At 37.4% G+C, this 53,552-nt stretch overlaps 3 protein-coding genes across 5 annotated transcripts; 2 read left to right on the top strand and 1 right to left on the bottom strand.

The window, feature by feature from the left end:
- Positions 1-3,749: 3,749 nt before the first annotated feature.
- On the bottom strand, positions 3,750-13,404 carry AHSA1 (activator of HSP90 ATPase activity 1). 2 transcript variants are annotated; one of them, XM_070931435.1, is made up of 9 exons: positions 13,187-13,404; positions 9,586-9,776; positions 9,299-9,381; positions 8,453-8,570; positions 7,820-7,908; positions 7,261-7,395; positions 6,790-6,891; positions 4,472-4,523; positions 3,750-4,178 (listed from the first exon to the last, which is right to left on the bottom strand). In XM_070931435.1, the coding sequence occupies exons 1-9, from the start codon at positions 13,264-13,266 to the stop codon at positions 4,006-4,008; spliced, it is 1,023 nt and encodes a 340-aa protein (XP_070787536.1). In that variant the 5' UTR covers positions 13,267-13,404; the 3' UTR covers positions 3,750-4,005. The 2 variants fall into 2 exon arrangements, with proteins under 2 accessions (XP_070787536.1, XP_070787537.1); XM_070931436.1 differs by lacking the exon at positions 13,187-13,404 and adding an exon at positions 11,276-11,352 and having other exon boundaries at positions 3,751-4,178.
- A 1,647-nt stretch (positions 13,405-15,051) lies between these two features.
- On the top strand, positions 15,052-43,343 carry VIPAS39 (VPS33B interacting protein, apical-basolateral polarity regulator, spe-39 homolog). 2 transcript variants are annotated; one of them, XM_070931433.1, is made up of 20 exons: positions 15,052-15,340; positions 16,564-16,656; positions 18,289-18,388; positions 19,554-19,700; positions 20,245-20,283; positions 28,767-28,831; positions 29,702-29,758; positions 31,612-31,704; positions 32,263-32,296; positions 33,443-33,545; positions 33,627-33,654; positions 33,890-33,963; positions 35,310-35,385; positions 36,113-36,247; positions 36,778-36,819; positions 37,753-37,842; positions 38,207-38,293; positions 38,639-38,728; positions 40,014-40,118; positions 42,545-43,343. In XM_070931433.1, the coding sequence occupies exons 1-20, from the start codon at positions 15,269-15,271 to the stop codon at positions 42,563-42,565; spliced, it is 1,551 nt and encodes a 516-aa protein (XP_070787534.1). In that variant the 5' UTR covers positions 15,052-15,268; the 3' UTR covers positions 42,566-43,343. The 2 variants fall into 2 exon arrangements, with proteins under 2 accessions (XP_070787534.1, XP_070787535.1); XM_070931434.1 differs by having other exon boundaries at positions 15,253-15,332.
- A 2,834-nt stretch (positions 43,344-46,177) lies between these two features.
- On the top strand, positions 46,178-53,051 carry NOXRED1 (NADP dependent oxidoreductase domain containing 1). Its single transcript, XM_070931432.1, has 6 exons — positions 46,178-46,332; positions 48,400-48,584; positions 50,563-50,743; positions 51,260-51,414; positions 51,827-52,034; positions 52,772-53,051. The coding sequence occupies exons 1-6, from the start codon at positions 46,178-46,180 to the stop codon at positions 53,049-53,051; spliced, it is 1,164 nt and encodes a 387-aa protein (XP_070787533.1).
- The last annotated feature ends 501 nt before the right edge of the window (positions 53,052-53,552 follow it).

Raw genomic sequence — 53,552 nt, 5'->3', positions numbered from 1 at the left:
CTCTATAAGACTACAAAGCAAGATCCAGCTGCTTAGGAGAGGGTGTGTATTTAAACAAGGTGCTATTGAAAAGTTTGATGACAGACCCAAAAAGAAAGCCAAATCTTGTCTATAAACCAGGCATTTCTCAAGAGAGCATGCACTAATGGCTTTCAGTTGATTTACTGTATATTATGTAGCTGAAAGCCTTTTCAGAAAGGCTGTAACGGGACTTTTTCCAGGCTGTTAAGTTTCTTTCTAGTTGATGGTTAAAAGCTCCAAATCTTATAGCTATCCCTCATCCCATCCTGTTATCGTTCTACAGCAGTCTTGCCCTTGTTGTGTCATTGGTACAAAAAATAAATCCAAAAGAAATGAGTCAGTGGAACACCCAAACCATATTGTGGTATCGATGTAAAGAAATGCAGTATTGCTATCTGTATTTCTACCTTAGGAATTTGATAGAGCTCTACCATGTACACCAGTGAAGTTGGAGATCAGAGAGACACTGAATAAGCAAAGTTAAAAAGACAAATTGATAGCATGAAATTTTAGTCCCTACAGAAAAGGCAATGACAGGATTTACACATTGCATGGGGGGAACAAGTTGTAATTACAGCCTTGCATAAAAACTATAGTTGCTTTGGGGGTGCACATTAGAGCTGCTGTTAACTTCTTTGTGGGTTAAGGAAAACTTGTTGATTTACCTGCTCTGATTTTGCTGGCAAATTGACTCAATGGCAGCTGCCTCCAAACATCTTTGTGGATTGAAGAGACTTGCAGGTTCTGTTTTCTTTCCACCTGCTTATTCATCTTTAGAAAATCAGAATGAAAGACAGCACTGCTGTATTCAGAACAGAATTAATTTCCCAAGTTTGGAATTTGTTTCCTAAGACAGACTTCAGATCACCCCATCCCAACCTGTGCCTTTACCTCAGAAATTTGAGTAAAGGAAACCTAACAGCTTTCTGGCCTTTTCAAGAACCTAATATCGACTGCTATATTCCTTCTGGAAGCTCCAAATTGGCCAAATAACAGGGAGGATTAGTTGAATTGTCAGGGCAATAAATGCTGCCCCACCTTTTTCAGAGGGCGCAAACCACTACCACCCTTCCCCATTTACTGCCTGGAGAGTAGACTTTCTTTGTAGTTTTTGCATTCTGTATCTACAAATACAGCAGACCACAGCATTTGCTTTATGATCCCACAGGGTGCCTCATTGGCTATACAGAAATAAAGTGGCTTAAAATATTCTCAAGTGACATGATGGGTTTCTAGGACACTTTATTTACCAAGTCTTACAGGCTGTTAGCTTTTCTATATTTTTTCAAGATCGACTTTTGTCTCCAAATTCAGCAAAACCTCTGTAAGGACAAATTTAACACAGGCTTCTTAAAACTCTGAGCAGCAACTCCTCCCCAGTGGTTGCAAAACATTTTTAAACCTAATCAAGCAATGCAGGAAGCAAAGCTTGGGAATATTGCCTGCACTCCTACTATGCTTGAGCAAGCACACACCAGTCACAAAGTTAAGGCAAGGAGCTGCCCTAAGGGAGTTTAGAGATGACTAAACCAACCTATCATGTCTTCCCTTCTGTCAAAATAATTCACCAATCCCAGCAACACTGGGGTGGGGCAGATTATAGAAGTATATGGACTAGCAAACATCAACATTGTTTGCCTTATTTTCAATATCTAACAATACAAAATTAAAAAGATTTTGTTGGATGGGAAAAGGAAAACTGATGACTAATTGTACAGTAAAATAGATAAAACCAAAAGTATAATGAAAATGTTGTCTATTATATTTCTTGTCCAAACCTGACTGCAAGTTGTTTGACTGAGGTTTGTACAAATTATTTCATCACTTTAGGAGGTGACAAGGGTGAAATTGATTGGACAACTTCTTGTTATCCTGTCTTAATACTTTAAATGTATGTACATTTATGAACAAGTCTTGCTCATTTTAAGCAAGTATTAGAGATAGCACATTTCTCCTTGGTTTTACATAGCATCCCTCACAAATTATCCCCAACTCCAGATAATTAATTCCTGTTCTGGATGTAAAGTTAAATTCTTTTTTTTCCAACAAAAAAATTCTCAGCAACTACTAACCTTGGAGCATATACATTACTTTGAGGTGTAAAATCCCCCATTTCAGGATGCCTGGAATAATTAGACCAGTATAATATAAAACTTAATACACTCTGGGAAAAAAAAATTCTCTGTTAAACATACTTCAGAGAAGTAGGTTTAGACATTGCAGTCTCAGTAGTAAGACTTTAACTACAAGAGTTTTCATATGAATCCACTGCAGTATTTATGTATATTTCACAAAGCCATCTGTCTTATTATTCATATGCATTGGATTTACAGTATATCTGGGAAACTGGCAGCAGAAGTGCAGATGAGGTGTCTACCTAATGGCTGCAAATTCATTTTCCAGATAGTGATTTTGAACTTCTAAAACCCTGCGCTCTCCTTTTTTAGACCACTGATTTGTTCTTCCAAAATGTAAGAACATAAGCAAAACTAGACCCACCGCAGCTGTTTCAAGAAGCTGACAGTATTAAACACACATTATTATAAACTCAAGCTCTAGTATATTAGGCCTTGCTGCCATCATGTGGTCGTCTGAAAACTTAAAACTGAGGCCAACTGCTGTTTTCTATCAGGACCAACACTTTATAAAAATCAAACAATCATTTTCAAAATCAAAACAGAAAGATTAATAGAGAAATAACGAGGCACTTTGGAGTAACAAGACATGTTGCATGAAAATTCAAAAGCAACAGCTTACTTTTAAATGACGCATACTTTCCTTATCAGTGTTTGGCTATATTAGGTTATAAAAATCATGTGTAAATTTCTTCTTAAATTTAGGATCAAACATGCCTCACAAGTAAACAAATGAGATCAAAAGAAAAGCTAAGTTTGCATTTTCTTGGGATATATCTACCAGAGAGAGTTCAAGAAGAAACCAAATAGCAATATTACTGTTTCCCTTTTTCCTTTCTAATCTCTAATCAACTTTTAAACACAAATTCTATAGGTACAACTACTACTAGCCCCACCTACAAGCAAGAACTCAATTTTCCTGAAAGAACCTCAGGTCTATGGATATAATTAATGTGCTATGATCTGTTTATTTGTCTCTTTGTAATGTTGAAATATATTCTGAAGAAAGAAAATGAAATTTGCTTCTGAAAATCTCTTCTTAGAATAAAATTGTACTCTCAAAGCTAACGATTTAAGGTACCAAACTTTACAATTGAATGCTGGTTTTAGGCAGATGTGCTCTCTCTTCTGATTTATACAGTCTTTGTTCTGGATTCCAGCATACTTGAAATGCTATTATGCACATTGTACACCTTCATTTTACAGTACTGATTTTTGAAAGTGCTACATGGAATTTTTTTAGGGAAGTGCTGTTTTCCATTACAAAGGTCCACTCTCAGAGAATAGGCCGATTGAATGATAACATGGTTATGAGAGCAGATCAACTGCTAGGCATGAAATTTCAGCAACAGAGTTTAGAATACTTTTGCCGTTAACTGATTTGCTAGTAGCAGTGCAGCAATTTTTGAAAAGTAAAAATAAAAAGTTGTCCTTACATAATGATATGTCTTAAAATATAATGCTTATGTTCCCATTAGTTAAATCCTCACATTTGAGGATTGAATTAATTGAATTAAGATCTCTATCCATGAAGAGTCGGAACTCTTCTGCCCTTTGCTTAAAAGCTCTTTTGATTTCTTTACTCAGGTAAGAGAGCTGGTACATCTTCTTTAAGTTATGTTTATTTAGCAATACAAGGTATATATGTACATTTATGAGAATCCACCTTTGAAACCCATGAATTAGGAGACCTGCACAGGCAGGGAAGGGTCGGAACTGGTGCTGCTCAGTGGCCTTTGGGGCCATCCTGCTTGTCACAATAGTGAAACAGAGGATAAGAAAGAACAGACAAGAAGTGAATCAGTTCACATGGCAGAATCTTTGGGCAGAGACTCCGCAGTAGCCAGCATTAAAACAATCGGGCTCCATAGCCGAACGTCTGTTTAATACCCTCAAAATAATAACGTTGCCAGCCCTCTTTTGTTCTCTCTTCTTCACTGGCCGGGATGCCCTTCCCTTCTAGGCAGACTTCCGTTTCATCACCCTTGTCGACGAAGGTCAATATGATAGTTGCAAAGTGTCCTAAGAGAGCCAAATAAATTCCACAATCAGTCATGTAGCATCATCGTGGGAAATACATAAAAACTAACCACACACTGATTTGGTGACACAGTTGTAGAAGTCTACCTCCAGAAAGATTCCTTAAGGAATGGAACAGAGCATTTATCTAAGCCAAGCCCCATGAGGATGGCAGGTTTTTTTTTTTGTTTTTTTTGTTTTTTGTTTTGCTATCTGCATTCAGAATAACTTTATCTGCATCCCACCATCTCCACTTAGACATCTTTTGCTTTGATATTTGCAGCCAAATAACTTACCCTCTGGCCAGGACTTAAATCTCCATTTCATAGCAATCTGCTTTGCAGAAACCTAAAAAAGAAAGAGAATTTATTTACCAAGGAAATATTCATGTGAATATCCCAAAGGGGAAAGACTTCATCGGAAAGCCTGTGTTACCTAAGTAAAAGTCAAATATCTGGTCCTGCTATAAAGTGTCTCTGAAGTGTTGAATTGCTGGGCGCATGCAGTGCTAAAGCAGAGCATTTCCCTTAGAAAAGGAAAAGCATCACTCTCAGTTTGCTCAGCAAAGTAAAGCTGCACCTGAGTTTATTTATTTATTTATTTATTTTTCATATTTGTATACCGCCCTACTCCCGAAGGACTCAGGGCGGTGAACAGCCATAATAAATACAAATACATATAGAAGTTAAAAACTATTAAGAAACAGATTAAGTAATTTAGGCTCAAAGATTAAAAAACATCCAAATTTATCTAAAGAGGTTTAAAACCCAATTTAAAAGACAGTTTAAAAGCCAATTAAAAAGGGAGAGTTAGGCCAGACCAGCTTGTTGGAATAGAAATGTTTTCAGGGCTCGGCGGAATATGCCTAAGTCTTGGATGTTTCGTAACTCTGGGGGAAGCCCGTTCCAGATGGTAGGTGCCCCCACAGAAAAGGCTCTCCCCCTGGGGGCCGTCAGTCGACATTGTTTGGCCGACAGCACCCTGAGGAGTCCCTCTCTATGGGAGCGAACTGGTCGGTGAGAGGCTATTGGTGGCAGGAGGCGGTCTCGTAAGTACCCTGGTCCTGAGCCATGGAGCGCTCTAAAGATAGTAACCAAAACCTTGAAGCGCACCCGGAAGACCACTGGGAGCCAGTGCAGCTCGCGCAGGAGGGGGGTTACATTTACAGTTGAAACCTCTTCCTTTGCACTGCTTAATAAAAGCACATGAGGCTTTGTCTCTACTGAAATCAAGGACATCTAAATCTTGCTGCAACCCACTGAATTTACCTGACAATGACTTTTCTCTTACTCAATCTGGAAAAACAAACACACTTTTCCCATTTTGTTCATGTTCCCAAATGTTCTCAGGATTTTGAAGCCTGAGATAAAACTACCATGGTTTATTTTCCCAAAGGCACAGCCTGGTTCCAATGTAAACATGGTTTATATGATCAAAACAAGCTGCTCCTTAATTGCTATCTTCTTCCATAAACTTCCCTGATTTACCAATGTTTGCAGAGCCTCGCTGCAAGCCAAGCCATGGTTTGCAACAAGCCTTTCGCTTTTATAATAAAGTTCACAGCAGGAGGCAGGTGGGTAGGTTTAGGTGGCCAATAAAGAGCCCCAAGAGTTGGGGTGGCTCCAGAGAATCTTCTCCTCAGCTATAGTAGCATTAGGGAATAAAATTTTAAAGCAAGTGACAGTTACATGGCTCTAAGGGTGGGCAAAGATAGTTGGACCCCTGAAAAGAAAACCCTGAAAAGGCTAAGCAGAAGGACAGCTGCATCAGAATGTCTCTGAGCCATAATTTTTCATTTAATCTTTTCGGAGAAGCCAGAACTGGCAATTAACTTCTTTGCAACTCTTCATTCAAGTCAGAAAGAAAGCCATCTGGCAAAACCTTTTCTCTGTCCCATTAATCTCTTCTCAAAATTACTTGCTTTCCTTATGTTTCTCTGAATTCACCTCTCATTTTCTTAGTAAAGAGTGAATGGAATTCAATTCCCTATCTCTCACAAATATAAATGTATTAAATTTCTCAGAGATTGTAAAATATTGTTGATTCTCCTTCCCACTTTCTCTACCTTGCTTACAGCTTATCTTGCAGTCTTTTTTTAGGCTGTCAAATACAATATTTCAATTATGATATGCTAATTATTTAACAAGGGACACGATGGCTCAGCGATTAAAAGCACTGAGCTTGTCAGCTGGAGAGCTGACAGGCCTGGGTTCAAGATTCAAATTCTGTGCAAGTGTGACCTCCCGTTACTTTGACCAGCTCCTGCCCATCTAGCAGTTCGAAAGTATGCAAATGCAAGTAGATTAATAGGTACCACTTTGGTGAGAGGTTATCAGCATTCCATGCTGGCCACATGAGCACGGAAAATGTCTTTGGTTAAGGCTGGCTCCCTCAGCCAAGAAACAGAGATGAGCACCATGCCCTAGAGTTAGACACAACTGGACAGGGGAATCTTTACCGTTACCTAATTATTTGACATATATGCACTAGCCCTTATTCATACAATTTACACACTTGGTGAGATCATGTGGGCAGGGAAATAATTGTCCAAAGGAAAGGCACTGTCCAACTTCCAAATAACATACAAAGGACTCATTATTATTAGTGAACTTACTAGTTCAATGAACTCGCCAGTCACGCTCCCATTTAACAGTTGGAATTTTCCTCCTTTGTCAGCCTCCACAACAGCAGCTGAGTGGGTAAAAGCTTGCACCATCTACGAAAATAAAATCCAGTCTATTATTAGATTTTTCTAGCTTTCAGGTAAGGACTCATCTACTGTCTCTTTTAAAGATTAGACAAGTTTCATGGATGAAGAAATAGTAGCTCCTCATATTTCTCATGCTATTTTCAAATCAAGGAAAGGATGCTTAAAATCAGGACCTTTCAATTCTGAGACAATATAATGCTGATTCTTTTCCTTGGAATTCTGGAGGCATTTCTGCTATAACAAGTTGGCCACTGCTCTCTGACTGTAACAATAAGTAGGATACCCGAGAAGGGGTATGGCAAACCATACTTAAAAGCCTATATATTGGGCAAGAAATGGCACAAAACATCTGCAGAAAATTCAGTATTAACCTACCTCCTGGGTAATGAATACTCTATAGAGATCCTCCGGGGATGTCAGAAAAATATCCTTCAACTTTATCTTGCAGGTAGGAATCTTAACTCCAACTGATTTAGATGCAGAACTGTTGCCAGCAACTTGTTCATTAATCTAAAACAGTATCACACATCACACAATTAAAATGCCCCTTAGTCGCTTCTGAGCTACAGCCATCCCAAAATTTCTCCAGATAAAAATAATTGCTGCATTACTTGCAACTAATCTTGCTTCTGGCTGGAACCCACCAGTCCCTGATAGCAAGCTATATATGATAGTATACAAAACAGTCAACCTTTTGCATTGGCTACATAATTTGAATAATTCATGTCACAGAATATGCAGAATATATATTCCAGAATGCAATCTATAAAGCTCAGGATAACCTTATACTACACTATTTAATTTGTAATGTAAAGAAATCCTCTGTCTTTTGAGTGCCATTTAAGAAAAGGCACTAAGAAAAGAATCCTTTAAAACAATTTTGCTTAGACTTTCTAAACACCTATGATTTCAAACTGGATACTCTAAAGCTTACCTTGTGTTTATCTGCTTTATGCACAGGATGATTCTGTGACTCTGACTGTTCACCATTTACTGTAGGCAGAATCATGCCTTGGGTAAATTCTGAAAAGTATTAAGAACCGGTGTTCAGAAAACTACTATACAAGAATTTAAAAACAAATACACACAAACCTGATCTCCAGAAAGCCAATTTAGGAATATCTGTAGAGCAGTGGTGGGTTGCCCCCAGTTCGCACCGGTTCTATACTTGGTAGTAAAACCGGCGGGAGGCCCCGCCCACTGACCCCAACGTCATCAAAATGCTTGTGCAGAAGAGTGCACGCGCAAGCGAAGCAAGAGCGTGCACATGGCCCCATTGCAAACCGGTAGTAAAGGAAAGTAGAACCCACCCCTGCTGTAGAGCCATTGGGACTATTACACTGTGTCTCACTGGGATAGGCAACCTTTTGTATCCAGAGATCACAACTTCCAATTATTGACTTTTTCAGTTTCTGAAAGCTATAAGGGATGCTCTATGAACATAACCTCAAATTCTCTTATGATTTAATATAAAGACCACTTTGTTCCTATAGCCATTCTTCTTTTCCTTTTAAAAGCTAACAGTTCAGCATAAAGCCCCTTTTGTCCCTTCTGGGTCCATCTGTACCTGTTTTAAGAGTGCTGATGTAAGTTTCCATAGCGTTGCTGATCTGCTTTGCACCTTCTTGCTTCATCAAGTATAGGAGGTTTGTATCTGGTTCATCTTTTGCAAGACTAACATTGATCTAAGAATAGCAGAAAAAAAGATATATTGTTTCAACAGAACATGTCTGCTTTTACCATATGTATCGTATTATACTGCTTCATAAAATCATTTCTTCAGAAACTATCAAAATAGTTTATGCCTTTGTGTATCAGAAGCAATAAGGGTGTGTAAAATATTCCATAAATGAACCACTCTATGCAAATGATTGTTCCTTTAGGAGGTCTGGGCCCAAACAGAAATTGTGTGTTTTCAAAGTTTTCTTCTGCACGGAGTATGAAATGCTTCTGTTCCAGGTATAGTTCAGATCAATGTGTTTTTAAGAAAGAAGGCATTAAGAACAGAAAAAGCCAAGTATATTGATAGTGGTAGCTGAAGGAAAGAAAGAAAAGCAAAGGAAAGTTTGAGGAGGAGGGATAAACTATTCTGGGAGTTGCTGAGGGGACAAAGAAGGTGATCCATAGCTTTGCTGTGGGATCTGGAATCCCTCCATCCCTCCAGATGTTGTTTTAGCTGAAACCTACAACAAAGCTAAACATTTTAAGTTTTGTTTCTGCAATGGGTTGTTCTGAGTCCAGAACAAAATATATTTCCTTTTTTAAGCATACTTCTTTATGACAGAGAGAGGGAGAGGGAGAGAGAATATATCAAGCAGAGAAATAAAGGGGAACCACAATCCTCCAAAAACAACAGTAATGAGATCTGCAATTCCTTTTCCAATGAAATAGCTCTGAGAACTATCAAGTTTACCTCAATGTCATCCATATCATTTTCATCTGAAAGATTGGGAATCTCCACATGACCTTTATATATTACACCTGTTTTTGAAGTACCTATAAAAGAGAAATATTTTAAATTAAAACCTTGGTTCAATGTCATTTTCCCAACAAATTTTGGCGTTCTAAAAATGGAAATATAAATGCTTCAATCCCATTTGTATTTCTTTGAAAACTCTTCAGAGATTCTGATTTCATGGTATCATTTACTGGTAGTATTCAACATTTGTCTTCTTGTATAAAAATAAAATAGTAACTCACCTTTCCAAGACAATTTAATGTTCCATTCATAGAAGAAAATCAGTTTTCCTTTGCGATTGTTGATCGAGGCTTCCCCATCTAATTTGCTCACTTCTGTCACTTCACAAGTCCCCTCTGCATTCTCTACTCTAACAGTCAGAAAAAGTGTTTTCAACTTCTCTGATGACCAGTTAGATGCATCTCTTTCAGTCCTAAGGGGGAAAAAAATGAAAAAGTGCAATAGCACACACTTTGCATTTATGCTCATATATAATAAAATCCTTCAAGTAGGATTTACTTAAACATGCGGTGTTGAGTATTTTGCACTGAATTGTACCAAGAGTTTGTAATTTGTTCACCTCTGCAAATTTTGCTACTGGTTCACTTGCATTATCTTTCTTCCTCAACTTAATATTGGGGCAGGAAAAAATGGAAAAAACAGCTAACAACCTCAATGGCTCTACACTCATTTTCCTTGGGACTGAACTGGCAATTAGGTTCAAAAGATACAGGACCCCTTACTATTTCCTGTGCTATAACTTTATTTAATATAGTTGTCTCGCTCTTTCCTCTTTTGAGTTATCCCGCAGTCTAATAACTACAATTCCCTCATGATATACTAATAGTGCTCATGTTTTTAGTTATCCAAAGATGGACTATATTCTGCATTTAATGTGCTATCCCAGGGACAAGAAGCAACCAGCATCTATAGCCATGCTTGCATGGAACCGAATTTGTTTTGATAACTATTGCTGTCCCTAAATAGTGTAATATAATAGTTGCTTTATATTACAAAAAGCATTTTTACCCAGTAATCTAATCCATGTCAACCCTTAAAAAATATAGCACATTTTGTTTTTTGCCAATAATCAGACGATTATCTGAATCTGCCAACTTATTCAAAATTCATTTTTCACTACATGTTGGAAGTGCTGCAAGTCACAATAAGGGCTTTCCAAAAATTCTTTCTCATAGTACATTATGCTCAAAGATGTGTCTTTATTCTATTAGTAGGCACATTAAATAAACTGCAGAAACCTCTTCTGAAGTTTGTTTATTACATGTTGTAAACCAGGAAACCAATTCCGTCTTCTTCAAACAAGAAGGAACTGAAAGCCAAGGAATATGACAGATTTTGCCTCTTGCTTGCTAAAATGGGAAAAAGCCAGAACTCTTGGTTCACATATTATTATAGGTAAACTTTTTCATGATTTAGCCTTTCCCATTAGTAAGAATACCTGAATGAGCCAAATTTGCATAGTCATTATTTTGATTACAATGTGAGCAGGTAAGCATAAAGTCTCACTTTAGTTGAGCTTAACTCTTAGTGACTCATGGACACCTGCAATGTTGTTTCCTTGGCAACAATGAGGAATTTGCCAATGACTTTTTCTAGGGCTTAGTCTATGCATATGAGATTTCTTTATGATCTACCTTTCAAGTATAAATATGGCCTAGCTTTTTCCAAGATCAGTCAGGTTTTGCTTGGTGCTTCTACCTCTTGTAAGAAAAGATCAAAATCTGAACTTCTGACATGAAAATCAATGTGCAAGGCCAACTGATAGTGAATAACTATTCTACATCTATAGAATTTTTAAACATTTTTATTTTCGGCAATAAAAGAATATCCTTCCTAAACCAGATCAAAATTAATACAAGATTCATATAATTCAATATTCTGTCTCCAAAAGTGGCTCTTGACAAAACTTACACAGTATGATGATAACAGTTGTTCTCTTTGTTACTGGAACCTGGCACATAGACTATAATTGTACAAAGAGGTTCTGCGTAGTTATGGAGATTGTCCAATCAACAATGGATTAATCTGCAATAAAATTAATTTGATTTGTATAACCCAGCAATTTCTGGTCACAGAATATTGTACTATATGAATATAATCTAGGAAGGAAATTCTTTTCTTACAGAAAAATCCATAAACGTCCTAAGGTAGAAAAATACAAAGCACCTATCCCTTAATGAACTGGTCTTCTGCTTTTGCCATAAACAGAATTCTTCATTTTCTACATTTTGTAATTAATTTTGTATTAATATGTCAAATATGTTTTCCTTGTTCTCAAACTGTTTCTCTAGATAACACAAAACTGATAAAACTATAGAGAGCATAGTTTCTCTCCATCCATTTAATACTATCTTTCTGGCTAGTAAGTGAGCAAAACTGTCAAAATACAGGTTGTCCTTGACTTATGAACTCAATTGAGCCCCAAATTTCTGTTGCTAAGCGAAACGTATGTTAAGTGAGTTTTGCCATTTTACGACCTTTCTTGCCCCACTAATTAAGTAAATCACTGCACTTGTTAAATGAGTAACAAGGTTGTTGAGTGAATCCGGCTTCCCCATTGACTTTACTTTTCAGAACATCATAAAAGTGGATCACATGATCATGGGGATGCTGTAACGGTCATAAGTGTGAAAATTGGTCAAATCACTTTTTTCAGTGCTGTTGTAATTTCGAACAGTCACTCAACAAACGGTTGTAAGTTGAGGACTACCTGTAATAGCCTAAATGATTTTGAAAGGTCAGGGATAACAAAATACCGTATGACATGAAAATAAAACCCAGACAAGGCATGCTGCATACATTTGCAGAACCTAAACTATTAAAATTTCTGCCACAATTTATCTTTGGCACTGCTGATATTTCATGCTGTAGATGAGCCCCGGAGACAGGAAAAATGGACTTAGTGCACACCTGCATCTGTATGCCCAATACAGTAGCCAACACAGACATATACTGTACATGCACACAGCTAGTCCCACTCTCCTTGATTGATATAGCGGCTTGATATATCTGAAAACAGCACTTCTTTCTATGTCAGGAAAAACCTACCGGCTTGAGCAGGTAAAGTGTATTAAAAGAGCTTTCCAGGCTTCTGAGAAACCAGCCTATTTCTGTCTATGGAGATTCTCAGTCATCCAGGTCGTAGTTGTCCCCAAAGACGCTTTTTTTCAGGAGGCCAACTGCACTTTTCTTGTTTTTTTCTTTGAAGACGTTTTGCTTCTCATCCAAGGAGCTTCTTCAGCTTTGACTGGATGGTGGGGAATGGAAGGATTTACTATAGTCCTTGCAGACAGCTGCTCATTTGCATCCTTTTTAGGGAAACTTTGAGGCCACTTAACCCCACCATCCAGAGCTGAAGAAGCTTCTTGGATGAGAAGCGAAACATCTTCAAAGAAAAAAAACAAGAAAAGTCCAGTTGGCCTCCTGAAGAAAAAAAAAAAAAAAGCACCTTTGGGGCTAAGCTTATTTCTGGCTTTGGACTAAGAGAAATTCAGGGCAGCAAAAAAAAGATAGCCCGGCCAGGTGGGTTTTTTTTTTTCCCCCTCCGCCCCGATTTCTCGCTTTTCTGGTTAACTGTCAAAAGCCCATGCAAATCGCGCCCGTCCTTGGGAAGGAGTCCCCGCGGATCCCGGCCAAGGCTCCTGCGGAGAAAAACGCCAGGCGGGGGGGGGAGAGAGAGAGGGAGGGATGCCGAGGGAGCAGAAAGGAACGTGAAGGAGCTCAAGGCGGCGACGGCCGCACCAGCAGCAGCAGCGCCCGAGACTGAAAGCAGCCGCCCCTTTCGGGCTGCCCCGCAGCGTCCTCTCCCCGTCTCTCACCCACCAGTGCCAGTTATTGACGTTGGTTGCATCGGCGCGCTGCTCCACGATCCAGCGCGGGTCCCCTTCTCCCCACTTGGCCATCGGCGCCCCGAAGAAGCAGCTCCCGCCACCGCCGCGTTCGCTCTCGTCCAAGCCGAGCGCCGCCTGCTCCTCGCCTCTCTGGAAGCTACTAGAAGCGCCGGTACCGCGCCGCCTCCCCACTTCCGTCACCGGCCGAGCTTCCTTCCGTCCCCTCCTCCTCTCCTCTCCCCTCCATAGAAGTGCCATAGAAACAGAGGGGGCGTGGGGGAGAGAGCGGCCGCAGTCGTAGAAATGGAGCGAGGCGTTCGAGGGGCGGGGCGAAAGCGGCAGTGGAGGGTGGTGCTTTTTTTTTTTTTTTAATGCGCCGGGGAAATACACGCGCTGCCACACTCGGCATTCTAACTGCCCCCCCCCCCCGCGTGCCGTTTGGTTGGGGCTTCTCCGTGGTGCAAAAACTCCGCTCCATTAAACAGACAGATGGCGCGGGAACCATTTCTCCCAGTCTTTTCGCGCTGCTCAGCTGAGTCGGGTGGCAGCGCCTGATCGACCTGAGCGGATCTCGGGGGGGGGGGGGGAGGGCGGTGTGGGGGGGCGGAGAGAAAAAGACAGCTAAGGTGAAAGTCTGAGGAGTCTCCCCCATAGCAGCGACCAAAAGGAGGGTGCGGGATAGCATAGGAAGCCTCTTGAAAGGCAGCCAGTGCGTGAGATACAGGTAGTCCACAACTTACGACCACAACTGAGTCCAACATTTATGTTGCTAAGTGAGAAATGTGTTAATTTCTCATTTAGCAACATATTCTCAAAAATTTGAGGTTTTTACGGCTTTTCTTCCCACTTTTGTTAAGCGATTCACGGCAGTTTTTAAATTTGTAATATGGCTGTTAAGTGAATCTGGCTTCCCCACTGACTTTGCTCGTCAGAAGATCGCAAAAGGGGATGGCATGACCCCGGGACAGTACAACCGTCATAAGTGTGAGTCACTTGTCAAGCATTTGAACGTAAGTCATGTGACCATGGGGATGCTGCAATGGTCATAAGTGTGAAAAATGGTCATAAGTCACCTTTTCCAGTGCTGTTGTAACTTTGAATGGTCACTAAATGGACTGTTGTAAGTCAAGGACTACCTGTATTAGGAAAAGAAAATGATTTTCTAATACCAGTTCTGTTCCAAGGCTCTCACAGCCCTAAAAGCACGACCATAGACGATTTCACATTAGGCTAACAGAAATTTAAAGGTGACACATATTATAGCAAAGTTGTCCTTTTTAGTATATAAGGCTTTCGATGGGATCATCCTAAAGTACACATTTTTTGAAGTTCTATGTATATTATTTTTGTGGCTATATTTCACGTATGGGTTTTGACTCAAGCAAATTAAAGTAATGCACATTCATTCATTCATTCATAAACCCAAAGTTATTTTTTTTTACTCAAAATCCTGCCCTTTGTGGACATTTGTTCATTATTTTCCATAGGTTTGTCCTTGCTGTAATCGGCTCCAACTCTGGCATTAAAATCTGTGGTTCTTTCTCAGGGGTTTTCTTGATAGTAGCAGCCAGATCGTCGTAGAATTTGTCTTTGGATTCTACTGAAGATGATAATGTCTGTATCTCCACGGTCTCAGCTATGTGGTTCCGCCAATGTTGAGCGGGTCTTGATCGCTTAGGCTTCTTGGCTCTTTAGCTAGTTGACTCCAGCGCCGCGCAGCTGAAGAACATTGACTCCTCTCTGATTCCGTAGTCATGAAGTAAAGCAGGAAGCGGAAAAGGAAGTATGGCTTCTTGGAAATTCTATTTCAACTTGTAGTTCGATTTTTTAAGGCATTTCATCCCGGGAAACCAAGATATGAGGACGTGCTGGGATTTGTAGTTTCCTTAAGCAGCAATAACCTCTTGATATATCAAAAGGCGAAGCCACAGCTTGGAAAACATCACTCCCGTGATGCTTTTCGGAGGCAGCCTGCTCTCCCTGGCTACGGCGGTATCCGAGAGCCGGGGACTCAACCGAGTCGTTTCGCCGGGGAAAGGGCGGATTCGCTATTGAACATGGACCGCCGCCTCGCATGATCGGAGACTTGGCCGGTTCGCTCGTTCTCGTTTCTCGTGGTCTGGGCTGCTTTTTCGAGGGTACCTGGGTCCGCTTGTTTCTTTTGGGGCGTCATTTCTTTCTAGGTTGATGGGGGGGGGATACCGCTTCCTCCCATCAGTTTAGGGTCGAGAAGGTAAAAACTGGATTCCGGGCGAGAGGAGCAGCTCCATGGATCATGCCGTGTAATCCGCGTAGGTGGAACACACACACACATCCCCATGTAAGCTAGGGACAGGCAGAGGAGAAAAGGGGAAAACGCCGGCAAATGTAATTTTGTCCCCTTCCTCCCCCTGCTGTTAAAATATTATTAAAAACATAATTGCAGTTGAGGATGAAGATGAAAGGAAACGTCGGCCTTCCCTCCAAGATCCTAAAAAGGAGAAGGTGAATGGATTAAACGTCAGGAATAAATCCAGTAGAAATTTATTTTGCAGCTGTGTTTTGACGATGCCACAGAATATTAGTGCTCCTTATATTTAGAGTAAAATATTCCCTAGTTGTGCCTTTTTTGTCCAATTCATCACAGACATAGATGAAGGTACATGTATGAAATCTATCATTGTTGAACTGCTGCAAAAGGTATCGATAGTAAAGTACCTTAGAACAGTATATAACTCAATTTTCCATGCAAGGACATTTGGCCCCCTGATAAATGACTAAATCTCCAATAAAACAACTGCTTTAAAATTGGAGTGCTAATTCGTTCTACACTTACTTATTTATTTACTTACTTACTTAACAGATGGTATTCAGAAAATGTATTTGTTAGTAATAAATGCTATACTACAAATCCAATGAATCTTTTAAAAATAATGAGGGAAATGTGTGGCACCAATTTAATAGCTATGTTCATTTCAGTTGATCCATGTTTCATTGAATATCTATTAAAAGGGGAATATTAAAGTATTTTTAAAAATAATTTTGATAGTTTTGACTTTGGTTTATCTTGGTACGAGAGCTGACATCCTGTGGGGAGACTATGCAGATGTAAGTGATATATCAAAATGGCAATGTCAGTAGAATAGGATAGGAGCAATGTCAGTAGAAGGATATTCTGTCACTTTTTTCTTGGATCTGCCTCTTAGTATGTTATTCATAGCTACTAGTTAAATTGATACTTTTGTTTCAGTGGCTATGTATTATAGTTTTGAGAATATCCAGCATATAAATCTTTCTCTGAAAATTTGGCTATAATAAAATAATAAATAATGAGGTGCTCTAGATAGCTACATTGCAATTGCAATCAAAATGATAATTTTTGTTTTGCAGATGAGCAAGATGAAGGTAGATGAAGAAGAATATTGGAACAGTTCCAAATGTAAGGCCTTTACTTTTGATGATGAAGATGATGAACTGCTTCAGGTATAATATTTATCATGAAAAAATGGTGAAAAGAGTACATTGTCATGCCCTTGCCTGAATTTCTGCAGAAAATAGAAATCTGCATACAGAATTAGTATTTTGTATCTTATATTTGCTTTAAAGAAATTAGGGGTAACTTTGCAGATTTTGTATAAATTGGAAGCAGAGCTGTTAATCACATTTGTTTGGATGTGTGTAATTTCTGCAATACATGGTGCAGAACTGAATTTCCTTCATTAAGTAGTTTTTATTTCCCATTATTTCAGATAGATAGATAGATAGATAGATAGATAGATAGATAGATAGATAGATAGATAGAAAAAATAATATATGCATGAAAATGCATTTGTTTTCCCATAGTTTTAAATTTCTATTCCATATGAAAGGATTTGTCTGTGAATATGTACACTACACCCACGATTTACTGGATTTCATTTGAAAGACTTTGGATGCAACAGACAAATCCACTTGCCATTTTGTACAAAATGGGCATTCGAGTCTAACAGATGCATTTCTCCCCTATAAGTTCACTGAAGTGTTTGCAGATGAGAATGTAGGAATGAATGAATCTTTAAAAAGATGTGATGCACACGGAATCACATTTTTATTTGGTGTCTCAACAGTGACAAAAGTTAGTGCTTCCTGGTGTGTATGATTGAGGAAGGGTTCAAGCTATTGACGTGAAAAGTTGTGGAGTTTATTTTAATGCACATTATATAGGAAATAATCTGGTTTACGTATGATATCAACTCTTTAAGGGGATGGCTGGGAAGAGCACTGAGCCCATGAAGTATCTTCAAATAGTTCTAGTCTATCTCGGGAGATAGTGCTTGATACTGCTTCAATAAGGAGGCATCTTTAAAATCTGATCTCCTAGAAACTAACTTTGCTAAGACATTCCCCTTCAGAAAAGTGAGGATTGTGTGTAGGAACCCTAGTTATAGTGCCTAAACATATTGTTCTTACTGCCAATGATGGAGGAGGATCCTGAGTGAGAATCCTATAACGGCCACCAGTTTAGAAATTTATCAACCCTGCAGCAAAGTATAGTACTGTTCCAGTTCTACCAGTCCTAAACCTAACTATTGCTTAACGCATTGTAAGCCTGAGTCTCCGGAGAAGGGCGGCATATAAATCAAATTTAAAAAAAAACTTAGTAAGACCGCGCAAGTTTTGAAAATGATTCAGAAGAAGTGCTTCAGAATGCATTGGCTGCAGGACCACTTTAAAGCAATCTGATGTAAGAAAAGGAAAGGACTGGTTATTCTATAGAAGGAAAACATTGTGGTCTTTATTCAACTTAATCATGGGAAACTGAAAAAAAATGCTAAGGTTTCTCAGGTTTAATAAGAATTTGTAATACAATGTGCATTTCAAGAAATTTAGGAGTAGCTGATATAACCTATGGAGTTATGACAGAAATGATACTTATTTTGTTGAGAAGAACATTTGTAGCCCAAGCCGATAGAGACTGCATATCTAAGAAATTCTGGAGTTTGTTTTAAGAGATTAACTATCATACAGTGGTCCCACACAATAGAAAATACAGCAGTCCCCCTAAATGTTCCAACTCTAAGCAGAATACAGAGTATAATAACCCAGACTTCATCCTAACATTGTTTTTATTCCTAGTTGAAGGAATCCAAGAGAACAGTCAATAGCCTTCCAGATATTAATGATGATGATGATGACGACCTTGAGAGGTTCAACTGGAGTGGGGAACGTGTGGGCAGTAAGTGCAATAGTACTTCGTTTGATTTGGGAAAATTCTTTTGAAAGCATAAGTCTATGTACCTTGGTTGATGCCACAGCTATCAATCAGAATTGCACCCAAATGTATTTTGGAGATCATCTATGTTTAAAATTTAGGTGCTGAGAAAATCTAATGGCTTCATTCATTCATTTTCCTCTGCCCAAATTTCCTTTTTTAGTTGGGAAAAACTAATAAAGACAAGCAATTGAAAGTATACAATACTCTCTCCAGTAACTTCAAATGAAATCTCTTATCTATTATAAACTAAAGAACTGCAATATCTGATAATGCTATATCTATGTCTATAAATCCTTAAGAATACCTTAAAATAGTATTGACAGATTTGAAATTGATCAAAAATTGTATTTTGAGCTTATTGAACTCCACAAATAATATAGTGGATATCAGCTTTTCTTAGTTTGAGGTGTAACAATATTGAGCGCTAATTGACTCATATGAGCTGGTCTTGAGAATTACTGGCATCCTTTTGGAATAACATTTAAACATTCACAAGTAGTGAATAAACCCATAAATGTCAGTGATGTTAATATCATACTACATCATATCCCAAAATTTTGCAATCTGGATTGTAAAAAGGATCATTATAAAAAATATTTATTAAATAAATTTATATAGCCACCTCAAACATAGGTGAGTTTACAAAATTTAACAAATCTACCATATAATAAAACCTATTTTTTTTTTAAAAAACCCACCCTATCCTCTATGGTAGCAACAAATCAGCCATTTGATCGGCTCTGTCTCCATTCGTGGTCTCCATGCCCATTGATAAAACCATGTTTTGAAATAGTAACCTACAAAAAACCTAAACAAAGAGAAGAAAATAGAAAAAAATAATAAGTCCAAATGCCAAATATCTGAAATTATATATTTAACATGTTGAAATCACTGGCTTATTAAAAATACCTTATAAAACTGTTATCAAGCAGAAAAGAATTAAAAATATCTAAAAACGTTATTATACTGTTGTAAATTATCATGATACCCATACTAAGCATACTGTTTCATTTCCTATTTAGTTGAAAATTTGCCATTTCCAAAATAGATAAATTAATTTGCTAAAGAATGATTCCCTTTTCACAGATCTTTCTTTCTCCCTCCCTTCCCCCCTCTCTCTTTATAGGCATTTCATGGTCAATCAAAGAGACTGCCTCCAGCAGCAGTAGCAGCAATACCTCTGAAGGAAGGGATCTGAGTCAGCAAAAGGGCTCTTCCTATGCAGCTATACCCAAGCAGTCATCTTCATACTCACTGAGCGGCTTTTTTAAAGGTATTGATTACGGGGGCGTTTGTTCAACAGAGCTATCCTCGGAAGCATCAGAATTGCATGTTTCAGCTTGCCTGATCAAAAGATTTCTTCATCTCTGGCTCTTCACCAACTTGCGATTGGCAGAGTATTAAAGCAGTTGTTTGTCAATTTTGGTACCAAGTCTGTGCACGGTAACATTTGTTATGCACTCTATACACTTATTACCTAGTATCTTATTGTGCAAAAAGTCACTGTTTTTATGCTTTTTAAAATATTTTCATGTGAAATACTGTGTTTCCCTTCTCTTTATATTTCCAGTTGATTTAACAGTTTTGGCAAGAGGATAAATACAGCATAGGCAAAGATTAGTCCTTGAGAAAAGGAAAAATATATGTCCAGTCTTCAGCAGTTGTTCAACATTGATAAATGGGATGTTCATAGAAGTTCTGCAAATTATACATCTTAATGCATGTTGTTTGGCATTTTTTTATAGCTATTGGCTGAATAGGCTTCTAGTTAGATGAAATAATGACTTCATTTCTGTCTTTCATATTTGTGCTTCTAGGAAGAAATAAGCATGGGAGTTTTCAGTCACTTTCAGATGGTAAGAAAATTGAATTTAGTCTTAAGTTTGCTAAAAGGAAGGTTGCTTCTCATATTACATTGGAGAAATTAGTTGCATCTTTTCTATATGACAGATCATGCAGATTGCATAGGAATATAAATATATGAGCTCTCATCTTATTTTCTACAAATTTCTCCTCGCTAGGCTTTCCTTGCAATCTTTGTCCTTTCACTTCATTCAGAGTTTACTCTCCAAAGAAAAGCTCTCAAGAAATTACTGAAGGCAAAGTGCCCTCTATTGAGTTCAGGATGTAGTGTCAGATCTGGCCCTGCCATTAGGAAGAGAAAGAAAGCCAGAATATACCAGCTAGAAGTTGCAGCCCCTGTTCCAGGGGTGAAATGTAAAATGTATTACTACCGGTTCTGTGGGTGTGGCTTGGTGTGGGTGAGGGTGGTAATGTGACTGGGTGGGGGTGGCCAACTTTTTTTTTTTTTTAAACTTTTCAAAGCATTATTTTTCTAATGCTTTGAAAAGCCTCTGCCGATCAGGCAACTCAGCTGGGATCGTCAGAGACTTTTCAAAGCATTTTTTTACCACCTCTTCAACCAAGAGGTTGCAGGAAAAAATGCTTTTAAAAGCCTCTGACGATCCCAGCTGAGCCGCGCGATCATCAGAGGCTTTTTTTTTTAACTTTTAAAAGCATTTTTTCATCGGAAGAAGTTGTAGAAAAAATGGTTTTTTTCTTCCGGCGGTGACGTCAGCGTGCAAGGAACGAGGGGAACGAGGCTCCGTCCCCGAAGTTCCAAATTTCTTGATTGGAAGCCGTTGCTGGCACTATCGACCACGGAGAGGTCGATAGAAAAAGGAGGACTCCCTAGGACCTCGGAGTGACAGCAATCACCCCGAAGGTTCAGAGGAAAACCCCCTAATTCCAACCGGGAAAAAAACCAGCCATTTTGGCTGGCCGGAGCGCTGTCAACCGATAAGGGTGGAAGCGAAGATTGCAGAGAGAAACTTCGGTAATTGGACTAAATCATCTGAAAAGTGAACGGTATATTTACAAAGAGTTAAGGATTTAAAACATCGGCGGGAAGAGGACTCCTAAAAGCGGCGGTAAGATCGCCAGACAAGCGGCGAGAGAAAGTGATCGGAGCGGAAACTAACACTCACAGTGACAGCGCAGATTTGACTGGCGAAAGGACGAGAGACGGAAGGAAAGGATTACAAGCAAGCGGTGGATTATAATTTTATAAATAACGCGTTTTGATTTAACAAAGAACAAAGACTATTGGAGAAAGGGATAGTAGAAAGTGAAACTTAAGAATTAAGACTCTTTAAGCCTGTTGTGGGCAAAAGGGAATCAGCTAAACGGAGTGAAAGGTGGACTGAGGATCGAGGACTTGGAGAAGGATTTTTTACTTTGTATCCAGCAGTAATAATAAATCCAAACCACAGATAAAGGACTGGTAGTAAGACATTGGACACATTGATGCTGCTGGCAGAGGAGATATAACTTGCTACAAATCGGAACAATTACCTTACTGTTTCAACGGGAATTATTGCAACAGAACTGTGAAAGCTGGGCGAGCTAAAGGCGAACTGAAGAACGAAGGAAGAAGGGAAAGGAAGTAATTTCAATTGGTCTGAAAGTGACTTAATGGAGAACTTTTAACATCTATTATCAAAGATAGCTATCTTATTTATATCATAAAATCCAACTACAGTTTAATTAACTCTGTCTAAATAATACTAATACTAATTTTGAAGTTAATATAATACGTATTAATTGACTTAAGATTAATTTATACATTTTTTTTTTCTCTCTTTTACTGTCTTATGGTTTTCTATCTCATTGAATTAAGACAATAGATTCTATAGTAATATATTGTATATTGTGTATTGATTGGAAATTTAGATACTAACATAGATACTGTAAAGAAACTGTTATAGATAATATTAAGGAATAATAAGGAATAATAATTGTGATAATTAATATAAATACTATACATTGGTAATGGTGATATAACTTAAATACATATAGAACCTAATAGAATATCTTAGACGATTTATAGGGAATCTTAGACTACATAGGTTTATTATACAAAGGTACACATGAATTGTTTAGGCTTAATGTGAATTTAAGTATTAATATAACTTGGTATTTAAATATTGACGATATTACACTGTTTAGGAATAAGAATAGGAAAATGAATTGCTAAAACACTGTATTTCCCCTTAACCCCACTGAATTAATCAATTTGACTCCTATATAACGATATTTCAATTACCCCCAATCAGTGTATGAAAATTTGGAAAAAAATAATACAAAAAACGATGGCAACATCCTCAATAACAATAACTAAACAAGGGAAAAAACCAGCACCCATACAATCCTCACCGGCACAACAAAAAACCATTGACACGATGCTAACTACAGACAAGGATAAAGCTGCTACTACACACAACATACAGAATATACATTCTATATTGGCTATGATTCAGGAGGGGATGAACAAGACCCAAGAAACAATAGCGAATAACCACGAAGAAACCAAAAAGAATCATGAAGAACTGAAATTAGAAGTAGGACAAATAAACGACAATATAAAAAAAATGGACGATAAGATTGAAAGAATACAACAAAACATAGTTAAAAACGAAGAACGAATTCAAAATATAGAAGCCAAAATGGTCCAATCGGAGAAGAAGATAGATAACATCGAACAAAATCAAATGGAAGTAAACAGAGAACTTGAAGAATCAATTACCCATTTAGAATTAGAAAAGGCATCTTTCTTTTTACGGTTTCAAAATATAGCAGAAACAAAGGGAGAAGATCTAAGAGACTTGATGACAGGGATATTAGTGGAGGCTTCCCAAAAGGAAAAAAACGATATTAGTAGGGAAATTGACGAAATTTATAGAGTGCATACGAATTATGCCCGTAGGCACAAACTACCTGGAGAAATACATGTCAGATTTGCACGTAAAACTGTTAAAGATGAGATTTATACACTAATGAGAGAGGAGAAACCATGCTACAAAGGGAAAGAAATAATAACCTTAAAACAAGTCCCAAGAAGAATAAGAGAATATAGGAAAAACTATAATTTCTTGACAACCCTACTGAACCAACATAAAATAATGTTCCGCTGGCTGGTGCCAGAGGGAATTCTAATATCCTGGGATGACAAAAAATATAAAATTGACACGATAGAGAAGGCACAAGAATTTTTTGACACGCATTTTATAATAGAAGAAGAACAGGAAACTAGGTGTGACTCAGATAATACAAACCAGGAACACCCCTCGGGGGAAACAAAAAAAGGAAAGGAAGAAAAGGAGTCTAGGGAAAAGGAGAGGATTGAAAGAGAAGGGGCTAGGGGGAAAACACAAATGGTAACAAGAAACACAAGTAAACTCAAACTAACAAACAAAAACTAAAGGAAATGGGACAAGAATTGAAATTAATTTCAATTAACATAAATGGCCTTAATCTACCAACCAAAAGAACACATATCTTTAAAAAACTTCAAAAATTAGATACAGACATTATCAATTTACAAGAAGTACACATTAAAAAACAACACAAAAAATTATTAGAAAACAGAAAACTTGGATCATTATTTACCTCACTATCAGACCAAAAAAAAAGAGGCATTGCAATATACGTTAAAAACCATATCCAGGCAAAACAAATTTACACAGACGGGGATGGTAGGATATTAATGCTCAATATTAAGACAGAGGCCCGAAATATGTTATTAGTATCAATATATGCTCCAAACGGGAACCAAAAAGAATACTTTAAAAAGCTACACGACAAAATTAAAGAATTAGACTACGAACACATATGCATAATAGGGGACTATAACGCAATTGTAGATATGGACTATGACTACCAAAGTAACAAAAAAAACAAATCTAAGAAAAAGACACTACCGGATACTTTTAAGGACATGACTCAAGAGTTACAACTGAAAGATGCCTGGAGAGAATTGAATAAAACTAAAAAACAGTATACATATTATTCAAATCCCCATCAGTCTTGGTCCAGACTAGATATGGCCTGGATGACGGCAGAACTAAGAGAAAGCATAAAAGAAATTGAAATCACACCGAACATATGGGCAGACCACAGTCCTATAACAATAGTCTGGAAAGGCCGGTCAAGGAGAGGAAGATGGATGATGGATAGAGAAATCACCAAAGATAAAGAATACATAGAGATGATAAAGAAAGAGATGGAGATATTTTTTCAAATAAACAAAAAGGAACATACATCATTACAAATTCTATGGGATGCCACAAAAGCATATATAAGAGGATTAACAATCTCATTCAAGGTGAAGAAAAACAGAGAGAAACAACAAAGAAGGGATAACCTAATGACTGAGCTCGGAAAACTAGAAGTAGAATTACAGAACAGACCAGATGGGAAAGAGATTAAGGAAAAAATAAAACATATCAAACACGAAATAAATTTAATAACAACAACAGAAATAGCTAGGAAGATTAAAATGGCAAAGCAAAACCAATTTGAATTTGCTAATAAAACAGGACGTTGGTTGGCATATAAATTAAAGAAAGAAAAGGAGAAAAGACTAATACACCAACTTCAAGATGAACAAGGGCAACTACAACATATGAATGAGGCAAAAAAGCGAATTGTAAGGAATTTCTATCAGGAACTATATACGCAGGAAGAAATCCAATTGGAGAAAGTAAAAGAATATATAAACAAAGCCAATATCCAAGAAATAAAAGAAACTCAAAGAGAACTCTTGAACAGACCAATATCGATGTTAGAATTAATTGAAGCAAAGAAGAAGCAGAACAACAATAAAACACCAGGCCCAGATGGTATCCCGGCAGAATTCTATAAAATCGAGAATCAGTCAATGGATGACATTTTATTACAAGTTCTGAACGAAGCGATTTTAAAAGCTAAAATTCCTAAATCATGGATCGAGACAATTATTACATTGATACCTAAAGAAGATTCAGATCTAACTCAAACCAAAAACTACAGACCCATATCACTCCTAAACGCAGACTATAAATTATTCACATCGATCATGGCTCAGAGAATGAAGAAAATTATTGTGAATTATATCCATCCAGACCAAAATGGCTTTATTCCAAATAGGCAAATCAACAAGAACACAAGAACAATAATTAATATACTGGAATATTATGAGCAAAAATCAGATGAAAAAATGGCCTTACTCTTCCTCGACGCACAGAAAGCTTTCGACAATCTGAACTGGGGGTTTTTAATATTGCAACTAGAAAAAATGGGAACTGGCGAGAAATTTCTTAATATGATCCAAACAATATATTCAGATCAAATTGCAAGAATATGGATAAATGGAGAGACAACAGACCAATTTAAAATATCCAAAGGAGTGAGACAAGGATGTCCTCTTTCTCCTATACTATATATATTAGCACTCGAACCCCTATTGAACGAAATTAGGAATGACAATGAAATAAAAGGATTAAGAACAAAAAACCAGGAATACAAACTACAAGCATTCGCGGATGACGTAGTATTTATATTAGAGGAACCGAAACAATCAGGACTGAATTTATTAAGGAAGATAGAACAATACGGCGAAGTGGCAGGTTTGAAAATTAATAGACAAAAAACTAAATTACTAACTAAAAATTTGACAAAACCCCAGGAGGAGGAGCTGGAAGAGGCACTAGGAATACAAACAACAACCAAAATAAAATATTTAGGAATTTGGCTCACCAATAAAGTATCATCATTAAAAGAAGACAACTACATTAAATTGCTTAAACAGATACAGAAGGACTTAGATGCATGGAGTAAATTAAAACTATCATTATTAGGCAAAATTGCTTCAATTAAAATGACTATTTTACCAAAAATGTTATATTTATTTAGAACAATACCGATAAGTCCGGGGAAAACATATTTTAAAGACCTCGATAAAATGATATACAAGTATATATGGCAGGGGAAGAGAGCCAGGATTAAATTGAAACACCTGCAAGATACCAAAGAAAGAGGCGGCCTGGGATTACCAGATTGGCAAACCTACTACATTGCAACAGCCCTAACCTGGATCAAGGATTGGATGACACTCAAAGACAAACGAATACTAGCCCTAGAAGGATTCGATCTGTTCAAAGGTTGGCACGCATTCCTATGGGAAGAAAAGCCCAGACAGCATGAGCATTTCAGGAGACACTACATTAGAGGAGCACTGGCAAAAATTTGGATTGAAATAAGAAGGAAACACTATGATAAAATTCCAAGATGGATATCAACCATGGAAGCACAAATTTACCCGAACACAATGGATATGAATAAAATGAAGACCTACGACGAATTGTTGAATACAGAGGGAGATATAAAAACAACAGAGGAATTGAGACAACAGGGCACGGACATAGATTGGTGGACGTATTTACAGATAAAATCAAGATATAAAAGCGATATGAAAAAATTTGGAATCCAAAAAGAAAGGAATGAATTAGACAAAATTATAATGCAATCAGATGATAAATTAATAACTAAAATATACAATTATTTGCTTAAATACAAACTGGAAGAAGAAGTGGTGAAGGAAAATATGATTATTTGGGCTAAAAATTTTGGATATAATATTAATTTAGAAAAGTGGGAAAAAATGTGGAAAGTCAATACTAAACTGACGATGTCCGTGCCCTACAAGGAAAATACATATAAGATGTTTTACAGATGGCATCTCCCCCCTGCAAGACTGGCAAAGATGTTCCCCAACACCAATCCAAATTGTTGGAAATGTAAAACACAGAAGGGGACTTACTTCCACATGTGGTGGTCATGTCCAAAAGTTAAAAAATTTTGGAAAACAATTCAAAGTCAATTGGAAGAAATCACCACCCAAAAAGTACCCCTCAGACCGGAAACATACTTATTAGGAATACTCACAAAAGATTATAAAAAAGAGACACAATACCTAATTATACACATCCTAACCGCTGCCAGAATCGCTTTTGCACAGATGTGGAAATTGGAAAATACGCCAACAGAGGAAAAAGTAATACAAAAAACAATGGAATGTGCAGAAATGGATAAACTGACCAAAGAAATTCAGGGAAAAGAAGACTCAGACTATTACCTAATTTGGCAAAAATGGTATAACTGGTTAGAAAAAAAAGACACGAATTAAGGAAATACCATCCAACTATATTCAAACATAGAAACAAAATGAAATATCGTTATATAAATATTGATATATGATGAAGTATAATATGTACAGATACATTGATATACAATTACCGAGGTATCTACACTTCAAAGCTCAAGTCTTAGGACTTGATTTTATTGTATAGTTAGTCTATGTATAGTTTGTTTAAATGTTTGTGTTTGTCTGTGTATGTTGGATAAAAAAAAAAAAAAAAAAAAAAATAAAAGTTTTTTAAAAAGCCTCTGATGATCATGCGGCTCAGCTGGGCATGGTGGGGGGGGCAGGGATTTTTGCTACCGGTTCTCCGAACCACCCGCCACGATCACTACAGGATCGGGTGATCCGGTCCGAACCGGGAGCATTTCACCCCTGCCCTGTTCCATGCTGAGACTAAAGAACAGGAGTAGGGCTGTCTCTGAAGAGAGGAGTATGTATATCTTTCCATAGAGCAGGATTGCAGCCCACTCCTTGTAGCGTATCCAAATGAAGCAACCAAGTATTCAAGTGTCATCACAAAGCAGATTCATGTGTTTGTCTGGAGATTCTCAGTCATCCAGGTCATGGTTGTCCCAAAGGTGCTTTTTTTTCCAAGAGGCAACTGGACTTAGTTTTTCTTTGAAGACATTTCGCTTGTCATCCAAGAAGCTTCTTCAGCTGAAAAAAAAAAACACCTTTGGGACATTCATGTGTTTGTTTATTATATTAATTTATATAGTTTTTCATCTTGCCAGTTGCATCTCTGGGTGGTTGACGGGAGATTAAAAACCAATAGAACGTGATAGAACAAGAAAATAATAAAAGAAAATTTAATTAAATCCATGTAACAACAGTCATCCCCAAAAATCACATTGATGGCTCACCCAATCTCCAGACCCCATGCCTTAAGTTATTTATTTATTTATTTAATTTATTTTCGCCCATCTCATTTCAAAATGACTAAGGGCAGCTTATAGCAAAAATTCCAGGTCTTCAAAGATTTTTGAAACACCAGTTGGGAAAAAGGATGAATTGGCATTTGAAAGTTTCAGTGAGATATTTTAAAGCATACATCCTAATAGTTAGACAAGAATTAGGACAGTGTTTGGACTCTGTCAGATAATAACCTTGAAATTGCCATTGTCTGTTTGATTTTTAGAAACAGATGCTTTTGTTTGTGCATTTAGACGGTTCTTATTTCTTGCTTTAACTGGCATTATTGTTACTTTGGTACTGAATCAAACTTAGTGACTATGAGCCATAGAAGGGGCAAAAAACATCGAAAGATGAGAATTTAATTCAGAAAGTTTGCTCTTCCTTTTTCTGTTCTTCCTTTTTCAGTTCTTACAGACACAGGATTTAAAAATTATGCTCCAGAATTACGCAGACCAAAAGGAGATTATAAGGTTAGTATATTTATTGGAATCTGAAGAGAGAGTTAAGTAGTTTAGAATCAGATGACAAAACCTTACCCTAATATAAAAGCTCACGTCATCTCTTTTTGCCCAAGGACACTTAAGCAACTGAGCATGCTTTTTGTGCAGATGCATATGCTATGCAGATAATTGGGCCATAATTCTAGGCAAGGAAACTGGAAGCTTACAAAACAGTAACTATAGCATGGTTTGCTAACTGTCTTTTCCCAGGCAAATATATTGCTTTAGCAGCAAGTTCCATGCTTTAAAAGAGATTAAAAGAGTTTTTTTCTTAATCAATGTCTGAAGAGAAAAGAGATTAGATCATAGAATCATAGAAACCTTTAGTTGTCATCTGGCTCAAACTATTCCTTGATGCAGGATCAGCTAAAATCAGTGGTTATACAATCTCTGTTTGAAGCCTTCCAAACTTCCTGAGACAACTATTCAATTGGTTGACAGCTCTTATCTAATATCTATCCTATTACCTTTGTAGAATGGTTCTATGGTTCTAGTCCTGTCATCCAAAACTAAATAGAACAAGTTCATCTCCTCCTTTATTTGCTGAAGATGTTATCAAATTTCACCCCTGGCTTCACTTTTGCAGGCAAACATGCCCTACCTCTTTTAGTGATTAAACTAGTGACAAATTAGAAACATGAGTTCCAACCCAAGATTCCTATCTTGCCATTACGTTGTATTCCTAAATTATTTTTTCAAGTTTCCAAGCCCCCTGAGAGTTGCCTGGTAGGATGCCTGGAATGTTATTTGTCTCTCTCCCCATATATCTTGATCATAACTGGATCTTTCAAAACCCGTAAGGCATTATCAGTGGTTTTCTTTTTCTTTTTACTCTTTCAGGATTACAATTCTGATTGGAGCCCTAATGATACAGTAAGACGGCTGCAGAGAGGCAAGGTAGGAAGTGGAAACAGGATGAGCTTTCAGAAAGCTCATTTTATGCTTCAAACAATTTAGAAGCGACAGTTAATTCTCGACCTACAGCCATTCATTCAGCAACCATTCAGAATTACAATGGGACTCTAAATGGATGATAGTTATGACGGGTTCCCAGAGTTCTGCCTGTACCAACATCCTGCAGTCATGTGATTGCAATCTAAATGTTTGGTATTTAGCTTGAACTTATGGCCACTTGCAGAATGCCAACAATAACATGATAGCGATTTGCAATCATTTCTGCCGGTATCCCCAGAAAGTCAATGGGGAAACAGGCAGGGAACATTACAAATAGTTGTTGGTATATCTCACCCATTTGTGCATCTCTCCACGCCTCCTCTGCCTCTTGTGCACCTCCTTGTATCCTCACACACCTCCCCAACCTTCACCATGCCTCCTTTGCACTCCCTTTCCAATCCTTGCCTCATTGTGCATCCTGGCACACCCTTTCTGAGCCTTGGCGCTCCTCCCTTGCACTAGTGTGCACATCTCCAACACTCACTATGCCTTTCCTGCAGCATCATGCACACCCGCAAACTCTTCCCAAGCCTCACTGTGCTTCCCTGCATCTCCACCCACCCATTCATGCCCTCCCCCACCTTGCAGCAGTCATTTGCCTGCCTGCTGGCCTGCTTGAAAGCCACCTGGGACTTGCAAGTTCCTGCTTGCTTCTCCAATGACTTGGTTGTGGAAAGCCAGCAGAAGGTTGCCTTATCAGCTATGGAATTCAATTAACAACAGCAACCAGGACTGAAGGGATTGTTGTCTTTTAGCGACGGAAATTTTAGTCCCATTTGCCATTGTAACTCAAGAACAATCTGTATAAAAGAACATTTTTTATTCCTACTTTTGAACCTATTATCTATCTATCTATCATCTATCTATCTATCTATCTATCTATCTATCTATCTATCTATCTATCTATCTACCTATCTACCTATCTACCTATCTATCTGTATCTATCTGGAAGGGTTTCTCACACTATTTTTGCATAGTCACATAGCAATATGGTTATTAGTAGTTTCCTTTTCTGCTGGAAGGACATATTTGACATCTTACTGTGAAAAAGAAAATGAAGTCCTCTGCATGAAGACCAATTATGCTAGGACTAACAAGTTCTAATGCCACAATCTATTTTACATTATAACTATATCTTATGTTCTGCCAACTTCGGAGCAAAAAAAAAATATCCATCAACTTGGTTTTAATTCTTGAGAACTCTCCATTGATGGCTAGAGAAAAACAAGCTATCTTTAGTAGACATAAAGATGATCCACAATTAGTTGCTTTAGAGCCACTAATCAGATATATTTGTATAGCTTTAATGCCTCTGAAGTACCTTAGATATTTTTAGGGATTGTTTAAAGTAAGATCCTCAAAGTGGAAGATGCTGCCCAGCTTTTCCTTTGCCATGGAGATTAGGAAATAAATGAAATTACTTGAGGAGGGATTATCAGGGAGACATAAGTCCAATTCTTATGAATCCTCAGAGTTATGACTGGGGTTTTGCCTGAATCCTTGGCCTGTGTAGTTGGGTTAAAATGACTTTAAGGTTTTTTTGAAAATGCTAGAAAGAGGATTCCTACTACAGTGTGTAGTGCTTGATGAAATAAACCCAGAGACATAGTACTAAATGACAAAATGTTTTTCTCAGTGACTGAGGCTTCTGGGGCTTGTAATTAGGCTAAAGCTGTCTCCCTGAAAGCAATCACTTCCATTGGTTGTCTCTGGAATTGCTGACACAATCAGCTAGCCAGGCGTAGTTCTAGATCTTTCCAATATTGTTTTTGTTGATGAATCTCACTCTTCTCTAGGTCTGTTCCTTGGAAAGGTTCCATTCCTTGCAGGACAAATTACTGCTGCTGGATGAAGCTGTTGCATTGCATGATGGGAATGTTATTACAGCTGTAAGTCCTGCTCCAATGTATAGCAGTGGGGGACAGGAATGGCAGTTCAGTTTGACCCATTTAATTTCTATTTCTGTACATGAGGATGCGGTTACTTTTATATTATTATTTTTCATAAATTATTCCCCTAAATTGCTGGGATCTTCTAGATAAGGCAATGGACCTTTTTGTTTTTGTTTTGCTGCTACAAAATACTTTGGAATGCAAGGCATTGGTTTAGCTACTTTTGCCACCAAGAAATGAAGAGTGAATTAAATCTTATAAGACCCCTTAAATATTTTTAAATTTTTAAAATGCCCAAAAATCCAAATGATCATGCAGCAAGCAGGAGTCCCCAATTTTTTTTTTCCAAAGTAGTGAGCAATTTTGGAATTTAGGGAGGATGTTATCCACACTTTTACAAAATAATTGCCAATGGACATATGGTCAGCTATAAACAGGCCGTAAATCTATAAAGGTTTGGCTTATCAGTTGTACAAATAAAGGCAAGATATCAATCAATCAATTGTAGATGAATGGATGTTATAATGGACCCTGGTTCTGTCTGTTTTCCTGCAGATACTCATTTTTCTGAAAAGAACCTTAAGGAAAGGTATGTAATGTCCAGAATTCCCAAATAGATTTATAAATGTATCTGTATAAAGTATGTATAGCCTACTTTTTCTCATACAAGTTAAGCTGACAGATCACCTCTGCTTTTCAAGATAGTCATTTTAGGCAGTATAAATTGATTTTATAATCTCATGAATTAAATTGAAATTTCTTTATATATAGTGGGGAAAACATTGTTGCTGCAGAGAGTGGTTATAATTGGATCTGCTGAGCATAGAAGCCAATTCCCATTCATCAGCATAGATTTTTCAAATGTTTTTTCAAATGTAGGAACCTTAAGATGTGTGGACATCAAATCCCAGAAACTTCCAGCCTGCATGGTGGCTGAAGAATTCTGGGAGCTGAAGTCCAACATCTTAAATTTGCCAAGTTTGAAAAACACTGCCATAAATACTATCATGCTACATATTACATTCTATAAAGAGCATCTTTTTGGTGACAAATTCAAAGTTTACTATTTTTGTAATCATATGTTGGCTAGCTGAAGTGTGTCAGATTTTTTTTTGCAGTGCATAAATTACCTTTTCCATCACATACAAAATAAAGCTACCCTCTCTCAGCTTATCAGCTATTGAAATAATGCTTGATCTGTTTGGACAACACAGCTGAACAGAGAATTAATTTAGATTTGAACTAGCAGACTGAACCACTGTGTTGTTTTGAGCTAAAATTAATTTTTAATTCCAATATTGAATCCCATGCTAACCCTCTTTCTTTTGACTCATTAACTGTTAATTGCAGCATTCTCTTTTAATGGCAGTACTGGTCAGATTTTACATATTTTAGCAGTAAGCCACAAATACAACAACAAAGCTGGAATTTCTAAGTTAGAGACTCCCTTATAAGCCAACATTCTGTTGCCTCCATCCCATTAATTAGCTAGAGGCAGGGCACTGACATGCAGTATACTGGCATAGCTAAGGTGACCCTTTCATTTCTTCTGATTAGTCGACCATATAGTAAGTTGACTTGTCCCAACCTTGGGCCCTCCAGATGCATAGGACTACCCTTCCCATCATCTCTTTCCAGGATGGCCAACAGATGTGAAATACTTAATCAAAGAAAGAGTGAGGGGATTACTCAGGCCTGATCTTGTTAGACAAGCACTTCTTCTCTTTACAACTAGAGATCCTGTTCAGAGAGCTGGAGATGCGGCAAGTTGCTTTGCGCCATTTAATACATTTTCTCAAGGAGACTGGAGACCAAAAACTTCTCCTAGACTTGTTGAGGTAAAAGCCCTTGTGAGCATACAGCCAAAACTGATGTCCAAGCAGGAAGTTGAACAGGACTGATACATTTTTTTTCCCTAGATTCCTGGGCAGGACTGAGGAAGTTGCAGTGAGTATCCTACATTGCCTAGACTCTTTTTTTTTTTTGTGGGAGGAAACAATAATATGCTGAGAAATTGAAGGCAAGCCACATAGTACTTACTCCCAGTTAGGAAAAATGGAATAATCTTAATCTCTCTGGAGGGAATGCATTGAGTAGATGGGGCCAGGGCTACCCAGCCTTGATTGAATATTTAATCTGCTCTCCTCCTGAGGCTGTTTTGTCTTGTTTCCACCATCTCCAGCTGACCCAATACCGTGAACACTTGACTATCTTGGATGCTGAGAAAAGAAAGGAGTTTCTGAAAAGTTGCATTGGGTAAGTGAAAGTTATGGAGAAATAAAAGGAGAATAAGCCTTAGAGCAGGGGTGTCAAACTCGCGTTGTCACGTGATGTATTGGGACTTCCCCCCCTTTGCTAAACCAGGTGGGGGCGGGGCCAGCACGTGACGCATCCGATCTGTGGGCTGCGAGTTTGACACCCCTGCTTTAGAGGTAAAATAATTGCAGCATTAATGGGAAGGAAGCCTTATTGTTTCCCACAAAGTAAAACAATGGAAAGCTATAAAGAAGAGGCTTTCTTTGGGGAGAAGAAAGTAGAAATAACGTCATCTATATACCACTAAAATACTTTTTATGACTTTTAACTCTGTGAAATGATGCATCACAGGGCAACAGTTTTTGAACCAAGGTATCTCAAAAGGGTTAACTTGCAGAATGTGTCCAAAATCTGGTACCTATGACTCCTAGGGGATTGAAATTTGGGGAAGTTGTGGCTGTTTCAGTCCTCCTGGTTGCTGCTGGGCTGCTGATGTGGTCATGTGATTTTCATTAAGCGTTTCTGTGACAATTTCCCAGCCTGTCTTGCAATCCCTCAGTCTCTCTCCCACCTAACAGCAGCCACTAACCTGCCTGCTGAAAAAAGGAAGGGGGAGGGAAGGGAGAAGGAGAGGAGATTTCAGATGCTCCCAGCCAACTTCCCACAAGGAAATTCAAGGGGGAAACTGGTAGGAAATTGGAAGTTGCTCCTGTTCCCACTGCTTTTTTGCCCCTTGATCATTCTGTTTCTCTGTTTAGGTAAGGAAATATCTCTGAAAAGATGGAGTATGGGTTGTCTAGAAATTACAGAGTTATGCACTGTGTAGAGAAAATAGTTTGGGAAATATTTTTCCCTACAGTTGTAATAACAAGGCCATACCAGCAAGTTTAGGACCAACAAAAGGACTGTTTTGGTTAGAAAACAATTCAAATTGTAGGAATAGAAATGACTGCCTCAAACGTTTTGTTGGTCAACACATGAAAAGTTTTTAAAGAAACATATTAATAAAGAATAACACTATCAATAGTTGCTATACTACCTACCAAGTTCAAATGCGTTGTAATGTCTAATTATCAGTTGCTTGAGGGCCTGCTCATAAACATCTAGCTGACCATTTTGGCAAGTAGATTGTGTGGCACGCCTTTGTTTTGGACCCATATAGCTCTTTTTGTATTCAGTGAATAGCTTGTAAAGTTCATTAGGCCACAATTATTCTTTGTTAACTGAACTTATGGGGTACTCAGTTGGAGAAGACTGCCTCACTGCACCTGCTTTTGAATAAATATGATTGTGTTTTATACAAAGGAAGAATGCAAAACTGAACTCGTACCACTTCTCCAATCTAGGTTGCCCTTTTCATCAGAGGATTCTGCTCATGTTCAGGATCATTATACACTCTTGGAGAGACAGATCATCATTGAAGTAAGGTGCCACTCTGCCACTGGGTACATGGCAGTGACAATTATTCCAGACTTCTTGGCTTTCACCTACTTGTTGTAACACCAAGCTTTTTATGTGGACTAAAAAGAAAAGTAGACAGAACCAAAATATTAAATCCTTTCTCTCCTTCCCCCTCTTCCCCCATTTTTGGATCAGAGGGTTAAGGAGAAAAACAGGTACCATAAACCTTGTAGACATGGAACAATAGAAAGACATTGTCCCAAGGCTGGAAAAAGTTGCCCATGCCTGCCATAATGAAGTCACCATGCCAGATGCTGGGTGACTGTTTCAGAAGTCCTTAGAGAAGGCATATCTTTTCCTGGGCTTGCATGATTATTGCCATGCGATCTCAGAAAATAAAGGATGCTTCTGAGATACAGATATTACTAATGTAATCTTTATTCTATTCCTCCTTCGTGAAATTCAGTAGGGCTTGGAGTAAGTTAAGCTAACAGGTAATGACTAGGACAAATTCATGGAGACCACAATTCTTTCCATACTTTCTTAGGAGAAAACACTTCTGAATATAGGCTTATACCGCTGGGTAAATATGGAAAGGATTGCAACCCACTTGTTGAGATTTAATCCTGATTGTCTTTGAAACTTAAAAAAAATATTTTTATGTAACATTAGATGTCTTTAAAATGTTTTTATGTAACATTAGATTTTTTTTTTTAACAAAAACTCTTTTTGTTCTGATTTTTTCCAGGCAAATGACAAACATTTAGAGTCATCTGGGCAGACGGAAATCTTTCGAAAATACCCTAGAAAAGCTTCCATTCTAAACATGCCATTAGTCACCACATTTTTCTACTCCTGCTTCTACCATTACACAGAAACTGAGGTTAGAACTGCGGTAGCAATGGGGATCTCTATGTTGATCGGTGAAGCTGGTGTCTTTTTGGAATAAAGGAGAAACCATATAGCCTTATGCAAGTGGGCATCTGATATATTGCATATTAGACAATGGACTCTTCAAATACTGCAGAGTTTTTAAAAAAACAATGTAAAAATACTGTTATCCTCAATTCGGCTACTTTTGATAAGGCTTCCTTGGATGTTAAACCTTGGAGTATTTTAAGCCTAATGTGTAATACCGTGTTTCCCTGAAAATAAGACCCAGTCTTATATTTTTTTGAACCCTGAAATAAGCGCTTGGTCTTACTGCCATGCGCTCAAAAGCCCGATTGGGTTTATTATCAGGGGATGTCTTATTTGGGTATGTTTAAAATAGTTTATATATAAAATGGTTTTATTTGTGTTTGGGGAGAAAATTCTAAAATGGTGTGTAAATTGTATATATATTGCTTATTACCAACGTTTTCTTCTTGGTTAAAAGGTTTTGATAAAAGTTGCAATGTCTCTTTTTTCCAGGGAACATTCAGTAGTCCAGCAAACTTGAAGAAAACTTTCAAGGTAAGGAAACTGATAGTTTGCCAAGCATATATCTCTTCCTTCTAGACGAGACCAATGATCCTTGAAACGTATGCAGAGGATATGTATTATGGAATGAAGGAATTTAAGGGATTATGCTGCTAAAACCATGAAGTGTGACACAGTTTAGTTAAAGTAGCTTAATTGGGCAATGTTCATTGCATTGGTTTTAAGAGATTGAATTCACAGCCATAATACTCTAGTACAAGAAATAAGCTTAAGATTTTCACTTTCTCCTCATCTTTTCTTTAATGAACTGCACAGGGTATCTATGAGTTTGGGATTACGTTCAATTTGGCCTGATGTTTGGTGGAATTTTCTTTTGCACTATTGTTCAGGGATACAGATTGTACTTACAGACCCCCTTTCTGCAAGTCTTATTGAATGGCTAGTGTTGACTGATGTGTGTATATTTTAATTTGGAGGCAGGGTAATGCTTGCATGGCCTATTATTGTTTCTTTAATTATTTTTATTGTTATTATGATCTTCACATGATTCACTGTTAATAGGAAAATTTTTTGAAAGCAATAAAAATAATTATAGAAAATCATCCAGATAACTTGTTGTTGGATAAAGTATAAGGAAATCCTTGCTAGATCAGACCAAGGCCCATGCAATTGAGCTTTCATTACAAGAATCTCGGCAACCAATGGATTTAATTGTCTTTATTTTCAATTTCAGTTTCCTCAAAGAGGTTAGGGCAGTGTACAAAGCTCTTCCTCACAACCACTTAGGAAGGGAGGGCTGACAGAGAACGACTAGCCTCAAATCATCCAGTGAGCTTCTGTAACTAAGAATGGATATGAACCTAGGTTTTCTGAAACCTAATCCATCACTTTAACTATTACTTCACACTGGATCACAGTCTAGCTCTCTCAAGCCATTTCTAGGATTTCCATTTCTTTACCTTACAGATCCCAGACAAACAGTACGTGCTAACAGCTCTGGCTGCTCGTGCCAAACTCCGAGCTTGGCATGACGTGGATGCTTTGTTCACAACAAAGGTGAGATCCTACTGGTTTTCATTGAATCATGTATGCCTGATTCATGCTGCTTGGCATAATGAATCTTTATGCCAGTGATGTGCTTATCTATCTGCCCTTATACAATACTTAATGGAATAGTTCATTTATAGGAAAAGACTTGTTCCAATTATTCTCTTTGAATTTTCTAATGTATCCTACAGGTAAGTTATATCAGAAAAGAACAGCAACTTTGTCCAATGCATCTTCCTTTTTAGGACATGTGCAGAAAATGGAAGAGATACCCAATAATAAATCTTGCCTCTCCTAAGTGATGTTTAGCAGTGCATCCTCAGGCAGTCACAAGATCTGATGCTATTTTCTTTTTCTCAATTTGTGATTTCAGAATTGGTTAGGCTATACCAAAAAAAAAGCTCCTATTGGTTTCCATCGAGTGGTGGAGATACTGCAGCGGAACAATGCCCCGGTGCAGGTATGTGAGCAACCTGTCCAGTAATCTGTTTCTGGTATAATCCGTTGATCAACAGAACGTTGCCTCCATCGTGAAAAGTCTTCATGTGCCCATTTCCCAAATAATTTTGTACGCTGTTCATGAAAACTAGAAGAAATATTTCTCTAGTTTGGTATGCACTGTTTGTTTTCATACACCTTGGATTATAGAGTGGACCACCTACCTTTTGGAAAGTAGTTGGTGAAGAAATATAATTTGGGATAAAATAAACTTACTTCAGGGTGAAACTGATGTGGAATTAAGTGAGGGGAGATAAGCAAAGGATCATGAATATTCTGCTGATATTTCCTTGTCTTGTTCCTATAGGTCCTGCAGGAGTACGTGCGTTTAATAGAAGATGTTGAGACTAAGTTGAATCTTGCTATGAAATACAAGTGCCACGATGTTGTTATAGATGTATGTTTTACATATTTTATATGGGAAATTGTGGAACAGACAGAGACAGAGTTTTCCTCAGTGAAAAATTCCTAAATTATTCTTGAAATACTTGAAGGAACTATCACTGGCAGTATACTGTAGTTTGTATTTCAGAGCTGCTGCCTCCCTCAATTCCCTTATGTTATTAAAATTGCTTCTAGGATGGGTATGTTCAAAGAGATCCCAGAACAGCTGGCTGCACCTCTGAGTGCAGCTTTTGCATATCACTATCAGCATATTATGTTTGATCCTACCGGACAAGATGTGGTTTTTATTACAAGTTTGAACTCACTTATCAATAAATCAATCAGCACAGGGTGGTATTCAAAGTAGCCTTCTCAACCTTATGAGTTCATTTCTTTGTACTTTCATTTTTTTAATGCTGTGTTAATCAGTTTTCACAACTTAAACACTAAATTTTCCACGTCAGCAGAAGATTGTCGGCATCTTGATATATATCGATTCAGTAAAATGTAATAAATGTATAAAATCAACACATTCCAGAACATATTATTTAGGCATGCTAGATTGATTTCTTCTAAGTATAAAGCAGAAGATAAATTCATATGATGTTGGTAGCTAGTCACTCAAGAAGGTTCTTTGGAGTTCCTTCTAAGTCAAGGAATGGGCATCTTCTGTGGAAGATTAGGAAAATTCTTTGCTGACCTTGTTTTAGTCTTCCTGCCTTTGACAGATGCTTGCCCTTTTTTTAACTATAATCACAGCCAATCTGAGAGATGTGCTGGATCGTAAATTCACTGACTTCTAAGAGACAGCATCAGCTATCTAAATGTTGCCCATTTCCATGATCATTTTAGCCTAAAAGCAGAAATAAAATATTGGCTTGAAAAGTATTAGCTAAAGTTAGCCTTTTATTGTTAACCTTTCATTGCAGTTATCATACTTAAATGAATAGAAAAGTCAATGTTATGTGTGTAAACTCAGAGAACTAGGTATTAGAATGTGCTGACCACTTCTGCATCCAAAAAAAGTTAAAAGTCCCAAACGTCTAGAGATTCTCAGTCATCCAGGTCATGTTGTCCCAAAGGTGCTTTTTCAAAAAAAAAAATCCCAGATCTTTGTTGTAGCAGCCATTAAATCCGTATCAGCCTACGGAAGAAGCAGCAGGATTTCCAAATAGCTACTAAGAAGGAATGGGTGATGAATGTCTAGATCACTGTGATTTTGAGGATGTTGATTAAAAAAAAAGGTGGGGTTTTTTTTTTTTTTTGTTTAATTGGCTTCTCTTTTGGGTATTTGCCAGACATACAAAGACTTGAAGGACCGCCAGCAACTGATGGCATACAGATGCAAAGTTGAACGTGGTTCTCCAGCAGAGGAGAAGATCGATACTATCCTCAGTAACCCAGTAAGAAAAAGCACATCAGTTTTCATGTACTTGCTAAGACCCAGGGAAAAAGAGAATAAAACTCCTCCCACTTCTAGAGAGCAACATGTCCAGAATGTCTGTGCATCAATGAATTTGCCATTTAATTAAGCAAAAACACACTAGCTTCTGTGTTCCAAAGGAAACTGTTGTGCCAGTGGTTCAAAATCCAGACCGCTCTGCTTTCAGCCAATCAAGCTGAAGCACCTGCAAACATGGAGGATGGGAGAAGGGGAAGGACCTTGTTCAAGATGGATTGGCCTGTTGGAACTATGTGAGATTTTCATAGTAGAGATTTCTCATGGTGCTTTATACGAGTGGCAAAACAAGAATCATCCCAAAATTTTTGTAATGAACTTTTGTTGTTCATATGCTCAGTAGCTTCTGATTCTTCATGTCATTATATAACAGTCAGTCAGTAACTGCTCCTACTTGTGATGTCATATCTTCTGCCAGCCTTTTTTTCTCCTGCCTTCAATTTTTAAAGGCATTGGGGGTTTGCTCTTGCATGATATGTCCAAAATATGTAAGTTTTCTTTATGCTTCTTGTGATATATCTGTTTTTTAAATCATCTTGAATGATTTATTTGTTTGTTCAACTTCTATAGCCACCCATCTCAGTGAATGACTCGGGGCAGTTTACAGTTCAGAACATATATTACAATTTAAATTTTTTTAAAAAAATTTAAAACAATAAAAACAGTAAAACCAGTAAACCCTGTAAAACCAGTAAAAAACAAAAAACTTTTTTTTCTTCAAGTCCAAATTTTCAAATATATTCTATAGCATCACAGTTTATTTCACTCAATCTTTCTGCTTGTCTAGTATTTGCAGCCATACAATACATTTTGAAAAAACGTGGTCTTGACAATAGGTTCTTGAATTTAGCTATCAATGTAGAAGAAAATTCTTCTAATTTCACATGATTACACTTAGGGCTTTAGCTTTAGGTCCATTTATGCTGAGTTAAGGATCTCCTTTTAATCTTTCAACTATTATGAAACTATTAAAGAAGTTCAGGTAATTTTTTTGTTTACACATAAAAGTATATCTAGTTGTACTTGAAACTAATGTATATAGTATTATTTACTTATCCATTTTGTTTAAACATAAAAATAAAAGTCTGTTGGAGTTGGGTAGCTAATACATTCAAATGAATAAATAGTGATTCATGATTTTGTAGGTCCAGTTGGACAAAGTTACAATTGTACTGTCTTTTACGTAGTTCTTCAAAAAATGTGCAACATTTCTCATGGGCTGTCACTTTTCAGAAAAAAGGATTGCTTGTCAAATGGGCCCTATGACCTGATTTATGTGTCACATTTAACCATAATCAGTTATGTTTACCTAACATGCTAAGCTGAAAGCAAAGAAAACACTCTGTTGCTATCTGTTGTGTGTCACCCAGATACTGAGTGTCATTCTATAATGCAATATAGATAAACATGCTTTAGATTTGCAAGACTTATTTTGCTTTTTATTAGACTCCATCAATCTGGCACAAATGACATGCAGCAAAATTAAACACTTTTGATCTTAGAATTTGTTCTAAGTACCAGAGTGGGACAAATTAAGTAATTGCAGTTATTTCATACAGAAATCCATGACTGAACAGTGACACACATACCTCAATTGGCAATATAGTGTAATCTTGTGTCTCCCTCAGTCCCTGCTCCTGCAGTTGAGAAATACTAGGAAATGAGAACATCTTGTTGCTCTGGACCCCTTTGTTTTGTTACATGTTTTCTTTGCCAATGTTAGTATCACTAGGTGATGCAATTTTGTATCCATATCCTGATATCTACTCCCTTTCTTATTATTGGTGCCAGTTGAGATCACAGAGAATTTTGAAGCTTTATAAATCATCAAACTGAATGGGAAGATCAATTGTTAGCCTTTTCCAGGAGTCTTGCTATTTTCCTTTGTCTTATTTTTCCCCGCTGTTTATTTTACCACAAGTAGGAAGCGTCATCCACCTGCTTTTGGATTTTAATATGTAGAAAAATATCCTCAAAAGATCTATCAGCAGCTTATCTTGGGGAAATGGATCTGATTAAATCATTTCTGAGTCCTATTTTATGGAAATAATTGTTCATTACACTTTACTTTAGCCAGCTGGTGAGAATGAAAAAAAGCTGGTATTTTTTCTCCTTTTTAAAATATGTTTTTGGCTTTAAATCAATATCGCTGTGCTAGTTTAGACCATGTCAGTGGATCACTTAGTTTCAGTAACATTTTTCTTGTTTTGACCATAAATAAAATCTTATTTTATCTATTTTCTCATAAGTTGCTTATAGGTTCCTCTGCTTCTATTGGCTTTGATGACTAGAGATTTACTAATTACTTTTTCAGCCTGGAGATGTGATTATATTTGATATTGACCACATCGAATTCTGCTTTTCTTTCAGCAGATCCGGTGGAAGAACTGAGAGACACTCCATTCTTTTGGAAGCACTTCATTTTGACCCAATGAGGTCAAAGAGAAAGATTGCCAAGCCAGTTCTGCGCTGATTTCAATCCACTGTCAGCTTGCCTGTTGCCTCAAGATGCTGCCTCTGTGAAGCCTTCGCTGAAAGAGACCTCTGAGACACTGAGTTGGCCAAAAGAGTCATTTAGCCAATGAAGCACAGATCTGACAAGTTGAACTCTACAGTATAAACATATGAGGAATTATATAGAAAAGGGAAGCATATTTGAGTCCAGAATTTAATGCTTCCACTTCCTGTTCACTGTCCAGTCATCTGAAATGATCAGGACAGCTTTCCATAGGAAAAAAAAATCTGTATAATAAATATGCTTTCCCCTCATTTGACTCTAAGGGACAAGACTGTTGTTCTTAGTGATATGAAAACTCTGTCCTGCACATTATTCTAGCCTCCATTACCAATTAACTAGGATAATTATTTGGGAAGTGCTGCATAAGGTTCTTAAGAATAAACCTACCTACATTTCCAACATTAAAAGTTGGAGTATGTAACTGCATGGTCCTTCAGCCAGTGAGAATGTGAGTTCAGTTCTACATAGAAACTACCAATCTTGTTATAGGGTGTACTGTACTAATCAAATTATATTTTCTCTCAGATTCCACTGAAAATAATTGGCCCTTGCTACTTATGCTTCAAGGTTTGTTAGCAAATCTACATCCTCTTTCTAGGCCTTATGTTGTCTTTCACTTTCCATGTTGTAAATAAAGCTTTACCTCCTTTATATTTAGTTTCTCTGGTTGTTTGGCTGTAAGATGAGTAAGAAATAGCTAGTGTTTTCCAAAAATGCAATATTTAGAAACTGAGACTACTTGTATATTGTCTCAACCAAGGATTGAACCCTCTTGACATCTAAATCCATCTGACAACCTCACCATCAAGAATGAAGTGATCATTAGCTGGATCCACACAACACATTAAGCTATAAATTGTGCGTATAGGCAAGGAACATTCTGAAAATATGTTGGGGCAGATTTATGGGTAGTAACGAACCTCTGGTTCTCAGTTAATACAACCAACATATTGAAAAAGTAACAAGTGGGAAAATGATGGGTTAAACCAAGCCAACATTTGTTACCAATTTTTTAAAGAATTTACAGTGCAGTGAAATATATTTGAAAGGAAGGACTGCAACTGCATAGTAACCTCAAAAGGGGAGAAAAAAACTTGCTTTAATCCTGTCGGGAAGCTGAACATTATTTGCTATCTCCTTTAAAGACTGCAACTACGAAATCAGTAATTAAAAAAAAAAACAAGTTCTAAAAACAGGTTCCGTAACCAAGCATTTGCCATGACGACAGCCTTTTGTTTGGAGAATGACCTTAGCTGCAGACCAGAACGGTAATTGGTGGGAAGGAACCAGAAGCTTAAACAAATTTGCTTCTGCAATGCAACTGGTGGTTTCCATACCTGGTAACTGAGATTTTCTTTTCCATTTGTCTACATGCTGACAAAAGTGTTTTGTTGGGGAAAGTTTTGTCCTGACATTCAAATAAACTTCTCTGGTTAGGAACTGGAGCTTATGCCGTTTAACAGTTTTTATTTTGAACCAATCACAAACTGTCAGAGCTAGAGCACTAGTTCCATTTGGTACTTCACTCTCAGAAGCTATATATTGTAAGTATAAAGCAAAGATTATAGGAATTATTCCTTTTGTAATCTGCACTTCATTTTATGTAGTTTCTTTTTAGGAGGAGCGGATTAGAGTACCTTGTAAACTAAATAAGTTGCCTTTGAGAGGTAGGCTGGTAACTCAGACTCCCATCTGTTTATCCTGATTATTTGTGTTTCTAATTTTATATCTGGAGGACACCTAGATTGTGCTTTCCTGGATTAGGGAAAGTGCTCCTGTGCTCTCCATTCACCATATATTCTGTTGTTTACATAACTGCAAATGACATGAGTACAATAGGCCGAATGGCTTATTTTGACAACAACCTTTTACTGCCTTGTTTGTATCTTCCTGGTTCTAAAATATATTTATATAAAATGTTGGCTTATATTTTACACACTAGTTTAAGCATATTTATTCATGCATTTATTTAAGACTTATTCAGCCACCCATCATATACACCATGTCTCTGGGTGGCTTACAAACCATAAGCTGCTCTGCTCACTGTCACTCATTTCCAGAAACAATATTTCCCACATATCAACAGTCAACTTTATTGGGTTCCAGCTGCACTGCACGCAAATACTTGCAGGAAGAGACAGCTCTTCAAGGTTTTCAAAGGCCAAGAGGGTAGGGACCTGATGGTCTTCAAGAGCAGCTCCCTGTAGACTATATTGCAAGGCCTCCCAGTCCAGGAATGGATGCAGTTGGCACAGAGGGTAAATTTGTGCAAAGGTCCCCAAGCCATGGCTGATACCTTGAACAGGAGCCACAAGTCCAGGAGAATCCCACAAATGTACACCAGGCCTGTCCAGGGGAGTGCAACCCCAGCAAGAACCAGAAATGATGCCTCATCAAATCTAGAAGAATCAAAGATCCGGAGTCATTCTATCTCAGTAGGGTTGAGTTGGAATCAGTTTCTCACCATCCAAATTTTTATAGCTTCCAGGTACTGATTCAGCATTAAGATTGTCTTGCGTGGTCAGCCAGGGATAGTCGCTTACTAATAATACCATGTCCTGTGACATCAGATGACTTCTCCCAGCAATCTCATACGGATGTGAGAGGAGGGGTGAAAGATTTGAGTCCTGAAGCAACCCATGTTATAGAGGTCTAGGGTTTAGCGTCTCTCTCCCCCTCCAACATACGGTAAGTAATGATAAATAATGGAAGACCTAAGTCAGTTATCTTTTGAGGTCTCTGTAGAGCTCTATGCCAATTCCTAGTTCTGAAGATGAGGTGGCTAGTGGTGAGACAGTGTTACTCAGGCTTGGATGGTCTCATTTACTAGCAGGCTTTGTGTTGTGTGTCTTTGACTTTCTACCCTTTCCCTTGTCTCTCTCATCTTCTCTGTTCCAGAAAGGATATATCTATGTATAATATTCCTGTTTACCTTGCATAGTGGCAAGACTATCCCACTAATTTCCAACCAAATATCAGTGCCCTTGTTGATGCTTATCAGATACTGTACATTCTTCTCATTAATAATATCAAGTTTCAATAAAAAGGTATGTTAAGTCTTATATTTTTCATATTTTAAATAATATCTATTTTATGAAGTATTTATTTATTAAAGACATTTATATGATTGCCCAACACCCTCTACTGTTATAGTACTATTAAAGTAATATTTATAACATTATTTTCATGTAACAAATGTTTAAGGGTCGACAGATATTCTAAAACTTCATAGAAGGCTCAGGTTTGGAGACTCCTGACTTTCCTAGAGAATTATTTATTAATAAATGTTCATTATAAAATAGATCAGAAACAAAAATTGCCATTACCCTTTCCAATTTCTAGGTGCTGTACATGTTTTACAGCATGTGCCACCACTGAACTGTCTCTTGCTTTAATAACACACTAATGCAATGGATGGCCACCATCAGGTGGTCAACAAGAATAATTTCTATTATAATTTCAGTTGCTCTCAGCAGACAATTGAAATGGCCAATATTATGGCAAACCTAAAGACTTTCCAGCCAGAATATGGGATTGGGACGAATGAGCCACTGTTTCATCTGAGGTCTTATGCCAAAGGATTGATGGTGAATGCTTGTGCCCATGCACTTTTCTTCTGCAAATTACTCAATGCCACCAAGTAAGGCCAAAAAAAAAAAAATCTTTCTCTCTCTCTTTTTCTATTTCTCTCTCCCATTGTGCCTACTCCTTCAATAAGATCTGACATAATGGGCACTCTACTGGTCCCATCTGTTCAATTAATGTTTCATAAACTTTTAAAAAACGTTTTTTAGGACCTCTTCCCACTTTAAAAAAATTATGGAGAAACCCAAAAGGATTTTTGCTTTTATGGGTTATACCCAGTGGTGATCTGCTGCCGGTTATAACAACTGGTTTACTTGGAACCGAATATGTGAGCACCCGCAGCATCGAAAAACCAGCGATTATATAGGATGTGATAGCGCCAGGGCAGTGGGTGGGGCCAGCCCCTGGTCAGAACTACAGTTCTCCCAAACTAGTCCTAACCGGCAGTAGCCCACCACTGGTTATACCTATTAACATTTACCGTATTAAAAATTAAAATTAAAAATCAACATAGGCTGAAAATAATTTTGATTTTGCAGATAGGTTGCATACCTGAGAGGATCATGGGGGACTTCCCCCAAGAGGCCTAAGACCACACTTTAAGAAACACTGTATTAAATAATGTCATCTTAGAGGATCCAGGAGGCAAGCCTTCTCTGTCCCTGCCCTCTGGAACACTATTCTCCCTAATGCCCCTTCAGCACCAACCATAATGTCCTTCAAGAGAACATTATAGACCTAGCTTTTTCCATTGACTCTGCTTCAGGACAATTCATAAATCATGGAGATTGTCTGTTACGGATGTTTTCCTCTGGCAAATCTGTGGAAAACTCTCCCTTGCAATTATTTGTTTACATTGTTTGCTTTTAATCTTTTGTCTCAAGCAAATGAATGGTCAAAGAAATTGAAATTATAATTAAATATAAATTATATTTTTAGAGTAAAATAATACGATTGGACAATGTCAGATATGTTAGGAATTACTATTAGACATTTGAAGTATTTATAGCAATATTAATAAAGATCTTGAATTTCCAACTGTGAATAATAGCAATGTTTAGGAATTCTAAAATGTTATTTTGGGGGATTGAATAGGATGTTCTAGTTGTGAAAAACTCTCAAGGGGCATACTTCCCAACTTCCATAAATTGGATCAAAAACAAAAGTGAAAATAAAATTACAATATGATCTAACCCATGGGTATAGTATTGGGAACAGTAACCTTGAGTCAAAAGCCTTTCCTCTACCAGAAGAAACAAGTTCACAGCATTCCAGCCACTGATGAAATAACCATGTTTTAATAAAATGTATAAAAACCAAGAAGGAAGGCATCCAGGGTATGGTACTCCGTAGAGCAATGTTTCTCAACCTTGGCATCTTTAAGATGGGTGGATTCCAACTTCCAGAATTCTCCAGCCAATTTGCTGACTAGCGAATTCTGGGAGTTGAAGTCCACTCATCTTAAAGCTGCTAAGATGGAAAAAGACTGCCACTGAGAAGACTTGATTCTGTGGTCCCTGTGGCTGGCATTATCTATGTGAAGGAACCGTGAGTCCAGGAGGATCCAAAGTCACTAAAAGCAGCAGTCTTCCCTTTCCTATTATAAAATTGATAGTTCTTCCGCTCTAAACTGGGACTGCTGTTTGCTGAAAAGAACTGTCAGTCTAGGCTACTATGTGATAGAATAGCAAAGAGCCAAGTAAGATTACATAGTATGACAATTTTTCAATCTTATCTTTTCAAGATTAAAATATAAAAGTTACATCCATCTGTCCTTATATGATTTCCCATTCTTTAACTTCTCTTACTGATTGTCACCGAGCATATTGCCATTGGCCTGCATCATTCTTAATGAATTTGATTCTAGTAGTCAGGGTGACCTTACCCAAAGCAGAATAGAACAAAACTGCTCTGTTTCAGCAAATGCACTTCTAGTGAAGCAGGTTAAAGTGGCCATTTTTCTTTTTTATGAAAATAACAGATTGCTGACTCAAATTCAACCTATCATTCCAATATATTTTCTACACAGTTGTCCATTGACGCTCTTAGAAATAGCATATATTTTACACTTTGAATTTTATGTATGTATATGTAATAATAACTGTTTTGGGGTTTCCCTCAGACAGAAAAAAGAGAATTGTGGGGATGTACCCGCTGGTTCCCAGGCTTCTAATGATAATCAAAGACTGAAGATTGGGATTATTGGTGGAGGCCATCTTGGGAAACAACTAGCCAGAACATTGTTACATTTGGGTGCCATTTCAGGAAATAACATCCAGATCTCCACAAGACGGCCAGAAACTCTATGTAAGAATCAGGTGCTTGAGAGACAGACAAGAAACTTTATCATACATAAAACTCAAAACTCCTTTCTATATAGTAGTAGAATTCATGTTCTAATAATATATTGCATGTCCTTTGTATATCTTCCTCCACAACTACTCATCCTTAATTTCAGTTTATATTTCATTATAGCAACTTATTGATTCCTTTTCTTACTTTCAGTTGTTGACTTTTGAACAGTTGCCAAGCATAATTGTGAAAAGAATTACAAAAAGTTACCCATAACAGTTAAAAACAAGAGCTGATGTGCTTTGTTAAATTAAATATTATAGTTACAGTAAGATTTCTTGCTGCCAAATCATAGGAAACAAATACAAAAAGTCTCAACGTTCGTTTAAAAGGAATAATTTTTGGTTACATCCAATGGCACCTTTGTCTTGGGGAAAAGTGCTCCAGTTTATGCTAAGCAGGGAAACGAGTATTTGCTAAAGACTGACCCAGTTAACTGCCACTTTCCCATTGAAAAATCCAATTTATAAAAGCAGAGATGCTTTCTTTCATCATCATTACCATAGGAATTCTTGGGACGCAAAAGGAAAATGAAATCTATAAAATCAAAGTAAAATATAATTTAGTAGTGGTACAGTACAGGTAGTCCTCAACTTATGATCTTTTGTTCAGCGACCATTTTAAGTGACTTACAACCAGTATTCACACTTACAACCATCACAGCATCCCCACGGTCATGTGATCAAAATTCAGGTGCTTGGCAATTGGCATCTATTTACCATGGTTGCAGCATCCCAAGGCCATGGGATCACCGTTCATAAGGCAGCTTTCAGCTTTCATCATCTTTCCAGGCAGCTTCCAAGAAGCAAAATCATTGAGGGAAACCAGATTTGCTTAACAACCACATGATTCACTGAATTAAGTGATTCACTAACAACAAGAGGCAAAACTCACTTAGCAACCATCTTCTTTAACAATAGAAGTTCTGGTCCCAATTGTGGTCATAAGTCAAGGACTACCTGTAGAAGAAACTAAATGTTATCCCTCCCTCCAAACCATATATCCTGACTTCTATTTTTTTCATATTTTTAGAAGGAATTTATATATTTCTCTATTATTTTCAGCTGGTGTCATTTTAATTTATATTGTAGTAGTCCCAGAATTACAATCTTTATTATTTTTATGTACATTTGTATACAATGAACGAATGCTATCTTTATAGAGATATGGAGCATACACATCGCACCAGTGATGTTATTGTACTCTCTCTGTTCTTTGATTTCAGTTCCCACAATCCCTGATCACTACCCATCCTAGCCAAGACTGATAGAATGGCATAAAGACACTATATGTATCTTTATTGCAATCATTAATCAGCATAAAGTAAAAATATAAAGAGTATACAATCAATAATTATAACATAAAAACAATGTGCGTCTACAAATTATTAAGGATAGTAACTATAGACTAAAAACAGTGAGAGACAGAAAGTATAGGTCTGCTATAACAGGGGCCCCCAACACCCGTTCCGTGGACCAGTACAGATCTGCAGCATGGCAGAAACCGGGCTATGCAAATAAGCGAACCCCCATTCACGGGATGCAAGCAGCTCAGGAAACCATGCCCCCTCCAGTTCACAGAAAAACCTCTCTCCACGGAACCGGTCCCTGGTATCCAAAAAGTTGGGGGCCGCTGTGCTATAAGATCAGATCTGTACTGTCTAAAAAAAGCTAAAAGAAGAAGCTGCAACAGCAATAGTATCCTGAAAGACCAAATAAGTGGAAATGGACAGCCATGGTGTGATAGTTAGGCATAAGCTGTAAATCAAACAACCAGAGTTATTAAGCTGTCTATCAAGTTCAGTATTGTAACAAATTAAAATGCTTATCTTTTGGGAGCTTTAGAAGGAAACTAAAGATTGCAGCCTCTTCAGTTAAAGTTTTGTTCTATGGGAGCAGAAATTAAATATTCCTTTTCTTTATCTTTTTTTTAGTAGAATTCCACAAGCTGGGAGTTGAGTGTGTCTATAACAACAAGCAGCTGATAGGCTGGGCAGATGTGGCTTTTCTCTGCTGTCTTCCATGTCATCTTCCACATATATGTTCCGAAATTCAGGATTCTCTCAAAAACTCTTGTATTATATACAGCCTGGTCACAGCAATCCCTTTGGCCAGGTATTGTGCATTATGATATGAATGCTAATTTGAATTGGAAATCAAAAAATATCATGCTCCTTCCCACATTTATTCCTAGAACGTCTCAGTATACAGTATGAGCCTGAATATACAGTATATGAACATTACAGGAGTGCAATCACCAGAAATGGAATTTGGCTGTTCACATCTTAGGTCTTGTATATGAAGAATAAGAATGGCATTGTAGTAGACTCTTTTGTCAAATAGGGAAAGCCAGGCTTGAGTATTAAGGCTACTGCAATTTCTAGCTAATATCCATATATTTTGTGATTACATTTCAAAGGTATAAACAGGGTTGTTGTTGTAATTGAGCATATAGCTTTTTTATTGTGTTCATGTACAGTAGAACAAGAAATCAATATATACATAACATGCTCATTCTGTGTATATACAGTGTGTAAGCAAGAATTGGCATGATCCATAGATACATACTTTTTGCACACTTACTTTTTAATGCTTAATCCAATGGCATAATTTAAGATTTTTTATTTTCAGACTGAAGCAACTGATTTCCTCCTGTTCAATCTTGAAGCCACAGTACATGTGCTCTGAGAACAGCTCTTTTTGTATGTGGGAGGCTAACAGGACAATTCTGGAAGCCCTCAAAGATACAGCAGTGATCCAGGCGACATGTCCTTGCAACTCCAAGAGTAAGTGGACTTTTGCAAACCTTGTGAAAAATGGAACTTTTCCCCTTGTTCTTTTCTGGCTTATAAAACTATCTGTGTCCTGTCCAAGAAATTAGTATCAGTGACAACGAAGCAATATGCTATAGGCACTATCAGCCCCTGTGATGCTTGACCTATCCATGCAGCAGAATGAGATAGTAAAGATGGCTATAGAAAGAAAGGCCAATTGAGGAATGTTCAAAGCAGGAGCAGAGCAAGCATTTTCCCTTTATTAGCTTGTATTTTACAGTTTAAGCTTTAAACCATATACTCCAACTTGGTGTTTTCCATTTGCCATTATGACTCAGAGTAATGGGAGGGCAACAGGTCGAAGAAGGCTATTAAAGAGGCATGGTGAACTAAACATGAAGTAAAATATTTCCTTATTTTTCAGGCGAAATAACTGTCAACATGAAGTGGCTGGCAGCTGTATTTTATGCAGTTTTAAATAGCTATACCCAACAACATTTATCCTATACAAGGGCTCTGAGATTGCTCAATCAAATATGTTTTTGTGAAGGCAATGCCACCACCTCATCTCCATTTCTAGTTTGTGAACATTTTATCAACCAAGCCTTTGCTTCCTCCTTGGCTGCTGCTGAGTAAGTAACATCCAGTAGAAAATTGTTCTGTTTAATTTTGTTTTATCCAACATTTTAAAAATTGATAATGCATCATTTGTGGAATTTATGAGTAATATTTAGTGGCTTAGTTTTTAAAGAGAAATAATATGAATAACACTTCTAAAAAATCAGTTTCTGTCCTCATAAGCTCATCCAAAGTCCCCCCACCATCAAATCCCCAGTAACAAATCAAATGGTATAAGAGAATGGTGCTAGACATGCTGGGTCCTTCCTTCCTGTACCTCAGCTTGAGACCTATCGGTGCATAATACCCGATCTCTTGGATGTATACAATTTGAGTCCTTGCACAATTCAGCCTGCATTTTTCATAATTTGTCCCATGTCCTGTTTCAGACTCAGCTGCTTCTAAAGTTAAACCATCATGTGGAGGCTACTGAAAACAAAATTTGCATTTGTAGCAATATTGTCATAAATTGTAGGCATTTCTCTTATGAGTAATTCTGAATGTAAAAATTATTTTATGTACATTTTGTGCTGTAAATATGTTCCAGTAGCACAGAGGCTCTGTATACAGGTAGTCGTCGACTTATGATTGGTCACTTAGCAATTGTTCGAATCTCCCACCTATGGCTACATAATCATTAAATTAAATAAATCATTAAATATACTCCATTTCCATTCCTTTACCTCTGCAGTGAAAAAACAGTTATCGTATAACCTCAGGACCCCATACATAACAGACTTTTCTCTTCTAGTTCCTTTCCCTGGTTTGATATAACAACTGTACAGCTAAAAGACTCACCTCTTAGCCAGCTTCTTGAAACAAATACATCTCTTCAGGAAATCATTGCTTCATGTTACTTTAACATGATAACAGCATTGGCCACAAAAAGTGAAGATTTAACGACATCTACGACTAAAAAGATACCTCTCACAGCAGTGCTGCTGAAACCCACTAAATCACTGATTTTTCAAATTGATGATTCCGCAAAGAAAATGGAAGAGACATCTAGTACTGATTCTGAAGATTTATAAATTATCCAAGCTGTTAGAAGTGGAAAGATTTTGTTTTGCTCTCATTTTTAGCATTAAAAGAACTTTGGAAGCAGTGTCTACAATGGTGTTATAGGAATTCAAATGGTAAATATTAGTGAAAGCCAATTGAAAATTAAATTTTGCAGTGAAAAATTAGGCATAAATGCAAAATAGAAGGAAAATTCTAAAAACATGATTTATACTATACGTCCCCCCTTCTATCATACTTGTCAATGTTGCATTCACATGAATACACTAATGTGTTTCACTGTCATTTTGTGTACAAATTCCACCATTACACCCTGTCATATAAGGCTCTTTAATTGAAGCTTGTGTTTTATTGTATCTTTTAGATCTGAAATGCTTACTCCCTTGGCATTCATAAGTCTACTTTTCAGACATAAATTATATTCTAAATACTGTATTTATAGGATTGGTTGTTTGATTTTTCATGTTGCTTCACCTTTGCATTTATTTAAAATTTAAGAATATTAACAAAAT

The sequence above is a fragment of the Pituophis catenifer genome, unplaced genomic scaffold, assembly GCF_029215685.1.
Source record: "Pituophis catenifer annectens isolate HBS135680 unplaced genomic scaffold, rPitCat1.0.hap2 SCAF_1, whole genome shotgun sequence".
NCBI classification, from domain to species: Eukaryota; Metazoa; Chordata; class Lepidosauria; order Squamata; family Colubridae; genus Pituophis; species Pituophis catenifer.
This window is presented reverse-complemented; position numbering and strand designations above follow the sequence as displayed.

What these genes read in the sequence shown, in the direction of transcription:
- AHSA1 (XM_070931435.1), bottom strand. Translation starts at nt 13,266, where the DNA reads ATGGCCAAGTGGGGAGAAGGGGACCCGCGCTGGATCGTGGAGCAGCGC. An exon ending in CATTAAATTGTCTTGGAAAG is followed by an intron (nt 9,382 to 9,585) that starts GTGAGTTACTAT and finishes TCTCTTTTATAG; the next exon opens with GTACTTCAAAAACAGGTGTA. An exon ending in CATCAGCACTCTTAAAACAG is followed by an intron (nt 7,909 to 8,452) that starts GTACAGATGGAC and finishes AATACTTTTCAG; the next exon opens with AATTTACCCAAGGCATGATT.
- VIPAS39 (XM_070931433.1), top strand. Translation starts at nt 15,269, where the DNA reads ATGATCGGAGACTTGGCCGGTTCGCTCGTTCTCGTTTCTCGTGGTCTG. An exon ending in TTTCTGAAAAGTTGCATTGG is followed by an intron (nt 33,964 to 35,309) that starts GTAAGTGAAAGT and finishes TCTCCAATCTAG; the next exon opens with GTTGCCCTTTTCATCAGAGG. An exon ending in ACTTGAAGAAAACTTTCAAG is followed by an intron (nt 36,820 to 37,752) that starts GTAAGGAAACTG and finishes TTTACCTTACAG; the next exon opens with ATCCCAGACAAACAGTACGT.
- NOXRED1 (XM_070931432.1), top strand. Translation starts at nt 46,178, where the DNA reads ATGGCCAATATTATGGCAAACCTAAAGACTTTCCAGCCAGAATATGGG. An exon ending in AAATTACTCAATGCCACCAA is followed by an intron (nt 46,333 to 48,399) that starts GTAAGGCCAAAA and finishes GGTTTCCCTCAG; the next exon opens with ACAGAAAAAAGAGAATTGTG. An exon ending in AAGACGGCCAGAAACTCTAT is followed by an intron (nt 48,585 to 50,562) that starts GTAAGAATCAGG and finishes TCTTTTTTTTAG; the next exon opens with TAGAATTCCACAAGCTGGGA.